General features: G+C 40.3%; 1 long non-coding RNA gene across 3 annotated transcripts; it reads left to right on the top strand.

Annotated features, from left to right (window-relative positions):
• The first annotated feature begins 14,588 nt into the window (after positions 1–14,588).
• Positions 14,589–50,536, top strand: LOC122107947. 3 transcript variants are annotated; one of them, XR_006147446.1, is made up of 4 exons: positions 14,589–14,898; positions 37,098–37,150; positions 39,145–39,272; positions 50,467–50,536. It is a non-coding gene; the product is annotated as an uncharacterized LOC122107947 (long non-coding RNA). The 3 variants fall into 3 exon arrangements; XR_006147444.1 differs by lacking the exon at positions 50,467–50,536 and adding an exon at positions 47,414–47,526; XR_006147445.1 differs by lacking the exon at positions 50,467–50,536 and adding an exon at positions 40,999–41,479.
• The last annotated feature ends 21,553 nt before the right edge of the window (positions 50,537–72,089 follow it).

Here is a 72,089-nt window from a genome sequence, read left to right as displayed (position 1 = left end):
CCTTTAACATTGAAAATGTGTTTGTTTTTACGGGCAAGATGTGACTCCTGCAGGCAGCAGATAGAAGGGTCTTGTTTTTTAATCCAACTAGACAGTCTATGTCGCTTAATTGGAGAGTTCGGTCCGTTAACGTTAAGAGATAGGACTGAGAGGTATTTGGGAGTTCCTGCCATGTTATCCATCTTCTTGGGGGCTGCGAGAACTGGGTTCTTCCTATGGTTCTTGGATTCTCAGTTTGGGTGCAGTGTCTTGGCCTTTATTGCGGTCTTGTTGGTTTTCTATGTGTAGGACATCTTTAAGAATCTTTTGTAGGGCTGGTTTGGTGGAGATGTATTGTTTCAATTTTTCTTTGCTATGGAAGGTTTTTATTTGGCCTTCAGTTATGAACGAGAGTTTAGCTGGATACAGTATTCTTGGTTGATAGTTGTTTGTTTTTAGGGCATGGCATACATCATTCCAGGCTCTTCTTGCTTTGATTGTCTCTGCTGAGAAATCTGAGGTGATTCTAATTGGTTTCCCTTTATAGGTGATTACCCTTTTCTCCTTGACAGCTTTAAGGATCTTTTCCTTGTTCTGAGTTGATCCTGTGTGGATTATAATGTGACGGTGGGATGTCCTATTCTGGTCTGGTCTATTTGGGGTTCTAAAGGCTTCTTGTATCTGAACAGGCCTATCTTTTTGCATGTTTGGGAAGTTCTCTGCTAGGATCCTGTTAAACAAATTTCCTAGACCATTAACTTCTGTTTCTAGGTGCTCCTCTACACCCATTATCCTTAGATTAGGCCTTCTGATGGTGTCTTCCAGGTGTTGGATAGATCTATCATATTTCTTGGACTTGTCTTGGATGGTTGTATGTTCTTTTTCTATAATATCTAGGCTGTCTTCAATCCCTGAGATTCGATCTTCTGCATGGTCTAACCTGCTGTCAAGACTCTCTACTTTGTTTTTTATCTCTTTTCCTTCTAATTGGTTAGCTTTGATGGCTTCAAGTTCTTTGTTGAAGCTCTGTTTTAGGTCTTGTATGACTTTCTTTACTTCCTTAATTTGGTGTTCAGTGTTTGTTCTCAAATCACTTAGTTGATTGGTTATGGTTTCTTTGGACTCCCATTCCTTCTGTTGGGTTCCATTCAGCATTCCCTTTGTGGTCTCCCTGACTTCCTTCAGCTCTTTGTTAATGGATTCCATGAATGCCTTTAGTGATCTTTGTGTGTTCTCTACCTGGTCTCTAAATTCCTGTATTACTCTTTGATTAGCTTCCTCCCGTTCATGGGATTCCTGCAGTTTTCTTTCCTCCCGTTCGTGGGATTCCTGCAGTTCTGCCTGCTCACGCCATTCCTCCCTTTCTCTTTGAGTAATCTCAAGTTGTTCACGCAAATCCTGTATCAGTTTTTGAGTAGCTTCCTCACGCTTATGATATTCCTGTATAAACTTCTGGGATGCCTCCTCTCTCTCCCATCACGCTCATACAGAGTCCTTTGTAAGTTGTCAAACTTCTCATTTATCATGTTTGCCAGTAATGTTTGTAGAGCTATTTGGGAACTCTCCTCTGGATTATTCATTATCTGCTCTGACCCCTGATTATCAAGATTGGGAATTGAGATACCCGAATTTGCCATTTTTCTTGTGTTTTTCCGGCTTACTCTGCCCATTTGAGATGAAGATAGCACCCGTTTTGTGCTAGAACACCATCTTAAGGCAACCATCAACCTACGTTTGCATTTGTACAGTCAATAGTCTACAGCTACAATCTAGTTCAACAGATACATCTATTCAACATCAAACAACTATATGTTAATGGACTTCGAACTGCAGAGAAGAATTTGGAAAACCAGAAATTATTAGGGTTAGGGAGAGATGTGGGTAAAAAATAGGGATAGATTGGTGTGGGGAGGCACAGGGAGAATTAACTATGTCCTAATCACAATGCAGGAAATAGGTTGGGTAGGATGCAAGTAGAGAGATAGAGGAAAAGAAGAAAGGGAAAGGGGAATGAAAAGAGACCAGAAAAAAAAATAGAAACCTAAAAATTAATGTTATTATAGAGAATAAAAGACCATCTATTTAGAGAGGAATGTGAATATATTGAGAGAAAGGGAGGGACATAGAGGAGATGTGAAAAACTTAAAAAAATGCTTAAATATTATATAGGTATAAAGAGGTAGTACCGCTATTAAGGAATTTAAGTCTCAGAGGTTTTGAATTGAGGAATAAATTTGTGGATTAAGTGTGTACACAATGGGGGATAGGGTCTACTAGTTAACTATGGGTTTATCTGAGGATGTGCAGGACAAGAGTTAAGTCACATAAAGAAGAACAAAAGAGAGGAAAAGGTGAAACAGATAGGAAAGGGAGAAGAAAAGATCAGAAGTTCAGTAGAGCTAGACAAAAAACAAAAAGATAATTAAGAAAGAAAGAAAAAGAGAAAGAAGACAAGAAAAGAAAGGAAAACGCACATTCACATATTCCTAAAATAAAAATTATAAGAGGAAAAAAAAAAGTTACTGGAAAACAATTATTTTTTCAAAACAGGCAAAAATTAAAAATTAATAAAAGTTTTAGAAAAGGAAAAAAATATTTTTATATATATAAGGTACCAAAAAAAAAAAAAGAAGAAGGAAAAAAAAAAGTTCTTTGGTTTTTTTTTTGGGGGGGGAGGGATGGGAAGAATCCTGTATCTCCCTTTTGTCTGTAACCAGCCTCTTGTTGGAATCTCTGGTCAGCTTGAGGTCCTGTGGCTTGATTGGTTTCTTAAGTCAGTTTGTTGGAACAGGCAGAAAAATGCTCTGCTTTACCAAAGATTTTGAGATCCCCCTCCCAGGTTAGTTTAATGGGAGGGTGATCTGTTTTGAGAATCACAAAAGAGGGGGATGCAGTGAGGAGGCTAGGTTCTGGGTAGAGTTGAGGCCTTTCAACAAACAGTAGCTTTTCCCTGGGGCTATTTTGTGAAAAAACTCACAGAGCCCAGCCTGGAGCCATTCTCAGGGTTTCTGTTTTTCAATTGATTGTGGTGGCTGCTAGAGGGAGGGGCAGCCTCTGGCTCTGGTTACCCGGTGAGGAGAGCCACTCCAATGGCTGGCGCCTGAGCTGGGTGACTTTTCCCTGGATGGAACTGAGTCTGTGAGGTCACTTCGCCGTTAAGTTCTTGTGACCTGCTAAATGACTCGTTTTATTCCAAGGCCTGAGCTGGAGCTAGCAGCTCCTCCTAGCTTTGTCGGTATCCAAGATGGAGATCACCGGGTGCTGTGGGGGAGGGGTGGCCTTCCCTCCTCTGCTCCCTGAGAAGGAGTGAGGAAGTCGGGCTTCTACTCACGCCGAGTCTTGGATCCTGGGTCGTCTCTGGTCTGCAAACTGCAGGATGAAGATGTCCGCTCCTTGTCGGTTCTTGCTAGTGTTGAGTAGAATCCGCTCATCTGCTGCGTCTGGCTCCTTCCTCCTGGACTCTCTGTGTCTCAGGTATGACCGCAGCGGCAGTCGCCACCGCGACCCTGCCGCGGCGGCGGCGGTTTCTGGCAAGCGCTCAGATGTGTCTCCTTGCCTTGGCTTCCCCTCTCTTGACTACCTCTCTGTCCTGTGATGGCACACTTGGTATGATTCTCTGGCTTAGGACTGTTCACTGGAACTCTAAAACTGCTTTCTATTCGAGAGCTTGTTCAGATTCCAGCTTCTCCTCTGCCATCTTCCCGGAACTCTCGAGTATGTTCTTCTAAATTCCTGTTTAGAAACTCTCAGCAAAGGGGCTCAAAATAAAGACCATCTGGCGAGCCCAGCAAACTAGGGTGAAATGTCCACCAATCACGAGCCTGTAACTATGTGGACTCCCCCCAGGGAAGCCTCCCCTAGAGAGCCAACTAGTTTTCAACAAGTGTTACAAAACTTCCCGCGCAGAGCTGAGCCAATCCTGGGGAGCCTGGGGTCTTATGCTAATCCTCTGGTTTTTTGTCTTTAAAAAATGCCTGTAACCGCTGCTCCGGGCTTCCAGTCGGCCTTGGACAGGGAGCCCGTTTGCGCAAACGCCCAATAAAATCCTCTTGCTTGTTGCATCTGCTGGTTTGGAGTCTTGGTTCTTGGGGTGCCCTCCCGTTGAAGAAAGCATCCCAGTGAGTCTGGGGTCTTTCACAGTGCTGCTCTTCTTCAGCATTCCAAACATTCTGGGTGACCACAGGGTGCCAACGGCCTATCTGAAAACAGGCTTTATGAAAAAGATAATTGTCTGTCTTCCCCTTCTCTCAGGGTTCTACTGTATGGTAAACCTGAACTAACAGGATGTTTCTTGCAGGGAGTATAATTCAATTCTTTCATAATGCCTGTTTAAAAGGTGCCCAATGAGAACAGAAGCTGCATAAACAAATAGCAGGGCTCTATCAGCATGATATATTCTGTTGAAACCTAGCCCCTCCCCCACAAATGTCTTTCTCAAACTGGAAAAAAAAACAGTTGTGATTCTACCTTCTCATATAGCTGGAAGTAACAAAGTTAGAAGAAACCTTCAAAAACCATTCTCATTTGCCAATTCTAGGGAGAAAAACATGTAGCCTCTGAATTAAAAGCCAGAAATAAGAAATGTAGGCAAGGAGTATATTTATGATGACAGATTGATGGACGAGAACAGGAAATATAAGAAAGGTGAGCTATTTGTCTTGGAGACTAAGTTTGAGTCATAGGGAAAAGGAGCTGAAACCATCAAATAAAAATCTGTGTCTGTAGCATGGAATTATGGTAAGCTGTTTAGAAGTTCACAGGTCTGCACAGTCAATATTGAATATCAGCTCTGCTACTTAGCATCTGTGTGATAGTGGGCAAGCAATTCAGTCCCTCTGCACCTCAATGCTCTCATCTGTACAATGGGGATTGATTTAATAGAATACATCTACACAATGCTTATGATCTTGCAAAGTGCCCTAGAACTTAACCTCACACAATTGAGAACAAATTAGCAGGACACTAGTGGCACACCCCTGTAACTTTAGCTACTCAGGAGGATGAGATCTGAGGATTGTGGTTCAAGGCCAGCCCTGGCAGGAAAGTCTGTAAGACTCTTATCTCCAATTAAGCACCAAAAAACTGGAAGTAGAGCTGTGGCTCATGTGGCAGGGCATTAGCCTTGAGCAAAAAAGCTCAGGGACAAAGCCCAAGCCCTGAGTTCAAGCCCCAGGACTCACTCTCTCTCATTTTCTCCCCCCACTCTCAACACCTCCCACCCAGAACACATTAAGCAAGTACTAATCATTATTGAAGAAATTAGAATTATGGCCAGGTGCTGGTGGCTCATACCTGTAATTCTAGCTACTCAGGAAGCTGAGATTTGAGGACTGCACTTCAAAACCAGCCCAGACAACAAAGTCCACCGGAAAACCAGAAGTGGTGCTGTGGCTCAAAGTGGTATAGCATCTGCCTTGAACAAAAAGAATTCAAGGACAGCACCCAGGCCCTGAGCTCAAGCTCCCAACCACCACCACCAACAACAATAACAACAACAAAAAGAAATTAGAATTACACTTCATTTTGTCATCAACTAAAATAAGTTGACTTTATTCACTTATCTAGTATTTATTGTATATCTATCAGCCAACAAGATCCTTTTTCTCAAGGTGCTTACATGTTGTGTGTTGCGGGGATGGGGAGAATGGAGAAAGAAGGAAAAGGGAAATGATACTGAACTAAACACATAAAAGTTGTATTAGGTGATATTCATGAGGCAAATAAAGCAAAGGAGGGGAATAGGAAGTTTTGGGGGGAGTGGTATGAGGGAAGAACATTCAGAGACAAGAAATCAAAGTCTTGAGGCTGAGGAATGCTTAATGTGTTCCATTACAGTGAGGTCAATATGGCTGGAGGGAGAGAAGGATGAGGTAAAATTGTATATTGTGAAGCCAGAGGGGACCAGGTTGAGGTGTCTGGTTGGGTCCTGGAAATAAGTTTGGCTGTTGATCTAGGATGCAAAGCCACTAGACATTTTGAGATAGGGAAAGACACAACCTCTGTTTTAAAAATTCATTCAGACCACTGTATGTGTGTGGTGGTAGTAGGGGGAAGTAGAAAGATCAGGTAGGATGCTATTATTAAGACACCATGATCGCTTGTACTGGAATTTAAGCAGTGGGGAAGAAGGGGACTGGGAAGAACTAGACACTTTCAGGAGATAGTTTTTGACAGCACAGTGAACAGAATTGGTTGATGAATTGGATGGTGAGTGTCCTGCTGAGAAGGATCAGGGAAAGGGAAGTTCTGTAAGAATGATTTTTTTCTCCTTTATTCAATAGTATATCCCAAAGCTCAGTAAATAAATAAGTGTCTGGTAATGAACAGATTCCTTGAATAAATGTAAAGGGTATCTCTGATTTGTATTATTCTTTTTGTGAACTTAGTAAATAGTGGTTAAAATATTTACAGACAAATGAAGTACTGTTGCAACCACAGTTCGAGCAAAGCAGTAAAATTTCTCCTGATAGAAGCTGATATTACTGCATCCTTGTTCCCAACTGACTAAAAAATCAACCGGAGACTGCCTGTAACGGAGGAGTACTTTGTTATAAAACATTTATTGTGAACAAACACAAACCAACAGTATATGGGAGAATATATACAATAATACTTTGGAGAAAAGCCTAAGAAATGAGAGGCTGGAGTCGTAGTTTAGTGGAAGAATGAATATGTTTGCTTACTTAGCCCTGAATTCAATCTAGAAAAGTTGCAAAACACATGGAAGGTTCCAACATTTTTGTATTCTTGAAACACCATCAGTAAAATGAGAATAGTGATATGCAGAGAATGAGTGAGGAAAGACTAATTATGCACACATTTAAGGCAGTTTATGAAATGCTCTATTTGGTCATATCCTCAATATTTAGAAGTATGACACATTCTATGCCTTATTTTTCTACTACCGTATCTACTAATACACTACACCAGGTGATAGACATAGGTGGCAATATACCTGATCAACCTAGAATACAACTACTTCTAATGCTCCAATATATAGACTTTAAGGGTAAAGAGGACCTGTTGACACGAGTTATACCTAGAAGTGACCCACAATACTGTTCCATTTTCCCTCAGTGATGATTTATAGAGGCTAAACACCAATACTTGCTTTTGGCAATTTTCTGGTAGAAAATTGGAACAGATGTTCAGTTCTAAAAATCCGTATGGTTCTTGCTCCAGTCTTCTGGGTGGGAGTCTTGCTACACTGAATTTCTTGAGTTCCTGCAGGACATGGTGGGCTTGGGACCCCTGGCAGGCTGGTTTTCCTCACCTGATTATGTATCCAACTAGATTATGTCCAAGTGACTTAGATTATTCTAGGTCTGTCCCTCTCCTTGGGATGGGTGTTGGGGGTGGTGGTGGTGTCGATCTTCAGTCATGTCTGGTCAGGACAATCTTCTCACAGAGCTCTGCAGAGCAGAAGTTTAGGAACAGTGATCACACTCAAGTGGGCAAACAGGTGCGAGTGAGGGAAATTTCATGGAATTGAGAAAGCATACTTTTTTTTTTTTTTTTAAATACTGGCTATTTAGGGGAGGGTACAGGAGGACTTAAGGCTCCTTCAGGCCATCCGCAGTCCAGCTAGGGTTCCCAACCCCTTCAACTGGGCCCGGTACCCCTGACTCCCCATCCCTCTGGACACCCCAAGATCGCAAGGCTCGGAGGCCTGGGCATTCTGGTTCAGAGCACATCCAAAAAGCAGGGCCACCTGGGTGGCTGCAGAGTCGGGGTGGGGTCAGGCTTAACCTGGGCCAACTCTTGCCCAGGCCCAGGTGAAGTTTCCCTTCCTCTGGGGCCCATGGGCACCACGCGGCTGGGAGTCTGGTTTGAGGTGTGGGCCGGGACTTCTGAGGCGAGTTGAAGTCCGGGGTGGGGGGGGTGCGGTGGATTGGGGGCACAAGGCCTCCCCCACCCCCCCAATCCCTTCACCATTCTTGGGCCATCTCCCACCCCCTAGCCTTCGTGTGTCCCTTTAATGCGCGCGCCCGTCAAGGTCCCCGCGTCCCCTCCCCTCCAGCCGCCCTGTCAGCCTGGACTCCCCCCCAACCCCCCCACCGCTCACCGTCCCTGTTGCTCCTTCCCGGCTTGACGCCCCTCACCCCCCACGCTCTGCGGCCCGGCCAGAGCGCGGGACTCAGCTGTCACTTTACTTTTCCGTCCGTCCCCTCCCCCTCCCTCCCTCCCCACCGCTTCCCCTCCCCCTTCCCCCCACCCCCCGCAGCCCCGCGGGGCAGCCGCTCGTGCGCGCGCCCGCCCCCGCCCCCTCGCGGCCGCGCGCCGGGGGAGGAGGGGCGAAGGGGCTGGAGGGGGGAGCGCGCGACGCCACACGGCCGACGTGGGGCTCGCGCTCTCGCGGTCTCTCCCCGGCGGGCGGGTACACGGGCACGCTTACGGGCGGGCGGGCGCGCGCACGAGCGGCCGGGCGGCGTTGGCTCCCGGCGGTGGTGGCTTCACTTTCCAGGACTGAGGGGCGGCCAGAGCCGCAGCCGCGGGCAGCAGCCTCGAGAGCCGGAGCTGGAAAGGCCGGGGGCGGCGGTGAGTCCGGGGCGGGCGCGAGCGCAGCGGGGGAACAGGCGTGGCCGGGCGGTCGGGTGCGTGGTGCGTGGGTCCGGCTCCCGGTGACTCGACGGTGTTGCGGGGGACACCCGGTCCCCGGGGGGGGGGCCCCTCCCCGCCCCCTCCCCCGCGTCCTCGGGCTGCGGCGGGTGCCCGCGACCTGCGCCTACACCCCTCCCTCAGGTACGGGCGCGGGCTGCGCCGGTGTCCCCGCCGCTCCGCGGGCGGGCGGGCTCCCCTCCCCCCGCCCCGCCCCCTCCCCCCACGCCGCGGGGCTCCGCTCGCCGGGCTCGCGCCCTACTTCTGGCCCGCGCTGCCCCGCGCCCCCTCCGGAGAGCCGCCTGCCCCGATTCTCGCCCTTTCCACCCCTCCCCCTCCTCCCCCTCCTCACCCCCCTCCCCAGCCGCGTCCCTCCCGGCCCTTCTTACCCCCCCCCCCCCACACACACACCCGGCGGTTCTAGGTTCCCCATCCTCCGCCACCCTCCCGGCCCCTTCCCTCCTCCAGCCGCATCCTGGAACTAAGTCTTTGCAAAAAAAAAAAAAAAGAAAAGAAAAAGGAAAAAGTACCGGCTGCGTGTCTGGGTGGAAAGTGCTGGCTCGAGCCCGGCCATCCCCGGCGTGCACCGCCGCCGCGCCCCGGGTCCCTCCCGCCCGGCCCCGGCCCGTCCCGCCCCGCCGGCCCTCGGGAGCCCCGTCGGGAGGAGACCTGGGGGGGGGGGGGCGTCTTTCTCGGAGCCCTCGAGGGGGACGTGTGTTGTCTTCTTGGTCTTTTGTGAGGATGCCCGGTGCTGGTCACAGTTGGGATCCCGAGCCCATTTTTTTTTTCCTCTGGTTTTTTCTCTGCAGCCCCCACTGGCCTGATTTGAAACTAGATTCCCCCCCCTCCATCACCCCTTCTCCTTTCTTCCCCGCCCCCCCCTCTTCTCCCACTCGTCATGTTTGCATTCTCTTGCCCTTGATTACTTTTAATGAAGATAAAGCATGGTCTCTTGTGGGGCTCCCCACTACCACCCCCCCCCCCACTAACCAGAAATGCCCCATCCATCTTCCCTAAAGGAAATTAAGGCCCCTTTAGGAAGACATCATCCTGTGCTTTCTAGCTGTTAGACACCTTTGCAATGTTTTTTTTAAAGATCCATCGCTTTTTTTTTTTTTAATTGTGTGTTCTTGAGCGTCTCCTCAGATATTTTTAAAAGTGCAGAAAGAAATCCAAGGGCTCACCCTCTCACCATCTCAGTGTTCCCCCAGATTTTAAGCGCTTCTGAGTTTTTAATCCCTGAGTATTTGAACAGTACAGGTCTGAAGATGTGATCATGGGTCTGGATACTGGGAATCTTAAGTATTTGTCCTTATTCAGAACAATTTGGATGCTCCTTGTGCTTTGGGGTTTCATGTGTCCACAGATGAGGAAGATGGAGTGTTTTCATATATAACAACCTTGTTCTGTCTCCCCTAGGATGCAGTATATTTTCCCCAAAATCAGGTGTTGTGTTAAAGGTTTCCTGTATAAATATCCTTAAGTTAACTGCTGGGTATTACTAGGTGTTGTGCATATAATATAAATCATTTTATTTTACATTTTAGAAAAGTTTGGAAATGGGAATAGGAAGACTTGCAAGACATAGGTGACAGAATTAAATGTTTTCTTTCAGTAAAAGTGCATATAAACGGTTGTTTTGTGGTTTCTAAGCTGCAAGACATGATTATAAAGCTTACTTTTATATAGTGTGGGCTTATGGAGGGAATATCGTTGTTTTTGTGTTGTTGACAGTATTTGTAGCCAGACCACTTCGTCTGTATGGAAGGTGTGCCTTTCATTCATATATGTAGCTAATTTCTAAGGACTGTAGTTTCAACAGAGAAGTAATCAAGCTTAGGCAATTTATGAGTTGAAGATGTAAGTTTACAATATGTAAACTCTTTAAAATATACATTATGAAAATCTACTGCTTAATGTTTCAGTGAGTATGAGTTAAAAATTTTATCGATCTATTTACCTTATCTTTGAAACTGCCATAGGAGAGTAATTATAATCCTGGAGTTTGTCTTCCTTCTAGATTTCATAATTGGATCAGACAAGCTTTTTGGGAATCAATTTTAAAATACTAATTCAGAAAATGATAAACAATTTTAATGTAGGAGGTTTTACTTTAAAGAATTTGTAATTTAAAGAAACAAGGTACCACATTTAAAAGTGGAATGTTTTTCATTAAAAAATTGAAATATATTTGGACTTTTAAAGCCAGACATGAAGCATACTGATATAAATGTCAGTATTCTATTAAGTGACTTTAGTGCTCATAAAAGATGTCATAGCTGTGGAGACTGATGGTCTCCATTTACAGAATAGGTAGAGACAGTAGTCAAATTTTCTATCACTGTGTTTCAGAACAGTTTGTGCAGACTTATTTTTCTTTGGCATGATGGAAGAAAGCTCTCGGTTGAGAGTGGTAATCTGTGGTGTCTAAAGGCATTTAGTATTTTCTTCTGGTGATTCTATGACATACTAATACATCAAAGATTATTGTACCATATTTACAAAGCAGCATTTTGAATTTATCATTTTTGAAAAAGACAAATACCAATCACTCAATGGCCAAGTTTTATTTAAAAAAGAATGCAGCCAGAAGCCAGTGGCTCATGCCTGTAATCCTACTCAGGAGACTATGATTTTAGGATTGCAACCTGAAGCTAGTCAGAACAAGAAACTCTATAAGACTCTTATCTTCAATTAACCAGCAAAAAGCTAGAAGTGGAGCTGTCTCAAGTGATAGAGTACTAATCTCAAGCAAAAAAAAGCAGAGAAATAGTACCCAGGCCCTGAGTTCAAGTGCTAAAAAATATATACATATGTGTGTGTATAAGTACAAAATAAGTGCATTAAAAAATGCTCTTAAAAGAGCATTACAAATGTAGGAGAGAATGTAGAAATGACCAATACTGGTCATACAAATACTGATTATTCTAGAAATGAAATTTACAATAAAAAGGACATGGTCTTTAGATGGATGATTGTCAAAAATAAGTGTAACAACACATCTGGTAAGGATAAGCCCTCGAGAAACATGTAGAAAAGTTGGGTAATACCTACCAATATTGCAAGTGAATCTCCCATGTGATCTAAGCATTGAACTTGTAGAGGTACTCAAGGTAGTATACACCAAGAAAGCATCTTGTTATCTGTGTTTTTGTTGGCCCACACATTCCCACATGCAATAGGAGAAATAGTAAGTGATTAGGAAGCTATAGCTTTCAATATGTGGAAGTTGTAAGGAACTCATTAACTATGTTGAGATACAAAGAGATCAAAACAAAATGCAGAATAACTATGGTTGGACAGTAGACTGTGAAACTGTCACACCAGCATAGTGAGAAGTACAGTAGGTGCTGAGGATAGTGCTCCTCCACCACTCAGACACCAGCAGGTAGCAGACAGAAAAGCAGGACAGCAGGCATCTCCTGAAGACAGTTTGACACAATACAAAATCATCTTGCCAAGAACATGAAACCTGGATGTGGTTATGTGTTTGAACGAAATCGAGGGACATCAAATCCCAGACTATGGGAAAGTACAGAAGGGATGGCATGATTCCCAGAGAAAGAGCTAGAAAATAACTGAGAGAAGGCACGTAATTTCAAAGATGCTTAAATGATATACCAACCAATTTCAAATATTGGGCCTTAAATAGATCCCGAATTTAGCAAACTGTACAGTACTTGTTAATAAACAGAGGAAAGTAAAATTGGATTGTTATAACAGGAAATCATATTTTAATTCTGATTGCAGTAAATACAGCATTGTTATAGAGGGGTCTTTGTTGTGTTGTGTGTGTGTGTGTGTGTGTGTGTGTGTGTGTTGTGTCAGTTGTGGGGCCTGAACTCTGGGCCTGGGCGCTGTCCCTCAGCTCTTCAGCTCAAGGCTAGTGCTCTACCACTTGGGCCACAGCACCACTTCCACCCTTTTTTGCTTATCTGGTGCAGAGGAATTGAACCCAGGGCCTCATGCATGCAAGGCAAGCACTCTACTACTGAGCCACCTTCCCAGCTCTCTGTAGGTTTTTTATTTGCTTTCTTTTTGCAGTGCTGGAGCTTCATATGTGCTATATAAGTGCTCTACCACTAAGTTCAGTTCTAAAGTGTTTTTAAAAGTCTTTGTCATTTCTTGGAATACATTTCAAAGGAACTTTTTCATTTCAAGTGAACTCCAAGATATGGAAACAAGAGTTTTTATTTTGTTGTTTTCTGTTTGTTTTTTAATGGATTGTGTGAAGTTCTTTATTCACTTTTTTTTCCTTTGATTTATCCTCTGTCTCTGAGCCTCTTTGTGCTCTACTCCTTACGCCACAGTGCCACTTTCAGTTTTTGAGTGGTTAATTGGAGATAACAGTCTCACAGGGAGATTTCTGCCTGACCTGACTTTGAACCATGATCCTCAGATCTCAGCCTCCTGAGTAGCTTCACTGAGGTTTTTGATGTTGTTGTTTGTTTCTTGTTTTTTTTTGTGCTAGTACTAGGGCTTCTAGACACTGTCCTTTACCTTTTATACTCAAAGCTGGAGCTCTAGCACTTAAGTCACAGTTCCACTTCCAACTTTTTGGTAGTTAATTGGAAATAAGAGTCTCACAGACTTTCCTTCCAAAGTTAGCATCAAACTGCAATCCTCAGATTTCAGCCTCCTTAGTAACTAGGATTACAGGGATGAGCCACTGATGCTTGCCTCTCAACGTTCTTGTATCCAGCCATTAGCAAAGTGGATCGCACCAATCCAAGGCTTCAAGTACTTGTCTCTTGAGTTGCTAAATAAACTGAAAGATACTTACAGCTGATATCAAAACAGCATGTATCGGCACAGCATGGTATTTACAATAGCAGCAGGAAACCTGGATTCATAAGTAGGGAGTGTTTATGATTATTAGAGTTCCAGGACAAAACATGGAATTCAACACCAACTTTATACTACCAAGCAGAGTCAACATGTAATAGATTGCCTTCTAGCAATAGAGTAATGGCTATATTGAACTTAGTGTCTCTTCCTGCCAGGCAAGTGTTCTACCAATTGACCGATGGACTAGTAGACCTTTTTATCATCGTCTGTTTTTCAAATGAAGTCAAACATTTTTCCCAGGTAGTCTCAAACTGTGATGATCTTGTCTCTGCCTCTAAAGTAGTTGGGATTGCTGGTATAAGCACCATATCCATGTCCCTAAAAGATGTCTTGAATGCAGATTAATACCCTAAGGGTTCCCTAACTAAGAAGTAACTGATTTTGCTCAGAAAGCCAATGCTGGAACTTGAGTGAGTGAGGGCATCTGTCCAAGTACTCAAGACATGCCCACATGTAAGGGATATTTGACTGCCAGTATCTTTCTGCCATGGCTTTGTTTTCTAGTATTCTGTGATAGATTAGTGACATAGAGCACAGCAGGTTCAAAGCAAAGAAAGAATGAGTACAAGGGCATCTTAGATGATACTCTTAGAATTATTTATGTGATCCTGTTAATTGCTTTTAACCAGAACCCTGTGACCCTGTCAGGGAATGCCTACAGACGCCCATACTCCAAGACTTTTCACTGGAAATGTGGAATTGTCACCAACTTACTTTGGCTTTTCAACCTTAAATGCCACTTTAGAAATCATCTGTCTGAGGCACCCCAGTGGGTGAGACAATGAATCACCGTGCACACAGTCCCAGTTCTCATCCCTTTCCTGGAATCCAGGGGGCACTCTGTATACTCAACTTTACTCATCATCCCCCTTCCTTAAACATGGAAAAGTTCACATTCTGTTAAAGAAATAAATCTGAGAGGAAAAATGAAAGAATTTTTCATGACTTCCTTGAGCTCCTTTATTTTGTTAATGATATTTTCTACCCAAGAAGGTGTTGTTCTCTTGGGTCTTAAGGAATGCATGCTGTCTAATACCACGAAGGAGGAAGAAGACACCAGTGTTAAATTGGCCCACTTGAGAAACTTCGTCATCAACATAGACAAGTCTCGTTAGGCTAACTCAGTGGTTTTTCATCACAATCCTGTTCTTTTGGACCCACAGTCAAACCTCTTTTCTCAGACCTTGAAATCCTCCAGGGCCTCTCTGCAGGAGAGAAGTCAGAGGTTCTCTGAGAAAGATGCAAGAGAAACAAACGCCGTGACTCTAAAGTGAAGACTCTGTTTCCATGCCCTGCCCCAGTGTAGACCGGAGGCATGACAGACTGAGTGACAGAACAGATCGCAGGAATGCATTCCATTATCTTCGGAATCACAGACCCGTAAAACATCTGGCTTCCGGGTGCATCACCAACATGTGGGCCAGCAACTCAAATCTGCTTCGTTCTGACGGAAAAGACAGTATGCTTTTATGTGTAAGTTAGAGGGAGGGGAATTTCAGGGAGTTTCTCTTATTTTCTAAAGTGTCCTTTCTACGTTCTTATCATTCAGTTTCTTTCATTTACCAAATGAGATGCTTTCTTGTACAAAATGAGATTCGTTATTTATTTATTTATCTAATGATTTGTTTAGGTGCTGGCATGAAAAAAATAACTTTTAAATGTCTTTTGTTAATTGGTATTTAATATTATTGTTATGGATTGATTGTTTTGCCATTGAGCTAGCTCATGTCTGTGATTCTGTAATTCTAGTCAACTTGTGAGGAGAAGATAGGAAGACGACAGTTCAAAACCAGTCTCAACAAACATGCTGGGCATGCTAATTGAGCCACATAGTCCTACATAATTTAAGTGGTGGAACTAGAAAGATTGAAATTCAAGGCTGGTCTAAGATAAAAGCATGAGACCTGATCTAACATACAAACTAAAGTATAAAAGACTTGAGGTGTGGCTCAAAGGATAAGAGTGCTTGCCTAGACAGCAGGTGGTCCTGAGTTCAAATCCTGGTACTGCCAAGAGAAAAAGAAGCGAATGAAAGTCCAAAAAGTAGATATTAAATACCTCATAATACTCAAGTCTTGAAAGTTAAAGATCAATGTATGTTCCCTTTGAAACCTGTAGTGGAGAATCCTGGCAAGGGTTAGTCAGGGAGTTTTGAAACCTGATTGCTGAGAGAGGGATGGCATGTTAATAGAATAACTGAGACACAACAGGGTCTCCCTAACCCATATGCTCCACAGCTGTGCAAAGAGCCCAGGTGTGACCTTCCAAGGTCAGCATTCCCTTGTCCCATGTGTATAGAGACTTGGCAAGGCATAACCCAAGTTAATAGGCATGAACCCAGTTTTCCTGGACTGACCACTATGGCCACAGATAAGAGTTTGAGGATCTCAGGACCTCCAGTACAACACTTCTTCTTGAGCCTACTCTCCTAGAAGGTGCTATAATAAACCTGCTCCTGATTCAGTAGCTTTGTGCCACCTTTGAAGTCTTTCATGAAGAAGAGCTGTGTGGCCCTCCAGAACTGGTGGCCTGAATTTGGTGACACTTCCTTGCCTGTTTCAGCGTTCTGACATATTGTCAGCCATCTTTGCCTGCCCTTGGTCTCTGGTTGGTATCATTCCACTCTATCATCTTTTTTGTTGTTGTTGTAAGTTGTGGGGCTTATACTCAGGGCCTGGTCACTGTCCCTGGGCTTTTTCACTCATGGCTACCTCACTACCACTTTGGGCCACAGCCCCATTTCTGGTTTTCTGGTAGTTAATTATAAGAGTCTCACAGACTTTCCTGCCAGGGCTGGCTTTGAATCATTAACTTCAGATCTCAGCCTCCTGAGTAGCTAGAATCACTCCACCATCTTCACTGCCTGTTCTAGGGGCTTGAACTCTGGTTCTGGGTTTGGTCCATGAGACCAATTTGTGCTCAAGACTAGCACTTGAGCCACAACACTACTTCTGGCTTTTTCTGAGTAGTTTATTAGAGACAAGAGTCACATGGACTTTCCTGCCTGGGCTGGCTTTGAATTGTGGACCTCAGATCTCAGCCTCCTAAGTAACTGGATTACAGGCATGAGCCACCACACAGGACTTGTCTCTGTCCTAATTTCTCCTTTTTATAAGCATACCAGTCTTATTGGGTTAGAACTCAAACTAATGACCTCGTTGCTACTAGATCAATTCTGTAAGACTAATACTTAGTATTGAGAGTTCACTATGATGTTCTAGGGGTTAGGAATTTCAAGTTTCCTTTTGAGAGGCACAATTGAACTCAAAAAAAAAAAAAAAGGAATGGGTTGCAAAATCTGGGAACCATTGTGAAATTTTATTCACACACCAATTTTCAGGTGACTTGTTCAAAGAAGAAAAATACAAAATTCCTTGTCTAAATGGCAAAAAAAAAAAAAAGAAAGATCCATGAACCATTTTGACCATTTCTTCCTTGCCTCTCTTGCCAATATGGTCAATTTTAGTCTCAAAGAATTTTGTGATCTCTACAGGTTTGGGGAGAAGGAAGAGGCTCAAATAATTGATATTGTTCGAGATAAGGAGAATACATGAAAACGAATCATGTACCACTTAAGGACAGACTTTTATTAACTAGTCTGAAGAGAAGCATAGATCTTTTGAAATGTCACAAGATGGACATTGTAAAGTTTATAGAAAAATTAAACAATGGCATACAGTTGTGAGCTATATAAACACTTAATCTGGATTTTGTTGTTTGCTTAAACCACAAAAGAAATCAATTTTAAGCTAAATGTTTTGATCTGTGTAAATTTCCAGCTTCTTTGTATATTTGTTTCTTTATTTAGATCACTACTTAATGTTCTAAGAAAGTATAATGATGTGTAAAATGGCACTTTTATTCAAATTAATCCTGTGTGGATAATCTGTGGGATCTCTTCTAACATAGAAATTCCAAATAACATACATTTAAGACATTCACAATCAAACCCTTGTTCAGTTTTATGATTTTAACCAAAATGTAAATTCATCTGCATGGATATATATATTCATTTGCACACACATGTGTATATAGACATATGCACATTATTTATGTATTGATATATAGACAAGTATTTTTCCTGCACCGCCTTACAGAACGTATTTCAGATCTTATTATCTGGCATCATTTAATTCCTGTTACTTACAATATTGGGTTTCTCCTTTTATGAAGTCTTCAATTCACAAATTTCTTTCTCTCCTTCTCCCAGAGGAAATCCATCTACTCTTCATCGTAAGCAGTGACATGGGCTCAGACCACAAAGGAATGTTATTAGGAGCCAGGTGTCAGTGGCTCACACCTGTAATCTTAGCTACGAGATCTGAGGATCATGGTTCAAAGCCAGCCCATGCAAGAAAAGTCTGTGAGACTCTTATCTTTAATGAACCAATAGAAAACAGGAAGTGGTGCTGTGGCTCAAGTGCTAGAGCACTCGCCTTGAGCTGAAGCGTACAGGGACAGTGCCCAAGCTGATTTCAAGCCCACAACCAACAACAACAAAAAAGGAATGTTATTAGGACAAACACTGCTTTCCTGAGTGAAATCAGCCCTCCATCTCTGGATTACATTTTTTCCACTACTATCTTTCCTAGGCACTTGGTTCCAGTAACACAGACTTGATATGGAATGCCTGGTATAACCCAGAGTGGTTACTCTTCTCTACATTTTATTAAAGCTCCTTTCTTTCTCTCATGTTTACTTGCATATTACGTATAAAGTGCTTACCCATCCCTTCTAATGGAATTTTTTTTCCAAAGGGACCTCTCTAGTCTGAGTTAGGGTAAACACTTTTCTTTCAAGCCCTTCCAGTGCCCTGTGGATTCTAGCACCATAGCATCTACCACTGAAATAATAATTTGATTTTCAAACAGTCTGATAATATTTCTCCCTTCCTCAAATTGAAAAAGGGTAGTGAGTTGTACTTTCTTTTTTTTTTTTTTTTTTGAATAAGCACCTGCCAACCAAAAATGCTCCATAAGGTTTACCATTGAAGAGAGAACTTAGAGGCATAAAAGTAACCACTCTAGCTGTTTGTCAATCATTATAAGGAGAAGAAGCTGGTCTAGAAAATGGTTCTTGGTTGAAGCCATGTTGTATAACTTTGTAAAGAATCAACGCATTAAAAGCCAGGTGCTGGTGGCTCATGCCTGTAATCCTAGCTACTCAGGAGGCTGAGATCTGAGGATCATGGTTCAAAGCCAGCCAGGGCAGGAAAGTCCATGAGACTCTTATCTCCAATAAAGCACTAGAAAACCAGAAGTAGTGCTACGGCTCAAGTGGTAGAGAACTTGCCTTGAGCTGAAGAGCGCAAGCACAGCACCTAAGCCCAGAGTTCAAGCCCCATGACCAACAACAACAACAAAAAAAAGAAGAATCAACGCATTTGTTGGGAGCCTTAATGGCCATATGCCATAAATACACTGTTCCAGAAGTAAAATTAGGGGCTAAAAGGATGGTTCATGAGGTAGAGCACTTGCCTAGCAAGTCTAAGGCCCAGTTTTGAAACTCTATTACTACACAAACTGGAATAAAAAGAATTATGCTACTAATGGAACCTTAAAAGCACTTAATATGCATTAACTCAATTATTTTCAACCCTGACTGTACACAAGAGTGACCTGGGAGTGTTCTGAAAGTACAGGGCCAGGTCCCCAAACAAGGCAAAATCACTGCAGTGCTTACGTGGCTTCTGGGGGAGAGAAAGAGCCCTAGGAAACCCCCTGTAAGAGAATCCATTCATCTGGTTGACATGTTTTCACTGATGTTCCACAGAAGCTAAAATGTTTTCCATGTATGCACAATACAGCCAATAATCCACCAAAAGAGGCAGGGCTTTGCTCATTGTTCAGAAAGACATTGAGGCCCAAGCAGGATAATGGATTTTCTCCTGACATCTATGACACCAGGAAACTCCCAGATTTAAATTCAGGTTGATTAAAATCAGGGTTTATTCCAGCACCTCCCACTGCCCCTGAGACCCACGTCATAGGTAACTGAACTTCTGACCTCACTCCACAACTGGGTCTGAATTTGGTTGCCTCTCGGGTTAACAAACCACAGGAGATGTGTGTGTGTGTGTGTGTGTGTGTGTGTGTGTGTGTCCAATAGAACAGAAGGCAAATAACAATAAGGGAAATACAAGCAGACAAAACTCAGCTACATAGAGTAGAAGAAAAGCCTCTCCAGCAACTAACTGGCTTTCATTATACCATCTGCTACTTCTTGCACCCAAAGAATAGCCAGCCTCTTTCACTTCTATTTTCTTCCTGTTCTACCTGTTTCTCTTAACCAGCCTGACAAGCATGGTAATAGATATTGTGAGTCTACTCCTAAGATTAAACTATACTACCACAAGAAAAAAAGAAAGAAAAAAGAGAACGAAGGCAGGCAGGAAGTCAGATAGGTAGGCAAGCAGGAAAGAAAGAGGAATGAAAAAAAAAAGGGCATTGGTAGCCTAAACCTGTAACCTTAGCTACTAAGGAGACTGAGATTTGTAACATCTCAGTTCAAAGCCAGCCCAAACAAAAAAGTCCATGAGGATAATTAACCAGGCAAAAACGAGGCTGGAGGCATGGCTCAAGTACTAGAACAATAACCACCCAAGCAAGCCCAACCAAAATGAGAAGCCCTGAGTCCAAATCCCAGTTCTAGTTTAAAAAATAAAAAAGGAAAAAGAAGAATTTGACAGGTAAATATCATCTGTTGTCACACTGTCTTCTACATAAACATTCAAAATTTCATTAATTTGCATAAAATACTCATACACATGTTTCAGTTTTAGTCTGGATTTTATTCACTTAAGCCAACATCTCAAATTCCCTACTTAAAGATATACATTTTTTACTTTATTTTATCCTTCAATTACTTACAAATAAGCTAAACAACACTCACACTTTGAAATGTTCACAATTTTCTAAATAAAATAGCCTCTAACTGCACTCATCTTTCTAGATATTGTTTGTGAGTGACTGGAGAATTTGACAGATTTCTATGTTCTTAATACCATAAAGAAAATGTCTTCTTTTCTTGCACCAAATGGCCTCAAGCTTTTTCAGTTTCTTGCTTAGGTAGCACTCCACCAACTTAAATCATACCTTTGGCTTCTAAATACAACCCTCTAGATCTCAGCCTCCTAAGTAGCTAAGATTATAAGCATATGCCAATGGCCCTGGCCAAAAGATTTTGTTTTATTCAGTTCTGAGTAAACTGCTTATATTTTCTTGTTATCCAGTGATACTAAATTGTCTTATTTTTTGACTCATGATTATGCAAGCCACTGTTTTTCTATTGCTTCCTTTTCCACTAATTTGCCTATAGTGTATCTTCATCTTAATATAAAACATTTTTTTTTCTTTTAAATCAGTCTCCATACTTTCTGCCCTACGTGTCTCAGGTTCTTTGCTCTCACCTCTCATGCCCCATGTAGTTCCTGACTGCAGACTTCTTCCTCCAGCTGGCCCCATGCTTTTCTCTGTATTTCCTTTTTGAATCCTCACATCCTCCTTCTGCCTTCCAGAATATTGAAAACTTTCATCTGTTATCAACGCAAACACCTCTAGCCTTTTCCAGCTATGGTCATTCCTTAAATTTATTTCAGTGAAAATCTTGGGAGCAAAGTCTTTATACTCAGATAATCTTTATGTTATTCTGAAGTGAAGCATGATTTATTCTTGTGTGTTTGAAATAATAAATCTAACAAAAAAGTACCTTTGAATGTGATCTCCATAAATTAAGGTTTGTAGGTAATTATTGTTGTCTACATTGGACCAGACTAACTATTCCATTGAAATAATGGGCCTTCTAAATTGTATTTCAACATGAAGAGCATGATTTATTTGGGAGCATGGTGCTTCCGCTGGAATCTTCTGGGAATTGTTGATGAGAATTCTTTTCCTTTGCCTGGAATATGTGATTCCTCCCACCATAAAACCAGACAGTTAAAATTATGTTTTCCTCCTTCTTCTGTTGCAGAACTGACTTTGCACTTTAAGTCAACTTTCCAAACTAGCTCTCTAGATCTTGCTAGATAATGGTATTATTTTGTAAAGGATTCTTAGCTTTAAAAGCTGCACACATAAAAAATACAAACACCCTAAAGAAAATGTGCTGGTGCTGAAGACTTCTAATTACCTGCCAAAGAGATCTGGCTGCCTGCCATTCGTGGGGTGAGGATGGTAACTTGAGACAGAAATATAATGGATCAAGTGTCAGTTAAGCAGATCTCAGACATTCAATTGGAATAGACCATATTCTGTAGACCACAGCTTGCAATAGTTTAAGTCAGAAAGAATAAAGTTAATGCAAAGTTAAGACAGATATGACGTGGGTCGGCTAAATATGGAAAAGGGAGGACAAATTACACTGGAGGTATGGGATTAGCCTAGGCACACAATAACTTGATGGATGGACAAAAATCATGAGGTAGGAAGTCATGCCGTGGCTCAAAGGATAGAACACTCGCTTTGAGCTAAAGAGCTCAGGGACAGCGCCCCGGCCCAGAGTTCAAGGCCCACAAGGGACAAAAAAAAATTCATGAGGTACTGTAGTGATTAATTATAATAATGTCAAAATAATAACAATAAGGTCAATGGACTATTACTCAGTCATAAAGAAAACTGCAATGATGTCTTGAAGAAAATTACTGGAATTAGAGAACATCACATGAAGTAAAATAATTCACAGTGAAAGATAAATATTTGCATCTTCTTTCTCATAGGCAGCATCTAGATCTAAATAAAATGAATTACATGAGTAGACAATGGAGATAATTGGAGAGTGAAAAACTGGGAAGAGGGGATGGAAGAACACGACACAGTGGAAAGCACGTGATCAGAACACTTTATATGAATAGTGAAAATAGAATAGTGACATCTGTTAAAATTGCATAATTCAGTCAAGAGTAGGGAGGGTTAAGAAAGAGCAATAGATGGGGTGAATTTAATGAAACACCATTATGTCCATGTATGGAAATAACACAATGAAACCATTAATATACATTAATTGGAAAAAGAAATCACTCTGCACAGTACTAGAAGGATGAAATCAGTTCAGAGTAATATGCTTGGAACAAAGCCAGGCATGTACAGGATGCATTGCACTTTCAGAGACCACCATTGAGATCTATACAAGTACAAAAACAAGCACCCTCCCCCCAATTACAGTATTTTCATGATGTATCTCCAGTGCTGATATCAGGATGATATATAGAACCATTAAAAACATCCTGTGTTCATCATGGACATATTGCCTAATAAGATAAAGAACTGAAAACAATGAATTGAAGATCACCTGGGAAGGTCAAGCATTTTAGAAAGGTTTTAAGTAAGAGGCTGAATGTGTCTCCTTTTTAAGAGAATGGCTTCAGCCAGCATTGACATGGTGGTACACATCTGTGAGATCAACTACTTGGGCAGGCAAAGAGGCAGGAGGATTTAGAGCTCAAGATTTGCCTGGGGAAAAAAAAGGTAACTGACATCATCGAAAAAACAAAAACAAGCTGGGCGCCAATGGCTCACGCCTGTAATCCTAGCTACTTAGGAGGCTGAAATCTGAGGATCATGGTTCAAAACCAGCCCAGGCAGGAAAGTCTGTGAGACTCTTATCTTCAATAAAGCACTAGAAAATTGGAAATGGCACTGTGGATCAAGCGGTAGAGAGCTCACCTTGAGCTAAAGAGCATAGGGACAGTGCCCAAGCCCAGAGTTCAAGCCCCAGGACCGACCAAAAAAAAAAAAAAATGACGCCAAACACAGCTATAATCCTATTTGGAAGACAGAGATCATGAGACAAAAGGTCATAAGACTCCATTGCAACCAGTTGCTGGGTGGATGGGTACACACCTGTCATCCCAGCTGTGTGGGGAAACAAATAATAGTATCATGTGCAGGCTGTCCAGGGTATAACGTTAGACCCTATATCAAGAATAATCCATGAAAATGGACTGAAGGCATGGATCAGGTAACAGAGAGCTAGCCATAGCCTTTAGAGATTTTCCCATTGGATTTGGGGTAGGAAGGGTGGATTAGGGTGGTACTAAGGTTTGAATTCATGACCTTGTGCTTGCTAGGAGACAGCACTCTAGCACTTGAGCCACAGCCCCACAATCCAACCAGTAGAAGTTGATAAATGACAAGAGACATGTAGAGGTTTCAGGAGACAGGTTTTGAGTCATTCTTATCTGAAGTGCAACAGGTGAAGAGTGTCTTCCCAGCTAGGTGGCTGTATGTGGAACAATAATGTTGATCAGTTCATGAATAAAGAGAAGAGAGAAATGTCTTATAGCCATGGGACAAGAAAAGAATAAGTTCATATCAGGTATAGGGTTGGTGTACTAACTTGTATGTGGTATCAGCTGGTTTCGTGAGGTAAGAAAGAGGTAAGGACTCAGAAATAAGGCTCAGGTAATGAGTTTAAAATATAGAACATCACCCCATTTGTTAGGAAATGGAAAGACTTGGAAATAATTATATTAAGTGAAGTAAGCCAAGCCCAAAGAAACATAGGTCCCATGATTTCCCTTATTTGCAATATCTAGTATATGTATGAGTCAAGCAGAAAAGGCCAGATAAGGTGATGTTAGGAAAATGAACCACCCTAAGATATGTATTTTAAATGTTTTTTTCTTTCGTGCATTTGTTTCTAACGCAATTATAAGATTATTTCATTGTTGCTTTGTTTGTCCCTCCCCCACAGTATAACCCATGCTTTCACTGTATTTGATGTCGGTATAATTTGTGTAGGGGAAGGGGAAAAACAAGTCATTTAAATAAGGATACAGGTGGACCTGTTGCAACAATGAGAAGTACAAGTTATCATGTCAAAAACGAACTTTACAACTTGCGGGGGCGGGGGGGGTTGGGTGGGGGGGAGGGAGGATGGGAAGGGATGGGAAGGGTAAACAAAGGAGGAGGCTACAATGCTTGATAAGAAACTTACTATCTTCCCCGTGTAATTGTAACCCCTCTGTACAGTATTTTCACAATAAAAAAGAGAAAAAAATAAAAATAAATAAATAAAATATAGAACATCATATACTTAAATTTTCAAGATGTCATTGAAGACAGCATAGTATACTTATTTTTTTAGTGAAAATAGAGAAGGAGGAAACAAATGTTCCTGCGTTAGCACTGCTGTCTCTGAAAGGGCAGGTGGGAAAGAAGTAACAAGGGCATACACGAAGTTAGAGCTGGGGGAAAAGTAGGAGAGAATGGGATTTTAGCCCCTAACAGGCCAAGGCTTTAGAAGAGAGGGATTGCCACACAAGATAATGTCTGTGCATCATTTGAAGCTGGGGCTGAAAGTAAATTCTCTTCTCTGTATGCTCAGTCTTAACATCTGTTTGATTGTAGAGCCTACATCCTACGATGGCAGGCACTGGGAAGAGATGCAAAAATCAAGTCCCTGGCCTCTGAGTGTGCATTGTATTGAGGAAGGCGGAGTTACACAACATGACATTAGAACAAGGGCTGTAAAGCAGGTGCATCATTAGAATCACAAGGGGAGGACTAATAAGTGTTGTGGGGGATGGGCAGGTTAGGGAAGGCTTATTAGTGGGAGAAGAGTTGTAAGTGAAGGGTACAGGGTTTTACTTCTTAAGTCTTCTCAATCGTTCCAATGAGATTCTTCTCGTGAGATTTTTATCTCACAGCTGAATGGACCTTTCTGATGCCATGCAATGACTGACTTCTTTTGAAAATCTTACCTGTATTCAAAAAGATCATGATAGTTTAACATTTAGTTTTTAGAATGTATAGTGCCTTTGGTCGAAGATCAGAGCTTTCTCATTTGTATTGGAGTGGCGACTGCCTCGACCCGCAAGGATGATGCGACAACAGGTTCTTCTTTCAGGCGGTTTATTCAGGACCTTTTACAACATCTTCTCTCTCGCTTCTTCTGCCCGCTTCTTCCCGCTTCTCCTTCCCTCTGCCCCCGAGCTCCAATTATAAGCCTCCTGGATGGCCAATCCCGAAGCGCCACGTGGCATATACCTATAGGGCTGCAAACACGGAAGCAAACTAGGAGCCAAGTCATAGCCATATAAGCAGTTGTTTTTTACAGAGAGCACTAGTCACCGGGAAGACGGAAGGCGGGAGCCAGCGCCATCTTTGGTCGCAGCCGCGCCATGTGGCCGCGCCATTTTTGCGGTCGCGCCATTTTTGCGGCCGCGCCATTTTTGCGGCCGCGCCATTTTTGCGACCGCGCCATTTTTGTGACCGCGCCATTTTTGCGGCCACGCCATTTTTACGGCTGCGCCGTCTTTGGTCGTGGCTCCCGCAGCTCTCCACACTTTTAGAATTAAAATCATGATGAAGCCAAGCTCCTATGACTCATCTCTCTAATCCCAGGTATCAGGAGGCTGAGAGCTGAGGATCTTGATTCAAAGCCTGCCTTGGAAAGAAAGACCTTGAGACTCTTATGTCTAATTAATCACCCAAAAGAGTCTGGACTAGCTAGCCTTGAGCAAAAATAAGGCACAGAGACCAGACTCTTAAGTCCAAACCCCATAACCAGTCTACATTTATGACATACACATAAACACACACACACAGAGAAGGAGAAGGAGCAGGAGGAGGAGGAGGAGGAGAGTGAGGAGCAGGAGGAGGAGGAAAAGAAAAGGAGAAATAATATGATGAATGGAGTGACCATGATCAAGATGGGATTGTATTCATAAACTGCTTTGTAAACCTAAAGTTAATTTTGAAAATTAAAAATAAATACTTAAAAATTAAAAGATATATCCATAGTATCACTGTATTAACTAATTTTCACTAGCATTTGTAACAAACTACTATACGTTTAGTGGCTTAGCAACACAAACACTAACGTAATTACCTTTGACACAATAATGATTTTATTTATTGCATTAGTTAATGAGCGTGGGATTGGGTACTGAGCATGTGGCCAGGCTAGAGATTGGGTAGTCTCCTGTTATACCTATGGGGAGTTTGCAGATCATACACAGAACCTGTGCTACATAGTGTCTTCCTTAAAACAGATATGGGTTAAAGAAATATAAAATTAGATGGCCTTCATCTTCTCCTGAAGGTAAAAAAAATACAGTCTGTGGACTGTAGAACTGATTGAAAAATGAGAGATCCAAGTATGTGGAGATTTTTGAATGTGGAACCCTTATGTGGAAATTATGGTCCATTTGCTAAACAAAATACAAACAAAAGGCCTGAAGGTTTGTTTAGATGCAAGAGTCTTAACCAGCATGCATAAGATAGTAAATCCTCAGGTTCAGTCCCTTCCTGTAACACACACAAACATAATAAGCACACACAGGAAAGAGAAAGAAAGAGACACAGAGAAAGAGAGACAGAGGGACAGTATATCAGTAGAATGAATGTTAATGGTATGACAGTGCAAATGCAATGAGCTATAGCGTGTGGATCTTACTCTCTAAGGAGACTGTTTTTCTTTGGTAAGTTTCCAGTTTTGTTTTGTTTTTTAATTTAATTTTATTTTATATGAGAACATACTGTACAGAGGGGTTACAATTACATGGGCAGGATAATGCATACATTTCTTACCAAGCATTGCAGCCTCCTCCTTTGTTTAGCCTTCACCTCCCTTCCCAGCCTCCCCCCTCCAAGTTTCCAGTTTTTAAAGAGCCAAATTTAAAATTTTCCACATCATTTCAAATACATTATGTACATATTGATATACATATCACATCCTTCATAAGGCACTAGAAGAAAATCTGTTTTTGTATCTTTGATAGTTAATGGAGGATATATAAATTTCTTGGTGTTTAACAATTTCCTCTTGTCAGTGTATCCTCTCTTAGTTCTATACTCAAACTCCTCTGTCTCTTTTGTAGTGGCTCACGCTTGTAATCTTAGCCTGTAATCCTCAGGAGGCTGAGATCTGAGGATCATGGCTCAAAGCTAGGAAGGACAGGAAAGCCTGTGAGATTCTTATCTCCAATAAACCACTCAGAAAACCACAAGAGGCTCTGTGGCTCAAGTGGTAGATTGAAGTTACCTTGAGCTGAAGAGCTGAGGGACAGAGCCCAGGCCCAGAGTTCAAGCCCCAAAATCAACCCCCCCAAAAATAAATAAAAATCTTCCTCTCCTATGTTACAAGATTACCTGTGATTAGAATTTGGTTCCAACCAGAAGTCTTAACATTTTCCAATTCTGGGGATTAGGGAATTAAAGCTCACTCTTCAGTCTATTTAGATCACTCTCTACACTACTTATCATATTTTGTGCCTGTGTCTATAGCATGTTATAGGAATATAAATCACTTGTTCAAAAATATAAACACTGAATGGACAAAACCATGGAGACATCAAAGACAATGAGTAAAGGAAGATATAGAAGAAGAAAAGCTAAAAACCATACCTGAAATAAAGAAAATTTTAGAGCACACAAAGAATAAATATTAAAGAAATTGACATAAGAACCCTCATAACCAAGTGAAATGAAGAATGAAACAAAATCAGGTGCAGGCATCCCACGCCTGTAATCCCAGCTACTCAGGAAGCTGAGATCTGGAGGATTATGGCTTGAATCAAGCCCAGGAAAGCAGCCCTTGAGACACTGTCTCAAAAATAATCAACAGCAAGAGAGATAAAACCACTTGTGTCCATATCTTGGGGTTAATTTCGCTTAGCATCATCTTATATGATCATATGTACATAGCTTTTGACCATTTCTACTTGTTTTTAATGTACTTATAGTGTATTATGTGATTTTTTTTTGTTTATTTTGTATGTTGTTGGTATAACCTCTGTTTTCATTGTATGTGATTCCAGTGCCTTACGTTCTTCTAATTTGGGGAGGGGAAGGGAAATAACAAAATGCTGAAATAAGGAGACAGGTTGACCCACTGTAATAAAGTGATGTACAAGATACAATGTTGAAAACAACTTTACAACTTGGTGAGGGAGGGAGGAGTTGGGGAGGTGGAGAGGGAAAGGATGGTAGGGGAAAAACAAAGGAGGGGGTAACAATGCTCGATAGGAAATGTACACATTACCTTACTCATGTAACTGTAACCCCTCTGTACAGTATTTTTACAATAAAATATATATTAAAATAATAATAGAAAGCAGAGCTGGAAGTAAGACTCAAGTGGTAGAGGTCCATGGTGGTCACACCTATAATCCTAGCTACTCAGGAAACAGAGATCAGATTATTGCAGTTCAAAGCCAGCCCAGGCAGAAAAATACTTGAAACTCTTATATTCACTAAACTACTCAAAAAAACTGGAAGAGGAGTTGTGACTCAAGTGGTAGAGTGCTAGTCTTGAGTAGAAGAAATTCAGGGACAGTGTCCAGTCCCTGAGTTCAAGTCTCAAGAATGACACACACACTCAAAAAAATGTGAGGCCCTGAGTTCTTGGTACTAACACAAACACACACACACACACACACAAAAGCTACTGAAAACAAGACAATTTTGAAGGAGTAGGCAGGCACTCAAAGAACACCATCCACATTTATCTTCCTGGAGCCATCTACTAGAGGGTAAGCTTTAACCAAGAGATAGCGAGGGAAGCTTTGACAAACAGATTGCATTAGTCAGCCCTTGTTGCTGAAAGGAAATACCTGAGATAAGGCAGAGTAATAAGAGGAAATGTTCTATGTGATTTTTTTTGTTTCCTTTGTATGTTCTTCCCCCTATGGTATATCCCTTGTCATTGTACTTGATTTTTGGTACTCTATATCTTGTATATACATTTGTCTAATTTGGGGAGTAGAAGAGGAATAACAAAATACTGAAACAAGGTCTCAGGATGACCCATTGCAACAAGGATACCCACAAGACAGTATATTGGAAATGAACTTTACAACTTCATGCAGTGGGGGGGGGAGGGGTAGTGAGGGAGGTGAGGGAAGGGATAGTGGGAAAACAATAAGGGAAGGGGTAACAATGCTGGACAAGAAATGCACTCATTGCCTTACTCACGTAACTGTAACCCCTCTGTACAGCATCTTTACAATAAAATAAAGTTTAAAAAGGAAATGTTTATTTGGGCTTGTGTTTTCAATCAGGTTAATTAACCCTTTTGCTTTGGAGCCTGTGGCTAGTCAAGACATAGCATATTGAGAGTGCATTGTGGAAGAAGCTACTGACCTTATGGTGGCTAGGATACAAAGTGAAGAAGCAATGATCCCAAATCTGCATCTCCAGGAACCTAAGAACTTTCCACTAGGCTGAAGCTCTTAAAGGTTTCCTGGCCTCCAAACAATGCCACAGGCTGGAGACCACACCTTGAACAAATCAGTCTTTGGGGAACACTTATTAAAGTTACCATTCAGATATGGTTTCAATATAAAATTAAATCAAAAGATAGAAGAACAATGTGTATACATTATACATTGTTCTGAAATAAAAAGAATGCAACTATAAATGAGCTAAGGAAAGCAAAATAAACCATAAACGATTGAAACAGTTAAAAATGGCCAATCACATATAAGTCAGTAAGGAAGAAGAGAATAGGTTATTAAAATCACATGAGCAGATATAAACATAAAATCAATCTATAGCAAACATCAAATTTTCATCAATAACCGAAGTATTCCAAGCAAAGAAGACATAACAATACAGAAACACTAAGTATGATGTAATACAAATAGACGTTATGAAATAATACACAGCTCAGACCAAACATGTATCAGTCATACGTGTTGATAGAATATATTATTTGCAGTTGAAAGACAGACATTTTTAAATTGGCTTATAAAGAAACATCTGCTTCTATGTATTCATAAGAGGGTCACTTCTGTCATCCCAGCTACTTGGAAAGCAGAAATAAGAGAATCAAGAGAATCATGGTTTCAGTCCAGCCCAGGCCAAAAATAAATAAATAAATAGCAAAGCTTTTTTCTTAAAGTACACTTGGACATGATAGATTAAACAGGACTAGCCAGGCACTGGTGGCTCATGCCTGTAATCCTAAACATTCAAGGGCCTGAGATCTGGGGATTGCATTTCAAAGCCAGCCCAAACAGGAAAGTCCAGGAGACTCTTATCTCCAATAAACAACCAGAAAACCAACCGAAAGTGGTGCTGTGGCTCAAGTGAATGCTGGCCTTGAGCTGAAGAGCTTAGGAATAGTGGCCAGGCCCAGAATTCAAGCCCTACAACTGACAAGAAACAAAAAAACAGGTCTCAAAAACATTCACATAGAGAGGTTAAAGGAGGAAACACTTAAAAGAGAATCAGAAAGACTCAATAGCTATGAGCATATGATCGTATAAAATGATGTGTATAGAAACTAACTTCAAGAAATGAAAATGAGAGATTGTTTATTTTACTTTTGTGTTTTGTTTTTCTTTTTCTGTTTTTCCCCTTTTGTCACTTCTTTTGACTTCTGTGCTTTCTGTCTTGTATGTAATTTTATTTGATTTGAGGAATATAACAGGAAACACAGAAATGGTGGCCCAAAGGATGAATTAATTTTACAGTGACACTCCCTAGACACTACCTTGAAAATGAACTATACAACTTGTGGGTAGCAAATTGGGAGGGAAAAAAAACTGAGGAAAATGAAAGACAAGATGACACTGTTCAAAAAGATAGGTACTCAGCACCTGACTTATATAACTATAACCCCTTTTCCATCATCTTTATGATAATTTTTTAAAAATAGAACAGGCTGGGCATTCTAATAGCACATACCTGTAATATCAGCTATGTGAGAGGTATAGGTAGGAGGATGTAGTTTGAAGTTGGTCCAGGCAAGAAGCATGGCATACCATCTGACAAGTAGGGAAATCCAAACCCATCTATGGAAATGAAAACTTTTTTCGGGGCAGGGAGGCTTGCCACAAGCCATGGTATTCACCTTCTGATAACTGGTCTAAGCATGTACCTGCAACCCCTCCCGACTTTCTTTAGTTTAAATTTGTCTTGGTTGGCTTATCAGCATTGTGATAATTGCTTTTTTCCCTCTTCTATGCCTTTGTCCCTTGTTTTTACCTCTTTTGAATGACTATACTTTATGTATTTCTCCCCATCTCTCTTTCCTTTTGATCATATAGGATTTGAACTCAGAGCCTGGCAAGCACACTACTGCTTATTCTATATACCCTTAACCCTTTCTACTCTAGATTTTCAAATGCCACCTACTTTGTCTTTTGAGTATTGTTAGTGTATACTTGTCTTAGACTTCAGCTCTTGCATTATGTATTTATGCAAAATCCATTTAGCCACGGGGAGCTTTTGAAATTCTCATTACTATTCCATGGGGGGAAATTATAAACTTGTTCCTGTTCAAACAAACTCTGAGAGAGTTGTCTGAGATCCTGTACATTTTAATTATTGAATCTGAACCTAACCATAATGTCTCTCTTCTCCTTTCTAACATCTGGTTGATTCAGACTAAATTGTCCCACAAATTGCTGTATTTCATTAATACTGTTATATCCTATGGCCTGTTTTGTTTTGCTTCTAGTGGTCTTTCTTTCTTTCTTTCTTTCTTTCTTTTTTTATATATAAAATAATATTTATTGAAGTGAACTCCAGGAAATGTAAACAAGAGGTTTTTGTCTTTGTTTTAAAAAAAAAGAATAACATACCTGTTGAAAATCTAGTTGTAGGGGCTGGGAAGATGGCTCAGTGGTAGAGCGCTTGTCTTGCATGCCTGAGACCCTGGGTTCAATTCCTCAGCACCACATAAGCAAAAAGAAAAAAGCCGGAAGTGGCGCTGTGGCTCAAGTGGTAGAGCTCTAGCCTTGAGCTGAAGAGCTGAGGGACAGCACCCAGGCCCAGAGTTCAGGCCCTACAACCGGACCCAAAAACAAAACAAAAAAAAAGAAAATCTAGTTGTATGTACACACATTGGGCCAAGCCTCCATCAGGTGGCTCTCTAAAGCGTATTCCCTCCAGCTTTAAACACATATAAGGATGATTCCAATGTTCTTTCTTTCTAGTAACCAATGTGTGAGTCTAGATTACTTTGTTTAATTGGATCTTATCATGCTGCTTCATATTTACTTGATTTTTCCCAACTGGTTATTGTTAATCAATGCTATACATTCTTTTTTTATTGTGAAAATACTGTACAGAGGGGTTACAATTACATGGGCAAGATAATGAGTACATTTCTTATCAAGCATTGTAGCCTCCTCCTTTGTTTCCCCTTCCCATCCCTTCCCATCCTCCCCCTGCCCCACCACCCAATCCTCCCCGTTCCCCCTCCCCTTCTTTCTTTCTTTCTTTCTTTCTTCTTTCTTTCTTTCTTTTTTTGTTGGTCGTGAGGCCTGAACTCTGGGCCTGGGTGCTGTCCTTAAGCTCTTCAGCTCAAGGCAAGTGTCCTACCATAATATTATGTCTGGTTTTCTGGTGGTTAATTGGAGATAAGAGTCTCACAGACTTTCCTGTCCTGGCTGGCTTTGAACAGAGATCCCTAGATGTCAGCCTCTTGAGTAGATAGGATTATAGGTGTGAGCCACATGTGTCCAGCTGCTTCTATTGATTTTAAATGAATGTGTGATCAGTTTAGTTACAACTACATTATCTGATGGTTTAATACCTATAGAATTTCCAACTAGCAAACTATGGATGGTAGAATCTAAAGAAAAATATGGGGTCTCAATGCTGACTAAAAATTGAAAACACTCATAGAAATGATAGAAGTTGAAAGAATCACATTAAAAGGTACAAGCTGTTTGGATTTTACAAGAAGATTTGGAAACAATTTTGCCCAAAGAGTTTATAGGAATTATGAACTCACCTAACTGAATAATTTATTCATGGAAGCATAAAGCAGCAGCAATAGAATGCAGATCTTGGAGTCTTTTTGACTTTGAGGTCTAAACAATGATAACATGCAATAAGGAAACAAGTGTTTTGTAAATATGAGTTTAATCAACCTGTCTTTATTTCACCTATGGACTAATTTCTGTATGTTGCATTAATGTAGTGCAAATTTAATATGTAATTTGGTAAATATTATGTCATATTTCTAAATCACTTAGATATTTTTAATGAAATTGATTAGAAAACTACTGCTAGCATGACCAAGACATTTTCAAAAGTGAGATTAAATAAATATGATATGAGCATGGCAAAAGTATACATACAACTAGACCAGAGAGGTAAATGACAAAACTGATCATAGTATACATAATACAGGAATGTTCTTGACAATGAACAGGGATTAAAAACACACATGCAAACTGAATCCATTGAGTGAGACGTGTTGTCCTCATGATTGACATGTCGAATTGAAACTCCTTAAAGATAGTAAGTAAATAAATAGTAAGTAAATACAAAGAATGAATCTTAAAATCTTCTGGTAACTTTTAAGAGCAATTTTGAATCAGTTGAGATTTTCATTTGTGCTAACCTGGGGCTTGAACTAAGGGCTTGGACACTGTCTCTGAGCAGTTTTTCTCAAGGCTAGTACTCTACCATGTAAGTCAAAGATTGACTTCTGGCTATTTTCCTCAAAACTCAACCTCCTAAGTTGCTAGGATGACAAGCCTTTGTCAAAGGCACCTGGCCGAAGAATTTTTTTTAATCAAATAGTGAACTTTGATATAAAAAAATATGGTAACTTCTGCACCTTGGGCATTCCTCATAATTGAGCACACATTATTGTATTATTCTCCTAATTCCTGCATACAATGAAGTCAAGATACATTTCTGGAACTAGATGTTATGGATAATATGTCTTGATGGTGAAAACTAAAGAAGAATTTTAGAAATATATTTGTTGGTTTCCATATAGTGTTTATTGATAGATATATAGATTCTGAGAGATTTTACCAAAGACTATGCTCACTCAATTTATAAAACAATGAAGTTAAACAATGGTTAAAACACTAAACCTAAACAAAACAGATATCCTTAGCTCTTAAATACTTTGATTTGAAAAATAGTCTTTGAAATCATTTTCTTGATTTTTATGAAGATTATCAGTGAAACTCATTAAATGCAAAACACATTTCGTTCATATATTTTCCAAATGCTAACTAGACTGCTTATCAATTTTATATTCCATCAAGAGGCTAACTGTAAATTTTAGCATGCTCAAGTCTATGAATTGCTACTGACCAAAGGAAATGAAAAGATCTTACCTGTCACATGCTCTGTAAACTTATGTATAATCTTGCTTAAAAAGAAATGTTACTTGCTTCCTTCAATATTGAAAATTTTGCAATGAATATGTATCACTTATTGATTTCCTCAAAGCATTTCAAGTCACGTAATGATACTTTCAAATATATTAAAATGTAAGAGAGAATTTCATGTTCCTATATTATGACTCTCATTGATGTCTGTCCTAGGAAAGATGTTAAAATATTTACCTATTATTAAATATTTCAGAACTTAAGGCAAGAAAAATGTTCTGTTCACACACCTTTACTAAAACTAATTTATTTCTTTGATTTCACAAAAAGTTTAAATTATATCTGTATATTAAACTTACTTTCTCAAACAGATGAAATTCAATTTGGGTCTAAAAGATTAAAAATGTTGGATATTTTAGATCTCAATACTCTACACTATGAATTTATATAAAAGGCCTGATAAGCAAATAACTCATACACTGAAATGAACACATACATTTCAGATTGTAGCCTTCTAGTAGCTTCATAGTCTTATTATTGTTTTAGTTTGGATTCTAAAGTCAACTTGTGATCCAGGGCAAATTTCCTACTAAGGAAGGTTCTAAAGATGTCTACTACCAGAGGAAGGTCTCTGTGATACACTCTATAATTAAAGACAAAGACATCATGCACGTCTACAAATATATTCCAAAATTAAAATCACTCATTTGTATAATACAATTTTAAAATATACAATAAATAATTTTCACTTTAGGAAACTGGTGGATAGCTCAGTGGCAAAAGACACGCTTAAAATTCACAAGGACTTGAACGTCATCTTTGACACCAAACAGACAAAACGATTACCCTTTTTCACTTCTTCAGGGAATAGAAAGAAGGGACTATACTCATGTTTGGAAAATTCTTATGAAGGAGAATTTGTATATTTCACATGCCAGTAATGTGTCAGGATGCAAATCAGAAATCATTTGCCACTTCTGAGCCTCCAAGATGTAATTCTATGAATCTATCAGAAAGAGGGACATTAAAAAATCATATTAAGTGAAGTAAGACAGACCCCAAAGAAACATAGGTTCCATAATGTCCCCCATTTGTAATAATTAGTATATGTCTAGGATAGTTCCAGCAGAGGTTCACCATAGCTCAATAGCTGTATGCATATGAACAGATAAAATGAACTACAAAATATGGAAACAAGAGGTTTGTTTTAAATTGTACTCTGTGAAGTTACTTCTTTTTTTCTTTCATTTTTTCCTTTGGTTTATTCCCTGTTGTCACTGTTTTTTATTTTGTCCCTGTGTCTTATATATATGTTTATCTGATTTGGGGAAAGAAGGGGGAATAACAAAATGGTGAGACCAAGGACAAAGGTGAACCAATGCAACAGCCATACTCATAAGACACTAGGTTGGAAATGAACTTTACTATTGGAGGGTAGGGGAGCCAGGGAGGGAAAATGGGAGAAAATGAGGCAGGGGTTAACACTGACAAGAAATGTACTCATTTTCTTACTTACATAACTAAACCCTCTGTACCTCATCTTTACAATAAAATAGAATATATATTTTTTAAAGAGAATACGATCAAATTATCAAAGACATGCTGGTGTAGACCAGAAGCCTCATCAGGGGTGAGGTTCAGAGTTTACGGTATCACCCAACCTGATGGTAAAAGAAGTCCTCTCTATAAATAGGCAGAAGCATTACAGTAGCTTTAAAATGACCCATCAGAACACATGAGACCATTCCATAGAAGGGATAGTAGAGGAAAAACAAAGGAGGAGGTAACAATGCTCAACAGGAAATGTACTTATTGCCTTCCTCATGTAACTGTAACCCCTCTGTACACTATTTTTACAATAAAAATATAAGTAAAGGAAAACTACAAGGAAGAAAACTTAAGTTACTTAGGTTACAGCCAGCACAGGGTAGAAGATAGATTGTTGTGAAGATGGGAACCACAAATATCGTATTTATAATCATATGATCCTATGGGACTAAGAAGAGGCTTAAACTTGGGCACATTTAAGTGTCTAAAACTATGCAATTAATCAAAATTTTTATACTATTCCGATCCTATATGTAGACATGTTGGTTCTTTTAACCAAATTTCCTTTTACTCATTGGAAAGTTGTGTCTTAGCTCTCCTGTTGAAGTCTCCTTGGTATGTGGTTTGATAAGAATGACCCTAGCCAGAGACCAATTGCTCATGTCTATAGTCTTAGCTACTCAGGAATCTCAGATCAAAGCCAGCCTAGACAGGCAAATCTGTAAGACAGTTACCTTCAATTATTAACAGGCAAGAGGCTAGAACTGGAGGTATGGCTCAAGTGGTACTGTGTCAGCCATGAGGGGAAAAAACAAAGAGAGTGTAAGACACTGAATTCAAGCCCCATTACTAGAAAAAAGTATCCTTTTCTAGCCCTAGAGTTGATGTGCCAATCAGAACATTCTATGTCCAGTCCCAACTATTAGATACAGTTTACTTGGCTCTTATAAGGCAAATACAGGCTTATGGAATGTATTTACTAGAATTGTTAGGCAATGTCAGGCCTCTGTGACCTTCTTGTGAACTACCTGGGTGATTCTGATCGACACCAACATGTCTTTGATAATTTGATATTCTCTTTTTTTTTTTACAGTTGAATTGTATTGTCAAGGTGATGTGCAGAGGGGTTACAGTTACAAACATAAGGTAATGAGTACATTTCTTGTTAAACAGTGTTACTCCCTCCCTCGTTTTCTCCCACTTTCCCTCCTCCTAACTCCCCTCCCCGTACAAGCTGTAAGGTTCATTTCTAACATAGTGTCTTGCAAGTATCACTGTTGTGTGGGTTCACCCTTTGTACTTTGTCTCACCATTTTGTCAATCCCCTTCCTTTCCCCAAATGAGAGGCAGTAGGGCAAAGGTAGCACAGTAGGACCGAGCCAAGCAGTAAGGGAAGGAAGTGATGGAATGGAGCAAGAGATGGTGTGGATGAGGTGGTCTCACTCATAGTCAAACCATTGAAAAAAGATGGTGAATACAATTGCTAGACATTTGCCAACACATCTGTTTTGATTTCAACAGTTTAGATTTTACTCCAATGATATATGAAGTAGCCTTCATCTATATCCATGAGTCTTGTAGGACAGTCCTCTTCATCTTCTGATTAATAAAGGTTGTGGCCTGTAGGTTCTTATTTCTTTCAATTTTTTGCTATATTTCTAAGACTTGTGTTTATTTGGTAAGCGCTCTACCACTGAGCCACCTTCCCAGCCCACTTGTGTTTATTTGGTTGTAAGATGATTAAATGTTTCTGGCCATAACGTCTTCAATATGAACTCCTTGGTATGTGTCTTTATCTACTTTGACCTCAAGCTCTATCTAATATTCTAATTCCTTTCCTTTTGTTTGCATTTTCCTATAATAACTTGGAACATCCTTTTTTGTATATTAAATTTGTTGAATCAAATTTTCATGAGACTCTCATAGACAGTGCACAAGACTGAGTTTCAAACTCACCATGGGATAAATGCTTGGAATCTCAGCACTTGGAAAACGTAGGAAATTTATGAGTTTGAGAACAGCCTGGGTTACAGAGCAAGATGGAAGCCACCTTTCACAATATAGAGACAGTACTTTAAAAACAAAAAAAAATCCTTGGGGCTGGGAAGGTGGCACAGTGGTAGAGCGCTTGCCTTGCATGCATGAGGTCCTGGGTTCGATTCCTCAGCACCACATAAGCAAAAAGAAAAAAACCGAAAGTGGCGCTGTGGCTCAACTGGTAGAGTGCTAGCCTTGAGCTGAAGAGCTGAGGGACAGCACCCAGGCCCAGAGTTCAGACCCCACAACTGGACCCCCCAAAAAAATCCACCAGAAAATAGTTAAGTTGTGTCATGTGATATAAGCTTGGAATGCATGTGGCTGTGTTTATATATTACATTATTCTATTTCCAATAACTTCCTTATCTTCTTATTGTCTTATTGTTGTTATTTTCTTCTTCTTTCTGATTTTTATTTGATCATGATTTAAGGTCTTTTTGAAATATTGTTGGATTCTGCTTGTTAACATTCCATTGAATATTTTTGCATGAATAATCAGACTCTGTGTCTATATATACATATATATAAATATATACATATATTATATATTATATTACTACCCCAAAATAATTAGAAAGCATTCCTTTCCTTCAACTTACCAGATGAGACTGTGAGAACTTTTTTTTTTTACCATCAGGTAGAAATCTCCAATGAAACTATTTAAATTTGGAGGTTCCTGAAACTTATAACAAATTTAATTTCCTGAAGCGCTCTAGGGTGTTGTACATTATCTAGTTGATATTGTATGAGTTTTAATAGAGTTTGTTTATTGATAAATCTGTTCATTTTTTTCAAATTTATGAGTGTCAGATTCATAATATTTTTATATTCTTTTTATATAGTCTACCATGATACTGCTTCATTTAATGCTATTAATTTATGTTCCTCTTACATTTTATCAATATTGTTAAAGGTTTCTCTACCTTTGTTATTAAAAGTTAGGGAGTTGACTAGACATACTAACAATTAAATATGTCTTACTCTATCTCTATTTCTTTTTCAGTTATATTGGTCAATTGTTACAAAGGGGCTGTAAGAAAGGCTTGGAACTTGCTTTGAACCTACCAGTGTATCAGATAGTCATACTTTTTTTTTTATTTTAGTACCCAAATAAGAATAGGAGAGTGAGTAGTGACCCCTTGAGACTGTTGAAGTTATTCATTGTCCTCAGAATCATGGATACATCAAGCAGTGCAAGAAGGTGAACCAACATTCCACATCTCTTCACCAAGTAAGTATGTGCAGTTAGGTAGACAAGGAAATAATGTACTTGTTAAATTACTGGATCTTTTATGGATTTTGTTCATTATAAATAAGTTTAGCATTCATTTTGAGTACAACATAAAATATATTTTATAGGTTAGTAATACTAGCTCTTCAGGAGGCTGAGATCTGAGGATCTTGGTTCAAAGCCAGCCCAGACAGGAAAATCCATCAGACTCTGATCTTCAATTAACCACCAAAAGCCAGAGGTAGAACTATAGCTAAGAGGGTGGATGCTAACTTTGACCAATAAAGCTCAAAGAGAGTGCCCAGACCCTGAATTCATACTCCAGGAACAACACAAATGTGTATACACACATATATACACATACATATGCACATATGTATGTGATTATATAGGTATATGTGTGTATTCTATTACATGAATGTTTTTCCAATGAAAATATAGGGTTTTTTGTTGTTGGTGGTGGTGGTCGTGGGGCCTGAACTCTGGGCCTAGGCGCTGTCCCACAGGTCTTCAGCTCAAGGCTATCAGCTCTTCAGCTCAAGGCTAGCACCCTATCACTTGAGCCACAGCACCACTTGCATCCTTTTCTGCTTATGTGTTGCTGAGGAATCGAACTCAGTGCCTCATGCACATGAGACAAGCATTCTACCACTAAGCCAACTTCCCAGCCCCCAAATACAGTTTTTATTGTGTAAACTCTATATATTCTCTAAGTAATTTAAATGTGTGGCAATTTCAAGGTAGCTGGCCTAATTAAAGACTTGTAGTTCTGCTAATTGCCCATGATATCATCTACTTAAAAGACATTAAAGTCTCTACTAGACAATAGCAGCATAAGAAATATTAATACAAAAAATCAGCAACTTCCTGTATACTAATAACAAACTTGCCATAAAGGAATTGCATTTATAAAAGACTCAAAATTAAAATGAAATACCCAGGGACAAACCTGAATGGGGAAAGGGAAATGAAACATTTCTACAATGAAAATTATAAGAAGTTACTAGAAGATGAAACTGCCTACCATATTTGTGGGTTGTCAAAATTAATATTTTGAAAAATGGATATATTACAGAAAGCAATCTACAGGTTCAAGGTAATCCTCCTCAAAATTTTAGTGATGTTTTCGCAGAACTAGATAAAATAATCTTAGAATTCAAAGAGGTACAAGCCGATGTAAGCTAAAAGAAAAACACTAGTGATATTGCAACACCTGACTTTATACTACATAGTCTCCCAGCAAAACAGCATGGTACAAGAACAAAAACAGACACATATACCAGTGAAAAATCATAGAAAATACAGAAACAAACCATTGCAAACCAGGCAGACACACATGATTCCTGACAAAAGTTGCAAAAACATAGGCTGGAGAAAAGACAGGCTACTAAATAAATGTGCTAGGACAATTGGATATCTACCAGACTGAAACTTGATCCTACTAGAGTAAAATATAAGAAAGATCTGTGAACCCTCTAGCCTCTTAGTATTGACACTTTATTCATATAGAGCAATTTGTTCACATTTTAAGAGTTTTGCCCAATACAGGTGGCCGATACATGTAATTGTCACTACACAGTAGACAAAGAGTTGGATGATAACAGTGTACAAGTTAAAGGCTAAGGGCCTGAGTTCAAGGCCCAAGTACTAGGGAAAAATAAGTTAAAGGGCTTTTTATTTTCATATAAAGTCATTAAGTAATGTCTATTTTTTCTATTCGTTTTAGAGATTGTAGCTGTAAAATCTGTCTACAATTCTGCATGATGTGAAAAATGAAAGTAATTATGATTACTAATGATGATTTAATTGTATAGTTAAATGTTTATTTCTAAATTTTTCATGCAAATAAGTGCATAATTAGGAAAACAAGTTACTTGGCCAGTTAATCAGGTTTCGTTTTAGTCTTGTTGTTTGGGCTAAAATGTACTCCAGGATGTCATCTGTGATTTGGAATATTAAAAAAAATGCTTAAGGGTGAGCCTTTAGAAAGCAATGTCCCTACATTGCCAAGCATGGAGTGGGATGTGTTTGATGGAAAGAAAAGCTTGGAAAACCTGAAACATGAGAAGAAATCAGAAGGAGAGACGATTTGAGGCGTAGAAGCTGTGTGTTCAGAGTGGCTAGCCAATTGAATACAAGTACTCTCCAGATCTGGGCTTGAAGAGTCTCTATATGATCGTCCATTCTGTTTGTCTGTCATATTGCTGGTTGAGCCATTTTCAGAGAAAAGCATCATAATCAGATGGCAATCCTGTGTACTGTCAGAGAGGAGGCAAGCCACCTCTCCATACACATGCTGAAATCATGAAAAAAAAAAAAGGTTAACCACTGAGATATGGGCATTTATCAGTGACAATATAAGCTCTACTCAAAAACCTATAGAGCAAGATCACTCTCACTCTAAAAAACTATGATAAAACTATGTTGTTACATATACCAGAATTCCCTGGTGTTTTCAGTTTCCGTGGATGTACTTTTGTGAAGCCAGATTGGTATCTGGCTGCACTAAAACAAATAGAATAAATTAAATTTGTAAGAAAAGATAGCTAGATAGGTAGGCAGGTAAGGCACTAGGCACTGTTTTATGAGTAATATTCACATTACAAAATGCTTAGCATAATGCAAGAAGTAAAATCAAGTTTTAGGAGGCTGAGGATATAATCATAATGCAAATACATGATGAAGTAAGTCATACATTAAAAATAAATTTCAATCGAGAAGCTATGAAGTTCACATTACATATGACTATAACACAATGCACTAAACAAACATACTGAAAATCTAGAGGTCTCTGAAAGAAAAGGGTATTTTATAAAATAGTAGTTAATTTAAAATTCAGACCTGAGAGTTTGAAGAATGCAAGTGAAGTTAAAAGATAATGAATTGTACCACATATAATTTTATTAGCTAAGGTCAGTAAAACTAGTAAACATACATGACTTATATAAGAGGGTTGCTGGGAAAGAGTAAAGGAAGGTCTGACATTGCTCAGGAAGAAATGTCCTCATTACCTGGCTTAGGAAATGGTAATCCCTCTGTACATCACCTTAGTGATAATTAAAATTAAAAATAAAACAGAAAGTAGAAATATTCATAAACAAAAACACTATTACATGCATTATGGGCCAACATTTTATTAAAATGAAAATAGCCCATGCATTGCTTAAGGGAATCTGGAATGAAATCTGAGGTCGGTGTGTTCTTTTCGTGTTATAAGGCATTGTTTACATGACTAGCAAACATCCCACTTACTTAGAATGAGGAGGAGGAAGCAGACAGGAGTGTTTATGCATTAGGCTCCCACCCCAGCCATACAAGGAGCCTCTTTCTACTTCACCTGGAAGTTCAGCTGGTGGAGGTACTGTTAGCTCTTCCACTCACCCAGGCCCCCTCAAGCTGGTGAGCCTTCTCTTGGTGCCCACCCACCCTAAGATGTGAACAGATGCCCAAATTCATGGCCTCCTTACAGCCCAAATCTCAGGAAGTAAAGAGAAGCCAGGCAGACTTAATGCCTCTTATTTTCAATGACAAAAGTTACTTAATAGAATTTAATATAGAGGTAGTGTCAATTGTTTTTTGGACAGCTTCTTTTTTTTTCCTTCCCAGATTGTCCCCACCCAGCACTTTCTTCTCAGAATATCCTCTGTGCCTCTATTTCTTTACAACGGAATAAAAGTGGATGCCTTATATTTTCATAGATATTAGAGGATGCTATATACATGCAAATCAAACAAAGCAGTTAATCCAAGTAAGTTCAGCTGAGGTAAACGCTACACACTATTTGGCTTAACGAAAGGCAACTAAGATTAAAGTAAGCCTTCAACTCGTTTAAATCTCTCCCCTAAGCAAATACTTTGCTGATTGCAGTATTCTCAGGGTATTTGATAAAACATTGCTCCATCCATAGAAAAGCAGACATTTGTGAAAGTAATTGCCAGAGATTTTATAGTAATTCATAATCACTATCTGGAACCTTAATGTAAACTTACATGCACATTTTTGGTGAGCTGTGTAATCTTATATTCCAAAATGGGGGGAAAAAAGCCGCCTTTTCAATATCTGAGAATGGGTCCACTAACTGGAAACAAATAAATCTTACTGCAAATACATGGACTTTTTATATTATAAACAAACTATAAATATTACTACTAAGGCATGGACTTTTTATATTAAAAATCAAACAAAGGAATTTTCCTATCTTATCTGCTTCTCTTTCTGACTGACTTTCACATACACATAGGTACAGGGACATTCTCTCTCTCTCTTTCTCTCTCTCTCTCTCTCTCTCTCTATCTCACACACACACACACACACACACACACACAGTACCTCAAACTCCCAATTAAGTGTGTTTTATCCTCTGGAACATTAATATTAGCTTCAGAAAAAGTATAGTCAACCCTTCTCCAAACAGAGTAGGTCTACATTTGTACTTTTTAAACTAGCTGCTAGAAGCTGCATCCCAAGCTTAATAAATTTATATTTCATTTTCAAATCATAGTCTCTAAAATCCCTTTGTATAAGACTCACATAGTTATTTACAGCTTCTGGTAAATGGAACACACACACACACACACACACACACACACACACACACACACACAACAATTTCTCTTTAATAGAAAGACAACCCCAACAGATGTATATAGCATATTAAAATTTGTCATAGAAATGCAGTGCATGAGAAAATGAACCAGTGCCCATGCTTACCACACATTACACGGCCTACTCTCTGGCTTCACAGTGGGATGAGACAGAGAAATACAAGTAAGTTCATGAAGCAGTCATGTGACCTTCTTACCCGCCAAGCAGTCTGGTCCAAAATAAGAAGCTATAAATTTCTTCCTCATTAAATACTTAGACATCTTCACAGAGAGATTTAATAGACAAGTCCTCTAAACCTTGTGTTTAAAAGTTAACCAGAGCTATCTCTCTAGAGTCCTCAGAACACATTTTCTGTCCAATATTTAACCACCTGTAAAACCAAAATTTTAATTTACAGAGAGGCAATTACAACTCATCTCCCAGTGTTTGGTTTGTATGTTCTTGCTTTTTGGTTACATTCTTATGCATTCTGCTAAACGTCCAAGGCCACACATGCCAGTTTTTAGAGATAGTTCTAGTTTCTAATAAGGCATATAAAATATAGTCAATTTGAAGTACATTTCTTCCCCAACTTGGTGAATAATGTGTTGGAATGTTTTCTTCAGAGCTTAGATTGAAGGGAACTTTCTTTCTCATATTTTTACAAGTTCTCCACCTCTATTCCTGCCTCTCTATCTCCAAGAAGACCACCGCCTCTCGTCACCTAGCCAGAGTAGATATCACAAGGCAAACATTTATAGTCCAGGAAATGCCCAGGAAAAAATGTGTTAATCAGAAGTCTAACCTCCAATTATCACTAGGACAAAAGCCCAAATTTTCGAACAATTCTTCCAAAAAGGGATTTGTTCTTCATTTTTGTAGGTACTCCTAACTCATAGCTATATGCTTTTCAGTGCAAACTATTTCTTTCCTGTGAGAAATACACCTGTATGAGTATTGCAGCATTGTTGTCATTAATTGCTTTACCACCCATTTTCTTCTCAGAGATGTCAGTGAGATGTGGGTCTGGGAACAGCCACAAATCCCTCAATATTTTTAAGCCTTGCCTGCAGGCTGATGGCAGTCTCTTAAGCTGCCCCTGATTCATTCTCCATCACTCACCAGAATACAGAGGGCTGCTGTGACCACTACAAAAGGTTGGTCTTCTCCTGCAGAGATTGATCTCAGCTAGCCAAGATTTTACTTTCATTTCTAATAGCAGAGTTTAGAGTCTTATTTTTCCCCTCAATCGCAACAACCCTGTAAGTCGTATCTTTACACCCTTCTGTACATCACTCCGATCCATCCTAATATAAAAATGCATTATTAATATCTACCTTTAATGTATTTGTTTGCTCAACAGTTTGGGAAACAAACAAAAAGACCTTCATCTGGCTTATATATACCCTCTACTATTGCTTGTTTCTTCCATCTTGCCTAGTCCTCCATATACCCACTTTGCTGTAGCTATATTGTATTTGTGCTAATACTAGGACTTGAACGAAGGTTCTAATACTCTCTCTTGGCTTTATTCCCCTTAAAGCTATTGCTCTACCACTTGTGTCACACTTTTAAGCATGTTTTGTGTTTGTTGGTTGGCTTACTTTGTTGTTTTTTTTTTTTTTTTTGCTGGCTAACTGAAGAGTCTCACAGACTTTTCTGCTGGGCTAGCTTTGAATCTTGATACTCAGATCTCAGCTTTTGGAATAGCTAGGGCTGTGGATGTGAGCCTCCAGCACCTGGCTTCTTATTCCCTTATGTAGTTCCACTAAATAAAATGAGGAAGATCTTTGTCCCATTAATGTAGAAAGTTGCTTCAGGGAAGCACTGTGGTTTCACTCAGGTAAATGTCACTCTGAGCTCTTCCATAATCTGCCCTAAGTTTAAATCCACGCTGGCTGTCCCTAGCTGCACTGCGCATACCTCGTACACAATGATTTCGCTTTTCTGAGGAGGAGGCTATAAGGACATTGCATCTACCCCTTTTTCAAATCTTTTAATTCAAAGGAATTTTGAGAGGAGGCAGGGTTCTAAGAGTGAAGTACCTTTTTCAGCTATAATGATAGATGATGTGTGAAAATATGTCACAAAAAGAATAAAAGAATACAATTTGGTTCATGTTTGCTTCTTCTACAGATGCTCATATCTCCTCTCTGTGTCTGTGTCTGTCTATCTGTCTCTCTCTCTCTCTCTATGTCTCTGTCTCTCTGTCTCTCTCTCTCTCCCTCTGTCCTGGGGTTGGAACTAGCTTTGTGTTTGCTAGGCAGGTGCTCAACCACTTGAGCTATGCTCTCAGACCTGTTCAATTATTTTTTAGATATAGGCTCATACTTTCTTCCTGAGTCAGCCCTGAAACACCATACTTCCACCTTCACCTCCCAGATAGCTAGGATTAGAGACAAGAATAATCATGACAGACTGGTTCATTAAGATAGTATTCTGCTGTTTTTGCACAGATTAACTTCAAACAAAAATTCTCTCATTTCTGCCTCTAGGCACTTCTGATTACAAGCATGCTCCATAGCACACTTATTTCCTCTTTTAATGACATTGTAGTCAGAGAAGTTTGATTAATTTACAACAGTTTGAAGTATTAATTTCTTTATAGTAGTGTAGTATGGCTACTTAAATACACAAAGAATTAGTCATTTGGAATTGAAGATATCTAAACAGGATGGGTAAGAAGACTTGAAGAGAAAGATGTAAGTTAAGAATTGTTTTGTGCTCTAGAGGTTTAATGCTGGTTCTAAAACAATCATCCATTCCCTTCAAAGTACTGCACCAAACAGGTGCATTAAGAAAGTGAGAAGATGAAGAATACTAGCTATGAATGCCTCATGTTGAACTTAACGTTGGTAAAATTCAAGTCTTGTTAGATCAATGAAAACACTGTACCTCCACTTTCCTCGCTGCATGATATTAAGGCACTTAGGCAAATATCTCTTTCAGAGTATAACTTCAGTGCATAATTTGGAAAGGAAATCCATCATCTAGTTCTTTTCTACTTTCTCTGGATTTTTTTTGGCATTTTCAAGCATAATGCTTTACCTAAAAACCCTTCAACACACATATTATAAGATTTCAGGAATTAAGGCCATATTCTGAGACTTCTACCTATTAAAAACAATCAAGCTTAAGTAACCAATTTAGGTAGCCTCAGAATAGGTAGCTACTGGGTTTGAGAATTCTCACTAGTATTGTTCTAGAGGATTCTGAAGAGTGACAGTGGGTGTTTTCTGCCACCATCATCCCCACCATTCTGTGAAATGTCAGGCAGAAAATCGACTAAAGAGACCCAATATAAAGTTAGAAACTTGCCCCAAACTCTAAAGTATTATTTCTGATGCATTATTCTTAAGCTACAAATACATTTGTCTAAGACTCTGAAGTATTAGTATCAAAAGGTATGACATAAATTGGTGACACATAAGTATATCTTAAAATGGAGGTCAAATTAAGGATGACATGTACTCAAAATGGTTTATATGTTTCATCTTTTTGGGAAAGAGGGGGAAAATGTGGTTCTGCTAGCACTTAGAGGAATTACTTGTTCTCAGGTCACAGATCAGCCAACAACCAGAATCAAAGCCTGAAAACTCTTCCACCAGACACAAGTGCTCTGCAGGGTTGACTATGGAAGGAAGGAAAGTGTGGGACAAGCCAGGTAGCAGTGGATCTTGCCTTTCATCCTAGCTGCTCAGGAAAATTACAGTTCCAAGCTAGCCTACACAGACAAGTCTAGAAGTGTCTACTTCCAATTCACCATCTAAAAGCCAGACTTGGGGAATGGTTCAAGTAGTAGAGAGCCAGCCAGGAGCTGAGAGAGTGTTAGTTGAAACCGTGGCATCACAAGATGGATGCAAACTCTGCTTGTGGTACCAGTTTCTCCATGGCTATTTCTATCCCTCAGACATCATGGAACCATACATAGAGCAGAGTTTGAGAAAGTTCACCATCACATTTCAAATCAATGGGGTGACTAGAAACTGACAAAAGACGAGAGACACCAGTGCCATATGCTATTTGATTCTTTCTAATAAAATGTGAGAACCGTCTATCAACTCTGTAAAATTTAAAGGCAATGTGGGATGCATGTTGTTGCTTTCTAATTTGAAAAAGATGAAGGTACATTTCAACTTGCCTGACATATGCATATAACACACAGAATACCCTTGTCCCAATTCTCCTAGGTTCTGACTTTTCCTTTCTGGATTTTCTTAACCACTAGTTGGTTTGACAAGTTCAAACCCATGGAATAATGGTACTATAAAACTTCTATCCATCAAAATCTCCTAATGCAGCTCTGATATTCTCACTAAAAAATCATGAGAGCAAATAAACAGCTCGTTTCTCTTCAAGCAAAGTGGCAACTGTGTGTACTTAAGGTGGAAATAGTTCTCTGTTAATTAACCTGTTAGGTGAAATATTCCGATTCTCAAAAACTCCCAGAGGATGAAGTACAGAGAAGCACTTCTTAGCCCTTAAGCTAAACCATCAAAACAGATTATATGAGAATCCTTTTGTCTTATTCAACACAGTCTGTAGTACACAGGATAATGTACTACTTACAATGCTTCAATTGTGACACAGTGGAAAAATGACTTCTTTCCGAGAACATTTTCAGCCTTTGGAATGTCTTTGGTCTCTCAGAAAGTCAAAGGAAATCTACTATTGTTTGCTTGCCTGAGTTTATGCCCATTGTGTTTAAACAGAATAAGCTCATTTTCAAATTTCTTTCCATAGAATGCAAACACTAGCTGAGCTAAAACATTGTGCTAATCTTAAAGAGAACTTTGGTGATTGCAGCAGAACTGGCTAGTGTTGTTATTATATTAAAACATGTTCAACATAACAGGTCTAAGTGTTTTAAACTTGTCTCATGGTGTTCTCTTCAATGAAGTCTGAAGCTACATAATCACTTACAGCTTTTTTTCCCCCTGTATTTGTTGAGTGTGGCTCTGTCCTTGAGCTTTTCTCCTCAAGGCTAGTGCTCTACCACTTGAGTGACAGCTCCACTTCCAGGTTTGTGTGGCTAACTGGAGTTAAAAGTCTTAGGGAGTTTCCTGCCTGGGTTCGTTTTGAACAGTGATCCTGCTAGTATTCAAAGCATGACCCACTGGCTCCTGGCATCTTATAGCTCTTAAAAAGAACCATTGTCTCCTTCCTTCCTTCCTTCCTTTCTTCCTTCCTTCCTTTCTTCCTTCCTTCCTCCATTCCTCCATTTTCTCCTCCTCCTTTCCCTTTGGCTGAACAGTCTTATCCTGTTCCCCTTTTTTCTCCTCTTGCTCCCTTCTCCTACTCCCAGAATGCTATCATATCATGCAGAGGAAAGCACAGAGTCACCTTTTCTGTGCTAATTAATTTTGAATATTCACAATTACTAGACAAAACCAGTAGGAAAGAAAAGCAAAATAGTCACTTGCCTTGATTTCCCTCCCTCTGCCTATCTGCCTTTTCTGTGTAGTCTCCCTGATCCTTCTCCTGGAGCTCCTGGAAGAAGTACTCTGGGTTTGTGTTGACTGAGTAACTGACATAGGCAGGTGCATTAAGTTAGATTTTGTGGTTTTACCTCCAGCCCAACAGGTAATACAGAGAACAGGGTGTGGAATCGTGATATTGAACTAGGCCTCATGAACATTGTCCAAAAGTATTCTTTGAAATCATTTTAAAGATTCACTGTTGTCATTACCTGTGTGTCAATATGAGAAAAAATGAAGAACAGAAGGGACACATTGAGGATCTGGGAGAAAATTATTATGGAACAGGGCATTTTTTAATGATTCCCTTCCAAAGATCTTTAAGTATAGTCTATCCTAAGCCCATTCTTTATTTCTTTTATTCCTTTTTGCTGCTGCTTCTTGTTCTTCTCATTTTTCTTTTCTTCTTCTTGTTTCTATAGTTAACGAATTCTCTCTCTCTCTCTCTCTCTCTCTCTCTCTCTCTCTCTCTCTCACCATTCTAGTATTGCGATTCAGCTCAAGTCTCACATTTCCTAGGCAAGTACCATTTGAACAATGCCTCTAGCACATTCTTGGCTTGGGTATGTGTGTGTGTGTGTGAGTGTACGCACGCATGTGCGTGTAAATTTTCACTTTCTCCCTTTATTCCTTAATTACCTCTCACCCTAACACCACTGAACCTCCTGGTAGTTATTTTGATAAACAGTTTGTTGGTTTGGATTAATTTTGGGAGTGTCTGATTTTATGACGAGCCTGTATTGTTATTCTCCTGTATTTCCTTTTGTCACTAGGCTGAAAAGCAAGTGCCATTGTGCCCAGCCAGAGTGCTTTCTCCGTAGTTTGGGATAACAGGCTTACACCACCTCACCCATTCATTGTTGAGATGGGAGTATTATGTATTTCTATGCTCAGGCTGGCTTTGAATTACAGTCCCTTAATATCTGTTTCCCAAGTGGCTAGTATTATACTTTATGGATCCCTGACTGAATTTTAAAGCCTACTTGCACCTTTAATTTTGTATAGTTACTAATTTTAAAGTACAGAACTCAGGGTCTTCAATGGATTTAGCATTCAGTACCCGTTACTAGACACTGGAGAGTCCTGGATTCTGTATAGCTTTTTACGTTGTCACTTAATGATGTCTTCTACAGGGAACTGAGCCTGATGCCTCAAGACACAGGGACTGAGAGCCTGAGGTATTTCAGATGCTCACAAATCCCTGCCAGCAGGGAGGCTTATGTACTTTATGTAACTTGGAGGAAAGGAACTAGACCTACTCAGGATCCCATGATTTTTCAACTCCCTGACTCCACAAAAGCAAGCAGAAAACTCAGAGCCAGTAACAGCTTTCTCCTTAGGGGTCCAAAATCCCAAAATGTTTGGTAAACACCTCTATCTTTATGTTGACTCATTTTTTTTTGTTTGAATGACAAGAAACGTTTGTTTACTTACAAACGAAGATATCTACATACTTATACTCCCAGCCCAAAGCTGATGTTCAAACCTCAATAGCTCTCTCCTATTGCATCCATGTTTCCTTATTCACTAACTTCCCTTGTAAAACCTGCATTATTTTGTTGGAATTATTTAAAATTGTATCATTTTTGTTTTATATTATTATACCTGGTAAAAATCATACTACACAGCAATTGAGAGGATGGAATACTTTATCATTCACAAATATTTCCTTTCTAAATATTAGTCTATCCTCTGGTTTGATTCAAGAAATGCAGATTTGAGATGGTATAACTTGCATTCAACTTTTTTATGCATGTACTGGTATTGGGAAATGCAAATGTTTTTAAGTTCTGAAACTAATGTCATTTAAAATTGTGAAAACAGGGCTGGGAAGGTGGCTCAGTGGTAGAGTGCTTGCCTTGCACACCTGAGGCCCTGGGTTTTATTCCTCAGCACCACATAAGCTGAAAAAGCCAGAAGTGGAGCTCTGGCTCAAGTAGCAGAGAGCTAGCCTTGAGCTAATGAGCTAAGGGACAGTGCCAGGCCCAGAGTTCAGGCCCCACAACAACCAAAACTAAATAAAACTAAATAAAAAATGTGAAGACAGAATGGGGAGCACTATGAGGAATTCCTACAAATGGGGTACAGGAGGCTGCTGGTGGTAATCTTACCTGTTCCAGAAAGGAAGATGCAGAAGATCATACTTCAAGGCCCACCCAGACAGATAAGTTAAGACATTCTAACTGCAATTAAACATCAAAAAGCTGGACTGGAGACATGGCTCAAGTGGTAGACCACCGGCCAATCAATCAAGCAAGGATGAAGACCCCTGAATTCAAACCTTTGTACTTACTTCAAGTTACTTCGTCTCCCATTGTGGGTGATGCTGCAAGCATAACGTGGTTCAGTGAGGAATTAGGGTCACCAGAGCCTGCTAGGCTGGAGTTTTTGTGCCAGTTTTCACAAGTGTGGCAGTGTGAAAACACTATGTGAGTCACTACAGCAGGCCTGCTGGGGAGTAATGGCAGGGTTCACTGCAGGCACAGGTGATGTTGTGGCCACATGTCCTGACTGCATGATGTTGTCACGAGGACATCGTAGTGCCACCAAATGAGGCCAGACAGACAACCAAACAGGTTTGGGGCATATCCAGTGATATTCATGGATATCATAGCTCTGGGGAACCAATTCCCTTGCACCTCCTAAAAAATTGGATTTAAGGGGAGTCAGGAATCCTCATACTTCGGTTGAATGTTGACTTTTACATTTAATCTAAAGCTCTTTCTATGGCTATTTGCATTCTCTGCAAACTGTTTATTTAAATAGACCCTTTATTATACTTCTGATTCACAACCAAACCTATGGAACCCATCAACAAAAGAAAAGATGGACAAATCATTTAATTATGATGAATTCATTTTAAATTGTATTTATTAATAAAGATGGGGGCTTTATTTGAAATAAGGAAAGATAGTGGTAGTGCAATGAATAATGCAATAAGTACCACTTGTGAGGAAACAGCTTTTCATCTTTCAGGATCTAGGACTTCTGAAACATGGTCCAGCTCTTTGCTGAGTCAAGCTAGTTTTCAAGCAAGAGAAGATGACTAAAGAGTCATTAATGAGTCTCCACTGGAACATCCTACTAAAGCAATCAAGCTGTAGGTAGAGAAGACTTGTGTTAAGAGAAAGTAAAATAAACTTTCAGTCTTATTAGAAAGCTGGACCTGTCTCTTGAGTCCTGTTACAGAGTTTGATCTTCTACATTTAAAATTTCTGCCTTTGGCAGCCTGTAGGTGCTTGAGAGTTGGAAAGTGAGCGTTTGGTGGATTTTTTAAATCTCAAGTGTCCTGTATTTGATGAGTCACCGTTTCCCATTGTGGCAGAGGTTGCAGGAATGGCTTGGTTCAGGGATGAATTAGGGTCACGAGAGCCGGTTTGTCTGGAGATTTTCTTGCCAGTTTTCTTCCGTCTGGTAGTATTAAGAACACTGTGTGAGTCGTTACCAGAGGTGTGCTGGGGAGTAATGGCAGGGTTCATTGCAGGCACAGGCATGGACATGGCCATATGTCCTGTTTGCATGTTGGTGTCATTAGGTGGTTGCATTGTAGGCACACTTAGGTCAATAATTGGTGTTTGCAGAGGTACTGGTTGGCTCAGAGACAAACTGTCAGGTTGTCCATTGAAGACCCCGACTGTGGGGTCTGGAAGGGCACCAGCACTAGATGGATAGCCAGTGTGTGGGCCTGGCCCCGGCATGTGCTGGGATTGTATAAATTGACTGTGGGAGTCTTGGATGCTGGAAATAATGCCACTGTGTGGCACATGGGCAGGAGCAGAATGGTACTGGTTCACTACAGAGAGGTTTGTCAAGACGGTTGGAGATGGAAAGATCGAAGCCTCTGACGGATGCGTTATATCCATCATGTTATCATCATCGTCCATGGATGGTTTTAGTGGTGGGGAAGAGCCACTTCTGTGAACAATGACAACTGCTTGGTCCATGTTGGGAAGGACTGGAGGAGCAGAAGTTATCAGAATAGAGGGATTGTACATTTGATGTACAACAGGGATCACATTGACGGAGTCATTAGGTGGTTGCATTGTAGGCACAGTTAGGTCAACAACTGGTGCTTGTAAGGGGACTGGTTGGCTCAGAGAGAAATTATTGTCAGGTTGCCCACTGAAAACCCCAAGAGTGGGGTGTGGAAGGGCACCAGCACTAGATGCATGGCCAGTATTTGGACTTGGCCCCTGCATGTGCTGGGATTGCATAAACTGATTGTAGGAGTCCTGATTGCTAGAAATAGTGTCACTCTGTAGCACATGAGCAGGAGCAGGATGGGCCTGGTTCACTACAGAGAGGTTGTTTGTCAAGATGGGAGGAGATGGAAAGATCGAAGCCTCTGATGGATGCGTTATATCCATCATGTTATCGTCATCGTCCATGGATGGTTTTAGTGGTGGGGAAGCGCCACTTCTGTGAACAATGACAACTGCTTGGTCCATGTTGGGAAGGACCGGAGGAGCAGAAGATATCGGAATAGAGGGATTGTACATTTGATGTACAACAGGGATCACATTGACAGAGTCATTAGGTGGTTGCATTGTAGGCACAGTTAGGTCAACAACTGGTGCTTGTAAGGGGACTGGCTGGCTCAGAGAGAAATTGTCGGATTGCCCACTGAAAACCCCTAGTGTGGGGTCTGGAAGGGCACTAGCACTAGGTGGATAGCCAGTATTTGTTGCAGGAGTGGCCTGGTTCAGGAATGAATTAGTGTCACGAGTGCCTGTGCGTCTGGAGATTTTCTTGCCAGGAGTTTTCTGTCTGGCAGTGTTGCAAACCCCAGAAGAGTCACTACAAGAGGTGTGCTGGGGAGTGATATCAACGTTCACTGCGGGCACAGGCATTGGCGTGGCCATATGTCCTGCTTGCAGGTTGGTGTCACTAGTCACAGTTAGGTCAATAATTGGTGCTTGCAAAGGTACTGGTTGGCTAAGAGACAAACTGTCAGGTTGTCCATTGAAGACCCCGACGGTGGGGTGTGGAAGGGCCCCAGCACTAGATGCATGGCCAGTGTGTGGGCTTGGCCCCGGCATGTGCTGAGACGGTATAAACTGATAGTGGTAGTTCTGCATGCTAGAAATAACGTCACTGTGTGGCACATAGGCAGAAGCGGGATGGGCCTGGTTCACAGCAGAGAGGTGGTGTGTCAAGATGGGAGGAGATGGAAAGATCGAAGCCTCTGAAGGATGTGTTATATCCTTCATATGATGATTGTCCATGGATAATTTCATTGGTGGGGAAGAGACATTTCCATGCATAAGGACAGCTGCTTGGTCCATGTTGGGATGGACCAGAGGAGCAGAAGATATTGGAAGAGAAGGATTGTGCACTTGATGCACAAGAGGGATAACATTGACAGAGTCATTAGGTGGTTGCATTGTAGGCACGGTTAGGTCAATAACTGGTGTTTGTAAGGGCACTGGTTGGCTCCGAGAGAAATTGTCGGATTGCCCACTGAAAACTCCAAGTGTGGGGTCTGGAAGGGCACTAGCACTAGGTGGATAGCCAGTATTTGTTGCAGGAGTGGCCTGGTTCAGGGATGAATTAGTGCCATGAGAGCCTGTGCGTCTGGAGATTTTCTTGCCAGGAGTTTTCTGTCTGGCAGTGTTGCAAACACCGTAAGAATCACTACAAGAGGTGTGCTGGGGTGTATTATCAGCATTCACTGCAGGCACAGGCATGGACATGGCCATATGTCCTGTTTGTATGTTGGTGTCATTAGGTGGTTGCATTGTAGGCACAGATAAGTCAATAATTGGTGTTTGCAATGGTACTGGTTGGCTCTGAGACAAACTGTCATATTGTCCATTGAAGACCCCAGTGGTGGGGTATGGAAGGGCACCAGCACTAGATGCATGGCCAGTGTGTGGCCTTGGCCCCGGCATGTGCTGGGATTGTATAAACTGATTGTAGGAGTCTTGTTGGTTAGAAATAATGTCACTGTGTGGCACATGGGCAGGAGCAGGATGGGCCTGGTTCACTACAGAGAGGTTGTTTGTCAAGATCGGAGGAGATGGAAACATAAATGCCTCTGAAGGAGGTGTTGTATCCATCATGTTATCGTCATCGTCCATGGATAATTTCATTGGTGGGGAAGAGCCACTTCCGTGAGTAAGGACAACTGCTTGGTCCATGTTGGGAAGGACCGGAGGAGCAGAAGATAGCGGAAGAGAGGGATTGTGCATCTGCTGCACAAGGGGGATCACATTGACGGAGTCATTAGGTGGTGGCATTGTAGGCGTGGTTAGGTCAATAACTGGTGTTTGTAAGGGGACTGGTTGGCTGAGAGAGTAATTATTATCAGGTAGTCCACTGAAAACCCCAAGTGTGGGGTGTGGAAGGGCACTAGCACTAGATGCATGGCCAGTATTTGGGCTGGGTCCCTGCATGTGCTGAGACTGTATAAACCGATTGTGGGGGTCTTGCTTGCTGGAAATAGAGTCACTGTGTGACATTGTGTGCTGTGGTTGCACAACAGAGATGGCATTGTTGGAATAGTGATCATTTTGAGGGACCAAGGTTTGGGAAGAACAGGACCCCCTGGTAGGAGGTAGGTTGGTGGGGGCTGGCCCCATCCCAAGTTGCCCCTGGTACAGACTGCAGGGGATTTGGGGAACTGGATAGGTATAGGGTGTTGCAGGGGCAGTGGGGTCTGGGCCCACGGTGACATGGCCCTGAGGCGGACTGCAGAGCGCCTGAGGTACTGGTGGGCTGGTGGGCACTGGCCCATTCGGCAAGTGTCCTGGTTGCAGGCCACAGGGGGCCTGAGGTATTGGTTGTGGGGGAGGTATAGGTGGGCCGCTGGGTACGGGCCCATTCATAAAGTTTCCCTGTTGCAGGCTATTGGGAGCCTGCGGCAATGCACAGGAGTCAGTGGTGGAGACTTGGGGAGATGAGTAAATGACGGCTGCAGATGGTGGTGTGGTATCCATCTGAACAATATCGTCATCTGTGGCCGGCTGCAGGCTCACATGACAGGATAGGCTGGGGGCGGCTGCAGCCATATCAGTGGTGGTAGTGTTCATGGGAAGTGGGACTACAGGGAGGGTGGGGAAGGGAAGAGGACGGGAATCAGGAGAAGCAGCAGTGTTAGATTCCTTTGTGCAGGGGAGAATGGAATGATCAGGAAGAGGAAGTTTGGAGGAGAGAGAAGTGGTAGGGGTTGCAGCTCTCATTAAAGGGGCATGGTTTCCATTTTTATCATTTAGAACCCCCAGTTGAGAGGCTGGGGTACCAAAAGGAAGAGAGTCTGCAGGAGGAGCCAAAGAGGAAATGAGGATTTTAGGTGCCAGACCCTCGTTAGAGTTTGATGAGGATGCTGGCACAATGTTGGCCCCAGCAGCCTGCTCTTCCACATTAGCGGTGCTGAGAAGAGCTGGGATGTTTAAAGTGCAGGCAGGCAGGGTCACGAAGACATAAGTCTCTACAACAGGTGGAGGAACAGAAGAGGCAGTGTTGATGTCACTGCCATCTGTCACTTCTGTTCTCCCTGAGCATTTTGTCTTACAGATTTTACTATGAGTAGACTGAGTGGTGTTACAAATGTCCACGTCTTTCTGCATGTCTATGCATGGAAGTTTAGGAGGAGGGGGAAGCTCACTGCGACCCCACTGTACGGGCACTGGCACAATCTCTGGCAAAGGCAGAGCTGATGGCAATGCTGCTTTCCTTTTGGATGCTCTGTGAGCTGCCAGATTTGGGGTAGCAGGGCTTGCTGGCGGTCTAGCTGTGGGTGTTTCAACTGCCACCCCCTTCACTGACTCCAGGGAGTCCTGTGGTGGACGAGCTTTGGGCTTTACACCCACTGCCCCCTTGGCTGACTCCTGAGAGTCTGGTAGATGAGCTCTGGGCTTTTCACTGTCCACCATCTTCGCTGATGCTTGGGAGTCTTGTGTTGGATAAGCTTTGAGCTTTTTACCCACTACCCCCTTCGCTGACTCCTGGGAGTCTGGTGGTGGACGAGCTTTGGGCTTTTCACTGTCTACCCCCTTCGCTGACTGCTGGGAGTCTGGTGGTGGACTTGCGGTGGGCTTTTTGCCCTCCACCACCTTACCTGACTCCTGGGAACGTGAGCCGTTCGGGGGTTGGTTTTCACCCAGATTGTCCGCGGTGGTGTTTTGCGAGCTGGGAATGTCACGGCCATGAGATTGGGTACCTAGAGGAGACACAAGCACCTTTTCGTTCCTTTCCACACTGGGAAGAGTCCCGGGCTGGGGAGTAAGGCAGCATCCATTGAGAGTAAGTCTCTCCTGACGGTCACAGGACGGCATGGTGCCGTTGCTCCGTTGCTAGGTCGTCCCCTCCCACTGGCCTGTCCCTGATGGTCTCCCTGAATTTTGAACTCACCCTCTTGGCCTTCGAACTCGTCGCTGTTGGAGTCGGGAAGAGGGACGTCCCACGGCATCCTGGGCACCACAAGATGATTGCGCGGTCTGGGTGTTGCAATTCGGGCTGTGGACTCGAGCTGACCCGAAGGGGTGCTTGGGCTGCTGGGGGTTTCCAACCCCGAGTCTCCAGCTGGCAGCGGAGGCGCAGGTCTTTTTGGCGATCGCTCTGGAGACGCCGGAGGGCCCTGCCCCGGGGTGGTGTCCGAGGCCTCCGGCTCAGGGCACCTCCTCTTGGGGGCCCTGGGTGGACCGGCTGGTGGCGGCGCCGGCCTGGGACCCGTCCTGACCTTCCTACAGATGGGACAGCGTGCAGGCTCGGGTCCTGCGCTGCGACCCCACCTCGGGAAGGTGAGGCCGCGCAGCTCATCATACAATTTACTGAGAACGTTTTCCATGACGGGCAAATATGTGCGAATTATCAGCTATGAGAGGGAGAAGGGGCGGCGGCGATCCTTCTCCTCGGGTCGCTGAGGACGCACTGCCCAGCCTGGCCTCTGTGACATCACCTGCGCATTCCACAGATCAAGTGCGCCGCACGCGGAGGGCGCGCGGCAGGCTCCAAGTCCCGTTTGAACCCCACATTCTTCTGATGGTCACGCAGATGCTAGTGGCCCAGGCAGCCCCTGGACCCAGCATGAATGGGAGAAGCTCTCCATTCATCCACCTTCTTGCAATCCTAGTATCTGAGTTACTGTCTATTTCCATAGTCCATCCAGGACCCTCTTCCACATTTCTTATCTACGGTGAGCACAAGCACTGGTCCACAGGCATCATCTCCTCACATCAGGCTCCAGGGCACCAACTGTCAGCACAGCTTCATGCCCCTCTCTCTTGGACTTGAGTCTTGCACACTAAATGCATTTCGTGTAGGTGGAGGAATTCAACGGTGTCGTGGACTTCCTGTGGGCTTTTTGCCCCCCACCACCTTACATGATCCCTGGGAGTTTGATCAGTCTGGGAGTTGGTTTTCACCCAACCTGTCCTTGGCACAGCTTTGGGAGCTGGGGATCTCACAGGGTAACTACAGGAGACACCAGTATCTTTCAACATTGGGAAGATTTCCCTGCTGGGAAGTAGGGGAGCATCCACTGCAAGTGAAGGCTCTCCTCATGGATAGATTGTATACGATCTCTTTGGATGTGTGCTAAAGAAATTCAGCAGCCTGTTATTCCATATAAATACCAAGCTAGTTTTCTGGTCTTTATGGAAGGTGTGGACAAATCACACAACTCATTGGTTTGCTAGCAAAGAATGGAACCTAATTTGGACTTTATGAGACACCAGTTGGGTGTACTGTTCAAGAACATTAGGGTCAAGTTAATATAAGTTTAGATTTCCTTATGCCCAAGACCAGAGTTCTCCTACTGGAGGTATGGACAAGGGATATATACATAGGATGATTGAAAGAGTTATAATACAATATCACTTGTAATATAAGGTAGTGATAAACAGATGAGAAAACATACATTCATCTTTTGGGACTCAGGCTGCTCATAGATGGCATCCCACAAGTGTTAATTAAATTATTATCGATTTTATTATTGTATCCTAGTCAATCTGCTAAGAATTTTACGTACGTTACTTAACCCATTCCTCAGTAATTTCAATAGGTTTGCGCAACTGGAGTTGTAATTTTACAAAGATGAAAGTTGAGGCGCATATATTTTTCTAGGGAAATGAGGAAGGTACTTCTGAGCTAGCTTCTTATATATAGCCACTGTGTATCCAAAGCCAGGGCTGGCAGATCTTAGAGCTAGATTCTAGTTTGTGAACAAGAGAAATAGTTAGAAAACATGGTTCTGTTTTATGCCAGACTGCCTAGGAAACTTCAAGCCCTTGAACTTTTTATTATTGGTTTACACATTTCCCTAACCATAAGGATTGTCTTTATTTCCATTGCGTTTAATACTTTACATGAATACTTTTCTGTACCCACCCCAATGTCTTCCTTCCCTGTTTGCACCATAAGAAATTTATTAAAGTATGTGAGAAAAATATACAAGGCAAATATATGTTACCCCAAGCAAAAAAAAAAAAAACAGATTTTAAAACTCTTCACTCTATGCCTCTCTTCTGTTTAACTAATTATTTATAATAACCAAGTTATCGAGTCAGTCCGTATGCCTATCAACAAATGAATGGATAAAGAAAAGACAGTCTATATAATGTAGTTTTATTCAGCCATAAAATAGAACAAAACTATGTTTTCTGCAGAAAAATGAACAGATCTTGAATGTTTTCTCTCATATATGGAATTGGATTTTAAAATAAAAAAGGTGTATCAAGTGCCAGTGGTTTATACCTCTAATCCTAGCTACTTAGGAAGTTGAGATCTGAAGATTGTAGTTCAAAACCAGCCAGAACAGGAAAGCCTGTGAGACCCTTATCTCCAATGAACTATGATGATCTCTCATGTGGTAGATTACTAGTCTTGAGCAGAACAGCTCAAGGATACTGGCTAGGCCTTGAATTACAGCTCCAGGACCGGCACACGTACACACGAATGAGCAATCATGTGAACACACACACAGATATTACAAAAGTGTGAGAGGTTATCTTAAGGAATAAAAGTGCCATAAAGAAACTTGCTGTATTATATAATTTATAATAATAATAAGTAATCAAAATCAAAATGAATGCATCTGACATAGTATTTTAAAATTTTTAATAAATACAGATCTACTTAGAGATCAAAGCTGTTAATTTACGATAAAAAAGAATGATAATTATCAAACAGAAAGATACTGAACCTAGGAAGTTCTTAAGTGACTATATGATAAGACCCTTACTTATCACCAGATAATGAGGCATCCAGATCCAATTGTCACTCTTCCTCAGAGAGGTCGTGAGAGCTATGTCTGGGCAGTTTAGGGCATCATTTGATCACAATACACAGGACTCTTTTGCAGGGAGCAGAAACTTAAGCGAAGTTATGCGCCTGTTGCAAATTTGTATCTTAGCAACATGCACATTTTAAATAAATAAATGATTCTCCAAATAAGTTTATTCACCGAGGAGAGATTTCAGGTTCTTGTCTGTTGGTCTAAATAGCACTTGATGTTCTGTTCCTTCTGTGTGGAATCTAAAAACCACGCAAACTTTCTTCCCCCATTGTTAAATTATTTTCACAAGTGGAAAATGCTTTGCTTTCCGGCAATGGTGAAACAGTGCTTTTCAAATTTCTCCAGGGTTATTAGAGAAACAATGTCAGGGATGAGAGTTTGATTTAAAGGGATGAATGTTTGTCAGACAGCATTTCTGAATCCCCTGCTAGAACACTGAATTGGCCAAGGAGATGTTTTAATTTCATTTCCAGTCGTGTCCTAACTCGAGTGTTTCTATTAAGGATCTTGGAGTTAAGTGGGACAGGGATGTTGGCAGACAGAAGGAAAGGGAAAATTATGATACAAGACAGAACATTCAATAAATTTTATGTACATAATTACATGAGAAATTGTTTTGTTGAACCAATGAAATCAGGCAAAGTTCTAAGAAGCCTCTGTGGAATGTTGAATGTCTATTTTCACTCACATCTACCCATACTTCACTTCTGTTTTCCATGCTCTGTGACAAGATTCACAAGCTATAGACTTTATTTTTATACAAATACCTCTTCTGCATGGAGGTATTTCTCATTATCTGTAGACCAGAATCCCGAGTTTGAGCAACTCTTTCCTAAGTAGGGTAGCTCATTTTCATCGTGGCAATGTTCAACTTCCCAAAATGTCTCTTATAGAAGCTTTCCTTGACTTCTTCCATTCTACCTAGAAGTCAGGTAGCTCTTCTTCTATAACCTGTTACAACTCTCCACAGCCCCAAAGTTACATGTTTGCATGTCCATTTACCGTCTAACTATGAACTTCTTAAGGCAGAACATATGTTTTATTTAGACTTTAAAAAAACCCTATTGATTGAGATAATGTTGTGTTGAGAAGTGTTCTTTGATGGATAGATGGCTGCTCTCTGGGTGATAAAAGAGTTAGACATGAGGGAAATAATCTCATCTGTAAGGTGCACAAGGTACATATTCACTACTTAAGGAGATAGGTAAGTAGAAAAAGCAACTGATTTTGAGGCAAAAAAAATTGGGCTTAGATAGGTATTGTACTACTTATTGGTTGTTTAGTCTTGCTTTGATTGTTTATCTTAGACCATTACAAACATGGTTAAGTTTCATTAAGCTTATATCCAAGGATTTTTAGATATGGTTTGGTCACTTATAAAAATGTATAAAATGGCATCTATTATTTCTACTATGCATTGATCTATGCGTCTTAAAACATTTTCCTTTTTCTGAATAAAAAATATGTTAAAGACCTCTACACACACAAACATGTATAGGCATTTCTACCTCAGCACAAACTTTCACACAGGTAGTTGATTTATCACACACGTATGTGCAATATTCCCACAAGACAAACACAAAATAATCAATACAAAATGCCCATTGTCCTTAAAAATACCAATTCTGACCAATTTTTGCTTGTTTTTGATAGGACATAGAAAGGGTTCCTAATAGTATTAAATAATTACAATGCTTTATATGATTTGTTATGTACCAGATGCTGTTTAAAATATTTTGTATATATTAAGTTTATTTGCTATAAGGTTACAATATATAGGACTAGCATTTGCGTTATTTAACAGAGGGAAAAACTTACGCACAATGTAATTAAAAACTGTTTCGAGGGCAGGCAGCTAGGGAATAGCACAATTTGGTAAGTTCATTTCAGCAGCAATGACATAAGAATATCCTCATGAAACAGGTGGTTAGACAGTATATTCCAAATTTCATAAGCTAGATATCATGCAATGGAAGTGTAACTTCTAGAAGCATACTTTCAAGGTCTTGTTTTGTTTGTATAAAATGATATTTTGAAGTCCTTTTATAAGGAAGTGTCCTTATTTACAACTAGGGTCTTTTCAGGGATAATTTGTTTTAATTATAGTGGGCTCCCACAGATGTAGGATGGATTCTAAATTTCATGTGATGGATGTCCTCATAAGAGGAGACAGGGAAGACATACAGAGGGAAGATACTTGAACACTATACGAATGGGTCTCTGCTTTGCAGCACCCATGTTCATGGTTTTCTTTAGAAGCCCAGGAAATCAGAGTGCCTGGGTAAGCAATGGAAGCGAGTTAACATGAACTCCATTCTCTTTGTAAGCCTGGAGAACTATGTCTTAACAGCTAATGTGCTGTTTTTAGCAACTGTGCCCCTTGCTTTTCCTGCCATCCACCCAGGAGGAATCTAGAGATGATAAAAACTGTGGCCAAAGAGAGCTTCATTTTCTCCTTCTCCATGTAGCACATTTCTCCCACTAGTTCTCCCTCTGTGGCTAATAAATCACAAAGTTGCAGAAAGCATGTTTACTTAGTCTTTCACAACATAAAGCAAGCCACCTATAAAATTATCTGACACTCTTGAAAATAGCTTCAATTAATGAATAAAACATGATAAACTGATAACTGGCTTTGGAATGTGCAATTTTTACTAGGACAAAAATTCAGTAATGTTCTCATTGTTTTCTCCATCATCAGACCTTAACTGACATTAGCTTCAGCATAACAATTCCCAGTCTATGTTTAGAAAATCCATGGACAATTTCCTAGGACTTAGCTAGAAATTATCCTCAATGCCTGGATGATACACTTGGAAAAATGTGAGGATGTGTGTTATTCAAAATTCTAAATCTAGCTTTGGCAGGAGCTCCTAGCTTGGAGTACTCAACAGAAATTTATGAGCTGTTCTATTTTTTGTTTTATTTTTTATTGTTAAGCAAAACGACATGGAAGAGACTTTTGCTCTTAGATAATTAATAATTTCAAACCAATTAATGATAATATCAAGTCATTTGGGTCCATCTGCCCCAAGAGATGAAAAAGATAGATAGTATGCTATGGGTAATTCTAACTTTTAAATGCTGTTCTTAAATATGGAGACGAATGAGGTATTTAAAAAATCAATAAGCATAAAAATTCATTATATATATATATATATATATATATACATACATACATATATACCACATTTTCTTGATCCACTCATCTACTGAGGAGCATCTGGGTTGGTTCCATATCTTAGCTATGGTAAATAATGCTGCGATAAATATAGTTGTGTTGGTAGCTTTAGTATAGCCTTGTTTGTTATCATTTGGGTAAATGTCCAAAAGTGGGATTGCTGGGGGAGCTCTATGTGGAGTCTTTTGAGGAACCTCCATTCTGATTTCCAGAGTGGTTGGACAAGTTTACACTCCCACCAACAGTGCAGTAGGGTTCCATTTTGGCCACATCCCTTCCAGCATCTGTCATTATTTGATTTTTTTATTGTGAAAATACTGTACAGAGAGATTACAATTGCATGGGCAAGATAATGAGTACATATCTTATCAAGTACTGTTGCCTCCTCCTTTGTTTCCCCTTCCCATCCCATCCCATCTCTGCTACCCTCCCCTCCGGCCAAAGTTGTAAAGTTCATTTTTCGACATAACGACTTGTACACCTCATTGTTGCAATGGGCCCACCTGTATTCCTATTTAAATTATTTGTTTTTGCCTTTCCCTTCCACAGTGAAAGCAGGGGTTATACCATGGGGGAGGGACATACAAAGCAACAAAGAAATATGCTATAAATATGTTAGAAACAATGACATGAAAGCAAAAACATTTGAATACTTATCTTGGGGTTCATTTCCCTAACATCACCTTATCTGACCTTTTCTGATTGTCTCAGACCTATACTAGTTATTGCAAATAAGAGAAACCATGGGACTTATGTTTCTTTGGGCCTGACTTACTTCACTTAATATAATTTTTTCCAAGTCTTTCCATTTCCTAACAAATGGGGCAATGTCATTCTTGATTATCGCCATTCTAACTGGGGTGAGGTGGAATCTCAATGTTCTTTTGATTTGCACTCCTTTTATGGCTAGATAAGTTGAGCATTTCTTCATGTGTCTATTGGCCATTCTTATTTCCTCCTTAGAGAAGACTCTCTTTAAGTCTTTAGCCCACTTGTTGATGGGGCGGTTGTTGAGATTTGTTTATAGAAGATTTAATTTTTTGAAGTCTAGGTATATTTTAGATATGATACTCTTGTCCATTGTATGGCTAGTGAAGATCTTCTCCCAATCTGTAGGCTTTCTATTGATCTTGCTAGCTATGTCTTTTGTTATGTAGAAGCTCTGTAGTTTCATGAAATCCCAATTATCCAACCTTTCTTTGATTTGTTGTGTTTCTGGGTCTTTATTAAGAAAATTTCGGCCTGTGCCAAGGAGCCCTAGAGTTTCTCCTATTCCTTCCTCTAATGTTTTCAGGGTGTCTGCTTTTACTTTGAGGTGTTTGATCCATTTGGAGTTGATTCTGGTGCAGGGTGATATATAAGAATCTAATTTTAGTTTTCTGTAAATATTTAACCAAAATTTCCAGAGCTGAAAAGCTCAAAAGCCAAGTACATATGACCATATAAGTTGTTGCTAAGTGAAATGAACCCCAAGATATGGACACAAGAGATCTGTCTTTATTGAAATTGTTTTAAATGTACAATGTGATTTTATTTTTTGTCATTAATTCTTTTGTATGTTCCTTCCCCTATGGCATATCCCCTGTTGTCACTGTACTTGATTTTGCTACCCTGCATCTTGTATATACATATGTCTAATCTGCGGAGGGGAAGGGAAATAACAAAATGCTGAAACAAGGACACAGGATGACCCATTGCAATAAGGATACCCACAGGACAGTGTATGGGAAACAAACTTTACAACTTTGGGTGGGGGGTGGGGAATGGGGTAGGGTTGGAGGAGTGTGGGAGGTGGGGATGGGAAAGGAAGGGAGGGGTAGCAATGATCCACAACTAATGTACTCATTGTCTTACTCATGTAACTGTAACCCCTCTCTACAGCATCTTTACAATAAAATAAAAAATAAAAAAATCAGTAAGTTATTTTTACTTGTACCTTTTCTAACGGATAATCTGGCATGTTCCAAATATTTGAGGGAAGTATAAATCCCCTCAAAATGGAAACACATTGAACAAGTTTACGTTTAGAACCATTATTTCTGAAATTGTCTTCATATTTGACTTAAAGAGTAAAGAAGGTGGACTTGTAACTATGAAATATGCTTGATATTTTCCCCTACATCTAAGTTTTGATACAAGCAGAAGTTAAGACCTCCTGTCTGGAAGCCCCAACCACGAAACAGTAGGGTTCCTTTCTAGAATAGATTCCTCCTTACCCAAGAGAATGTTTGCTGGATGTCACTCTATGAAATACTCACCCACATACACACATCACCAGCACCATAATTCCCACACATGGTCCACTCATGAATTTGTTATAGGCCATATTTAGGTGAAATAAACCTCTACTGGAGTTAATGTTTGGAAAACATTTGTAGTTATGAAAATGCCCTTAACTATGAGAATCCAAGGTATTACTGGATAGACCTCCGCTGTAAAAGAGACATGGAGAGGATTCTGAAAGTCAGTAGGCAGAAGATTATGTGATAAGCAAGAAGTGATTTGTCGCTCTGTTATTTGCAAACCAAAGGATTATGGGGCCAGGCTGAAAGCTGTAAATATATGCTTTGTCCAGAGCATGTAATTTCAGCTGGACTATAGCAGAGTAGATACCTAGAGGAGAATACAATGTGAGAGATCTCTCCCCAGGAGATGTTGGAAATTCTCACCTAAAATTTTTGATTATTTGGAGTCAGGGACCGGTGGCCCTTGCTTGTAATGCTAACTACTCAGGAAGCTGAGATCTGAGGATCATGGTTTGAAGCCAGAAAACTAGCCCTGAGACTCTTATCTCTGATTAACCACTCAAAAGCCAGAAGTGGTCCTGTGGCTCAAGTAGTGGGTAGAGTCATAGCCTTGAGCATAAAGAGGCTTAGGGACAGTGCCTAGGCCCTGAATTCAAGACCCACAACTGACAAAAAAATTGGAAGCTAATTTATTAAGCTCTATGGAATAATAAAGTACCATCTTTAAGCTCCTGCTGACACAGCAATTTTATTACAGTATTGGCCACCCAGGAGGTTTCATTGTGGGGTGCATTGAAAGATGAGAAATCTTGTCTTCACACAGGGAGAAAAATGGCCAAGAGACAGGTATTGCTCAGATCTGAGTTAAAACAGTTTTATTTTTTTCCTTTTTCATGCAAACTATGTTACAATATTGTTCCAAAGAGCCTGAAGAGTTTAATGGAGAAGGAAGATATTCCCCAGACTGAGTATATTACTTACGATGCATCTATGTAAGAGAGGATATAAGCATTTTCATTTCATGAGTTTAGTAAAGAATAAACAGCAAAGTATTAATTTCCAAACTCAGAGAGAGGGGAGGTAATATTTGAGGAGTTAGAGCCATGGAAGCAACGAGGGACTTCAATCACACAAAAATGTCACAATTAGCTTTAATTTATTGAAACTGAATTTTAAAAAATCTGGATAAAGAACTTAATCAAACTCTTGGTAAAGACTTTGTTTACAGCTACAAGGTTCACTTTGTACAGGCCTACTGACAAGGCAAAAATCTGCTGTCTTTTTCATTCCTGAGTCAATAAAATTGGTAGCAATTTTGTTTTATACTGGAGAATTATTAACCACTAGGGAATTTTGTCGTGATATCCTGGCGAAACAATGGACAGATGATAGGATGTTATTACAGGATTTCAAAAAGAAGACTGGCCTGATGCCAGTGGCCCACACCTGCTCAAGAGGCTGAGATCTGAAGATTGCAGTTCAAAGTCAGCTGGGGCGGGAAAGTCTGTGAGACTCCTATCTTCCATTAGTGGAGATAAGAGATACAGCCAGAAGTGAAGCTATCTATGGCTCAAGTGGTGGAGCACTGCTCTTAAAACACACCAGACCCTGAGTTCAAACTCCCCCCCCATGAAATAAATAAATAAATACAAAGAAAGCTTGATATAAAACAATTTATGCAAATTTTTGACTATCATTACTATTTCTTTAATTTAATACTCTGCCAGCATAGGAGGGGATAGTTCTTAGGATCTATAATTCAATTAACTTTGAGAACGGCATACATATTCATCATTCAATTATCTTTGTGTGAAAAAATAATCCTAGTCCTGTTTCAAGGGTCAAGCTCCTTGCAGTCACCAGAATCTCTAATAGAAGTTGATGGAGCATACTTTGACAAAATGTAGACCACAATATTGTACACATTGAATTCCTGGCTGTTCAAGGGGTATCAATGTGTAGCCTGTGCCTTTTAGCTCCTGGTGCTGAACTTAGGACAAACAAACCAGAATCCTCTATCTGTGTAACTAGCCAGAGGCAGCTCAATGTCTTTGACTCTAGCTTTTGTTTGAAAAACTCAACAGAAGTCTGCCTACTGTACTTCTTTCTAATAGACTTTTCAAAGGTGAAGCATTATCAGGTAAAACTTGAACTTTATAAAACCTTTGGCCAACCAGCTGATATTGAGCAGAGTCCTGATATTATTTTCCAAGTCAGGATAACATAAAGGAGAAAAATCACCCAGATATTTTTCTCATCTTTTTTGCAGTTTCAACATGTAAAGAAAAACCACAGCCTAATTAATTATTTAAGCTAAGTATAGACAGTGAACATTTTAACTAATAATTGCTGTTGGCTTTGGTTAAATAGGAAAATTTATTTCTGGAGTGTCTCTTCTGGTTTCTGTATGAAACTCCTCAGTAACTAGCAAGGTTTCTCTCAGGAGGTGAAATGCATCGTTAATATGGCAGGTCTCTATTGCCCACTTAATTGTTCAGAGAATTATCAGAGCTCCCAGTGAAAGATTGATAGGTTGATATATCATCCTCCTATGGCGTACAAGGTTGCTACTTTCTGGAGGCTAAGTTCGGAATGGCACTATTTGAAGTTGGTCCAGGAAAGGAAGGTCTGTGAGACTTATATCTCCAATTAACTACCCAATAGCCAGAAGTAGAGCTGTAGCTCAAATGGTAGAATAGTAGTCTTGAGCAAAACAGCTAAGGCACAGCACCTAGGCCCTGATTTCCAGCTTCAGGATGGGCACAAAAACCAATCAACCAAACAAACAAAAAAAAGGGAGATACATTTTTGGTCTCCACACATGAAATGGAGATAAAAGACTTAACATAGAGCCTCTTATCTGTGTTTTTGACTTTATGAGCTGGGAAACTTCACAAGGTCATGTGGGCTAGTATTAGACAATGGTTCAAGATCCAATTGCAAAACAAAAACTTTTTTATTTTTAATATTTTTTTATTGTAAAGGTATTGTACAGAGGGGTTACAATTACATGAGCAAGGTAAGAAGTCCATTTCCTATCAAGCATTGTTACCCCCTCCTTTGTTTTTCCCCTACCATCCCTTTCCTCTCTACCTCCTCAACTCCCTCCCTTCCTGCCTGCCCCTTGCAAACTTGTAAACTTTGATTTTAACAGTGTCTTGTACATCTTGTTGTTACAATGGGTCATCCTATATCCGTATTTCAGCAAACTTTTGAATGCTAAATTTGATTTGGTTAAGCATGATATAGATATGCAGTATCCTGGAAGATTTTTGTTGTTGTTATTAACATTTTGGCAGGTCTAAATAAAACAAAATACTTTTGTGTGAGGCTCCAATGAACTAGTGTTAAGACTAAAACAAAAGAAGATGACTGTGGCCGATGTTTCATCAGAACAGCCTTTTATTGACGGTTGGCTACTGTGTACTGCTGATAGGGAGGCATTCTAGCAATTGTCAAAGTTGGGAATTAGAAATTGTGCAAAGCTCTTTCAGACCATGTAAAATACAAATGCACTTTATTTGTTTAGTGAATGACAGAGGGAAAATATTTACGATAATACCTCACAGTATAGAAGTAACTCCTGTACATTTGTTAAGACATCTCAATATTTGAAATCTTCGTTTTTGCTGACAACTGTCATAGAAATACTTGCTTTCTTATAATTATTAGGCTTTAGAGTGATTTGCTAAAAGAATGTTGGACAATTGATATAGTATATATTCACATATATTGAAAATTATTCAGATTATTTTTAGTAGAACCTAAATTTTTTTCTTAATAAACTGTTAGAATTATAAATAATTACAAACCTCTATAAAATAATGAAAGCAGAGTTCGCTTTAGGAAGTACATTGACTGATGGAGAATAAGTCATCCACCATCCACCTTAATATATGATTTCTTATCTATATACTATTTTTATAATGACTACTATCATTGGGTTTAGCATTTTGACCAGAGATAATTAGAGGGAAAAATATCTTACTAGGACATTGCCTATTGAAATGATAATGGTTTCCATTTCTGTTCACTCTATAATAATGATACAATTTCATTTTACAGTTGCTGCCATATAGGTCTTTCTTTTAAGGCTGAGAGCATGTACTTTCCTTTCTCTAAGGCTTGTTTGCAAAGATCTGCATTTCCTATAAAGTTCAGACCCCTACTCTGAAATTCAAAATCCTTCCATAATTTGCTCTGTAATTCACATCCTCCTCCACATTTATTTCTTTTTGCTCAGACTATCCTCTTTGCTTGGAATCTTCTCTCTCACTTTTTCCTTTCTCTCTCTCTCTCACACACTTATTCCTGGTACCAGGGTTTGAACACAAGAACTTGTCCTCTCTCTCAACTTGTCCTCTCTCTCCAGGCTGGAGTTCCATCTTTTGAACCTTGTCTCAAGCTCAAATTTTGCTGGACATTTTTTGGAAATGGATTTTTTGTTGACTTTTCTGCCTAAGATTGACTTTGAATTAATGATCCTACAGATATCAGCCTCCTGAGAAGCTAGAATTACAGGCTTTACTTGTCTCTTTATGTGAAGGTTTTATGTCTCTTCAAGGATCATTTCAAAAGCAAAACTTTCCATACCAGTTTCTTTTAACCTCAATAACAGTCTTGCTATGAGCTATGTAGTGTTCTAGGCCTATTACATATATGTACAGATGGTAGTTAAAATATATTAACCTTGTGAATTTCCATTTCAATTCAATTTTCATTTCATTTCAAACTTATTGGTTTGTAGCGTTCTATTTCTACACAAAACCATGAAACTTCTGATCCTGGGGCTGAAGAACAAAGGTATTAGTGTTTAGCTTCAAAGTTAATTACTTTATTTTTTGTTGAGATAATAATCTTTAAATCCAAGTTTTATAGCTATTTCTTAATTCAAAATGTGATCAAGCCAGGTGCTGGGGGCTCATGCCTGTAATCCTAGCTACTCAGGAGGCTGAGATCTAAGGATCGAGGTTCAAACCCAGCCTGGGCAGGAAAAAGCCATGAGACTCTTATCTCCAATAAACCATTCAGAAAACCTGACGTGGCGCTGTGGATTAAGTGGTAGAGTGCTAGCCTTGAGTTGAAGAGCTAAAGGGAGAGCACCCAGGTCCAGAGTTCAAACCTCACTACAGACAAAAAAAGTCAACCTAATTAAAAGGCACATTTAAGCCAAAAATCATAGAACATTTTTATGTATGAGGGTTTATATCTGTCTCATGGCGGGGGGAGGGGGGAATTCATCCCCTATGGCTAGAGGTAAACAGACAGTCAAAGTGGGGAACAGTACTGAAGCAACACACAGGAATATGTTTTTCTTTCTGTCATAGTAGAATCCAAATGGTAAGAATATTCATATAATTACAGGAGCTATAAATATATTACAGGCTCTTGTCCTAGCTACTCAGGAGGCTGAGATCTGGATTATTGAGATTTGAAGCCAGCTGGACAGAAAAGCCTGCTCTGGATTCCATCTCCAGAAATAAATTGCATGAAGCAGGGTCGAGAGAGCCAGTGAAATACGTGAGCCGTGCAAATATGAGGCCCTGAGTTTAAACTTCAAAAATAAACAAATAAACAAAAAACAGATACAGTTCATGAGACACATTCAGTGAGTTCAATATGTTAGTAGATGAAAGGCTTTTGTGGGAGGAGGAACTTTCTGAGATGAGACCGAGGAATCCCTTTTGACTCCTCATCACCTGTGGAGGGTACACAGAGCATTCACAGTTTAACCCACTCCAAGTAAGGACTAAGTGTGGAGAGGTTGCATGAACAGGATCTTTATGAGCAGAAGAAAATGACTAGAACAAGGATTCCAGCTGAAGATAATATCATGGCATTCCAAAGACTCTAATAGGGCCATGATGTCCTACTGCCATTAGGAAAAAGGGCCATTCAACCACTTAACAAAAAAAACAAGTTCCCTTTTCCACATCTGCCATAGTCTGGGAACATCCTATCCAACACACCCTGATGCCATCTTGGTCAGTCAAGCATGAGGACATAAAACTGGAAGGACTGAACAGAATTTGAACTTGAAGGAAGATTTAAGTATGAACTGATGATTGATTGTACTATTATTTTTTAGAGCAA

Source organism: Dipodomys spectabilis, unplaced genomic scaffold, assembly GCF_019054845.1.
Source record: "Dipodomys spectabilis isolate Male_0828 unplaced genomic scaffold, ASM1905484v1 ptg000054l, whole genome shotgun sequence".
In the NCBI taxonomy this organism is placed as follows: domain Eukaryota; kingdom Metazoa; phylum Chordata; class Mammalia; order Rodentia; family Heteromyidae; genus Dipodomys; species Dipodomys spectabilis.
The sequence above is the reverse complement of the archived record's forward strand: the minus strand, read 5'-3'. Positions and strand labels throughout refer to the sequence as shown.